Genomic DNA, 72,089 nt, shown 5'->3' with positions numbered 1-72,089 from the left:
GAAGCTGCCCATGTCTGGATTTCCATCCCTTTCACAATGTTCTACATTCTTGGCCTGTGGGGAAATGTTATGCTTCTGTATGTTGTAAGCAAAGAGCAGACCCTGCAAAAGCCGATGTACCTGCTGCTCTGCATGCTGGCGCTATCAGACATCGCCACATCTACCGCCGTCGTGCCGAAGACACTGTGCATATTTTGGTTCAATTTCAAAGGCATTACTGTGGGAGGCTGCCTCACGCAGACTTTCTTCCTTTCCATGGTGTCTGTGATGCACTCAGCCATCCTTGTGACAATGGCATTTGATCGCTATGTTGCCATATGTAACCCTCTGAGATACACCACCATCCTCAGGAAAGGACGAATAGCTAAGCTAGGGCTTCTATGTTTGATCAAAGCTGTTCTCTTCATTCTGCCTATGACCCTGCTCCTGAGCAGGCTGCCATTCTGTGCCAACCGCGTTATCCCCCACACGTTCTGTGAACCTATAGCTTTGGTGAAGTTATCATGTGGGGACATCACACTCCACAGGACATATAGCTTGGTGATAATGTTTGTAGTCAGCGTGTTAGACCTGTCACTCATTGTCCTGTCCTATGGTCTGATCTTCAGGGCCGTCCTCAGAATTTCCTCCAAGAAAGCCCACCAGAAAGCCCTCAATACCTGCACAGCCCACATCTGTGTGTTGCTGGCTTATTATATTCCAGGCCTCTTTGTCAACCTAACACACCGTTTTGGTCAGGGTATTGCTTCCCACGTTCACATCATCTTGGCCAACCTCTATCTCCTCATCTCCCCCATGCTCAACCCTGTAATTTATGGGGTGAAATCCAAAGAGCTTCGTGACAAATTGAGCAAATACACCTGCAGAATGTGATCACCTGGGGCATGAAGGGTGCCCTGCCCCAGTTTGTCTGAGCTCAGCATTGTAGAGGTTCACAGTCTGAGAAGTTCCTCACACCTAATGTCTTATCACCACATCACCCAACAGGGCTCTCTCTGTTGCTGAGTTCCCTCTCTTTTGCCATCACCTCACCTCTCTTCAGCATCTCCTCTTAGCCCCCAAACTCACACACCCTATCATGTGGCCTTTCCATAACTCTTAGACTACCAGAAGACACTACAGCTTTCTGATGCAATGTGGCTATGGCTTACTCCCCGTGTGAAAAAGGTTCTTTATCAGTTTGATGAACAGAAACTCCAGTTTGAGACAGGCAAAGAGAATGCATCCGATGAAGTGGGCTGTTGCTCATGAAAGCTTATGCTCAAATAAATTTGTTAGTCTCTTAGGTGCACAAGTCCTCCTTTTCTTTTTCTGAATACGGACTAACACGGCTGCTACTCTAAAATCTAAAATGAATAGTGAAGGTGGCAGGGCATTAAAGAGCCACAGACATTGCTAGGCTGAAATGTCTGCAAGACTCAGTTTGCCCTGACCATCTGAGCCCCTGTTATCCACAAATTCTTTCTTCACTCCCAGAGGAAGCTCTCAGGCTGAAGTTCTCCAGGGTCTATTTTTTTAGCCTTCCCACTGCTCATGGAGCTGAGGGAATCGTTTGGGAGTCCTAGCCAATCTGAGCATCTCCAGGGACGGTTCAGGGAAATGATAAATGATTATTTGGGAGTCCTGGCCAAGCAAGGCATCTGCAGGGAACGTACAGGGAAATGATAAAGGTCGCTGCCCAGCACCCTGAGTGTCAGAGATGTGAGATTCATATACTGATTCTCAGGGCTCTGCCTTCCTATCGCTGTCAGTTTATTTCCTCTCTCTGCTGAGCAGGATTTTGGTGAGTTGCCTCTTTCTGCATTAGAGTTAGCGGTAAGGGCTCAGGAAGTGTTTCAGGGTTTAAGTCAAGAACCATCTGGTCAGCAATTCAGCAGGACAGAGACTTGAACTCTTTAGTATTGTCAGTAACACCAAGGGATTTACATGGGAAAATTAGAACTACAAATGTTTTGGAAATAGTTTAGAAAAATATTTGTTTTTAAGATCAGTTCGTTGTCACTGAATCTCCTTCCTTAGAGGTTTTTAAGGTCAGGCTTGACAAAGCCCTGGCTGGGATGATTTAACTGGGAATTGGTCCTGCTTCGAGCAGGGGGTTGGACTAGATGACCTTCTGGGGTCCCTTCCAACCCTGATATTCTATGATTCTATGATTCTATGATACTGTGTCTTTATATCTGTTTGAGTACCTTTCTTTTTTGGGGTGCTGTAGTTTTTTTCTCCGATTTGCTCAAGTTTTCCAATTCAGTAACTTTACTACCCTATTAGGAAGTGCAGCCAAAACCTCTGCAGTGGTTATCTCTGTTACCAGAGGGTTAATCACAGGAATTGGTCACACACTGGCCAGATTCTGCTCTCACATTCTGCCTTCAGTGCGTCACTCCAAATTGACACGGGCCTCCCTAAAAGCAAAATCAGGGCCCATGTGTTTTGGAATCCCCATCTCTCATACCGGGTCTCAGAATGTTACATAAACTGGGGTGGAGGGGGGTCCTTCAGACTCTGTCAGCACCCTAACAGAATAGCGCTCTCTGTAGCAGGACCAGTGTCTTTAATTTCCTCAGCTCAGAGCTGAAAGATAAACAAGGGAAAGGGTGAAATTTTGGCCCATTGACATGGTGCTACATTCACATGTAGGGACTTAAATAAATGGTCTGATTTACAACAACTGTGATCCTCCAATGACTTCAACTGGAGGCGTCCTGTGGCCTCTATGGATGGGTTTGCTCGTTTGGACCAAAGAAGAACTGACAGGAGAGTTGCTCAAATCTCAAACCCACAGGGTTAGAGGTTCAGAACAACTAGAAGAACAATTCTTTTTGTGCGGGGGAGAGGGGTCTGCTTTCTCTGTACCTTGCATCTCTGGTTCTGGAGAAGATGAGAAGAACCAAAAGGCAGTAAAGAGAAAAGCATGTTTCTGGCTCAGAGGAAACCTGGCGGGGTTGAACATCTCACCGGGGGAGACCCAGGTCTCTGGGTGGAGAGAGAAACCAAGCAGCTACAACATCTCCTGTAAATATACCTGGAATAATCCATCTAAACCACAGGAATTGTAAGTAGGCAAGGAAATGCTTTAGGTTATCTTTTCTTGTTTCTTTTATTATTGGCCTGTAAAGTTACCTTCCATCCTGATTTTGGAATTGTGATTCTTTTTACTCTTTCCTTTATAATAAAGTTCTTCTTTTAGAACCTGATTGATTTTAGTGTCCTGAAGACAAAGGATCTGCTTTGTACTCACATTGCTAAGGCAATTCATTGGTATATTATTCTCAAGCCTCCCCAGGCAAGGGGGTGAAGGGCCTTGGGGGATATTTTGGGGGAAGGGCGATTCATAGAATCATAGAATCATAGAATATCAGGGTTGGAAGGGACCCCAGAAGGTCATCTAGTCCAACCCCCTGCTCAAAGCAGGACCAATTCCCAGTTAAATCATCCCAGCCAGGGCTTTGTCAAGCCTGACCTTAAAAACCTCTAAGGAAGGAGATTCTACCACCTCCCTAGGTAACGCATTCCAGTGTTTCACCACCCTCTTAGTGAAAAAGTTTTTCCTAATATCCAATCTAAACCTCCCCCACTGCAACTTGAGACCATTACTCCTCGTTCTGTCATCTGCTACCATTGAGAACAGTCTAGAGCCATCCTCTTTGGAACCCCCTTTCAGGTAGTTGAAAGCAGCTATCAAATCCCCCCTCATTCTTCTCTTCTGCAGGCTAAACAATCCCAGCTCCCTCAGCCTCTCCTCATAACTCATGTGTTCCAGTCCCCTAATCATTTTTGTTGCCCTTCGCTGGACTCTCTCCAATTTATCCACATCCTTCTTGAAGTGTGGGGCCCAAAACTGGACACAGTACTCCAGATGAGGCCTCACCAATGTCGAATAGAGGGGAACGATCACGTCCCTCGATCTGCTCGCTATGCCCCTACTTATACATCCCAAAATGCCATTGGCCTTCTTGGCAACAAGGGCACACTGCTGACTCATATCCAGCTTCTCGTCCACTGTCACCCCTAGGTCCTTTTCTGCAGAACTGCTGCCTAGCCATTCGGTCCCTAGTCTGTAGCTGTGCATTGGGTTCTTCCGTCCTAAGTGCAGGACCCTGCACTTATCCTTATTGAACCTCATCAGATTCCTTTTGGCCCAATCTTCCAATTGGTCTAGGTCCTTCTGTATCCTATCCCTCCCCTCCAGCGTATCTACCACTCCTCCCAGTTTAGTATCATCCGCAAATTTGCTGAGAGTGCAATCCACACCATCCTCCAGATCCTCCAGATCATTTATGAAGATAAATAGATTCCAAGTGACCAGTCCCTGAACTTTTGCTTAAATCACTTGGTGGTGGGAGAAATACCATCCAAGGATGAGGAAAGGAATTTGTGCCTTGGGGAAGTTTTAACTGAAGCTGGTAGAATATAAGCTTAGAGGGCCTTTCATGTACCCCAGAGTTTAGAGTGTGTGTGTGTGTGGGGGGGGGGGACCCTGACAGAGTCCCTGAACCTTTTGGCTAAAAGCAGCTGTTTATTAATTTCCTTGGGTGACCCCTGGTTCTTGCATTAAGTGACGGAGTAAAGAAGACTTCTGAATACACTTTCTCCATACCATTCACAATACATAAGCTCTCTATCACATCCTGTCTGTTTCCAAGCTGAAAAGTCACAGTCTTTTAAATCTCTCCTCAGATGGAAACAATTCCATACCCCTAATCATTTCCTTCTCTGTACCTTTTCCATTTCAAATATATCTTTTTTGAGATGAGGAGACCAGAACTGCATTCAGTATTCACCATGTGGGATTTACATAGTGGCATTATCGTATGTTCTGTCTTCTTATCTCTCACTTTCCTCGTGGTTCCCAGCATTCTGTTAGCTTTTCTGATTGCTGTGGTATATTGAGCAGATGTTTTCAGAGACCAATCTACGATGACCCCCAGATCTCCTTCTTGAGTGTTAAGACCTGATTTAGACCCCATCATTTGGTATGTATATTTGGACTCATGTTTTCTACTGTGGTTTACTGCTATCATTTGAATCTTTTAAAAACCTAGAAGGGGATCCTCCTCAGACCCTCAATGTGACCCTGAACATCATGTTCTTCATAGTTGTATGATTATGAACCTAAGAACATAAGAATGGCCATCCTGGGTCATACCGAAGATCCATATAGCCCTGTATCCTGTCTTCTGACAGTAGCCAGTGCCAGGTTCTCCAGAGGGAATGAACAGAACAGGTAATCAGCAAGTGACCCATTCCCTGTCACTCATTGCCAGCTTCTGGCAAACAGAATTTTTGAATTCCTCCATGAATTTATCTGGTTCTTTTTTGAACCCTGTTACGGTCTTGGCCTTCACAACATTCTCTGGCAAGGAGTTCCACAGGTTGACAGGGCACTTGGTGGGGAAATACTTCCTTTTATTTCTTTTAAACCTGCTGCCTATTCATTTCATTGGGTGACCCCTAGTTCTTGTGTTATGGGAAGTAGTAAACAACACTTCCTTATCTACTTTCTCTACACCAGTCATGATTTTATAGACCTCAATCATATCTCCCCTTAGCCATCTCTTTTCCAAGCGGGAGAGCCCTAGTCTTATTAATCTCTCTTCTATTTGACAAGTTAGGACTTGTCAGGTGTCATCTGAAAAGTTAGGATTTGCTAAAAAATGATTATCCTGTTTGAGTGAATGTGTCATTTTTGTATATGACATGATGACTATTCACTATGTGCCTGTATTTCAAATGTAGTTACTTCTCAGGGACACCCATTAAGCAAAATGATTCCAGTCTAGAAAGCTGATGGTGAAAACCTATTCAGGGTAATTCACCATTAGGGGAAACAATTAGACATTGGACAGCTTATCTCTCACCTGGTGAGTCTTCCTGAGAATACTCCAAACAGTCTTTGGACCGAGGAGTGCATGCAAGGGCATGTGACCGAACCACAGGACACTGACACTGACATTTTGGGTACCTGTATTTATCCACAAAGTGAGCAGGGAACTCTTTTTGTAACAAAGGATTCCTGCCCTATGTTTAATCTATCTAAGGTGGGGTGTGGCTGCATCTAGTGGTCTCACTCCTCACACAAGAGAACTGGAAACATCTGAGGAACAAAGACGGAACTGGGGGAAGTGCTGGTCCCAGGCCAAAAGGGATTTCTGACCTGTGAATGGGAACCTCCTGGAGCGCTTCTTGTATTCCCAGCCAGGGTGAGAAATTGTTGATTCATAGTCAATCTATCTAATACCTCAGGCTTAGTTTCAGTTTTCTTTATTTGCTATGTAACCTGCTTTGATCTCTTTGCTATCACTTATAAACATTTCAAATATATATATTTCTGTAGTTCAATTTCTTTTGTGATTTATCTAAACCACTCTGCCTATGAGCAAAGTTTCTGGGGAAAATCTCAGTTTTTTTTAACACAGGCTGTAGAATAGCCTTTCCACATCAAGGGGAGGGAGAAATCTACCAATGAGCCGACAGTGTAGACCCCTCCAGAGTGCATAGTATTATGGGTTCATACTCCGTAGTAGAACTTGGGGAGCATGGAAATTGGCTGATGTCCTCCATTTGTACTTGGGTTCCTTAAGTTAGCTCTCCGGTAGCTCCATTTGGGTGTGTATCGCCATCTACTTCTGTGTTGGGTGATAACAAGACCTGGAGAGACATGATCACCAGCAAAGCAGTGAGCAAAAGGGCCAGCCCAGCTGGGTGGTTAGAGGGGTGCATCAGTTCCCATGGCTGCCACACTGAACCCCAGGGTGACAACTAGTCACACTCATACCCTCCAGAGCCCAAATTAGTTCTCCTGGCACCTGTGACTCACGCATGTTGGAGGGACTGCAGCCTAAACAAAAAATCCACATGTTGCAGTTATTTGATTCCTTTACCACAATGTCCTCACCGCAGCAGGGCACACCCACCTAAAATACCACCATTCTGAAATGGCTGCTGGGCATCAGATCAGGGAAACTCCGTAGCTGTTCCCTCATAAAATGTGGGATACCATGTGCGATGAACTCCAGGTCATTTTGGCCGGGGGACTGGTGAAGGAATCACACAGTGAGTGGAGAAGTCCCTTTGTGTTAGTTCTCTACCCAGGATAGCATAACCTGTTTCTGCATCGATTTCTGAATGATCAACACAGAATTGAATTTTGATGCTTATCCGATGCAGAGAGTAGAACTATTTGAAGAGTTGGGACCTACCAAATATATATCCATTTTAGATCTCACAAAGGGCTATTGGCAAGTATCTTTTATCCAGATTCCTCGGTGAAGAACGCTTTTTTCACCCAGTGGACTTGCATCGGTTCATGATTAAGGCATTTGGCCTCCACAGTGTGGCAATGAATTTCAGAGGCTGATGGACTGGATAGTCCAACTTTACGGGGGATATGCAGTGGAACATCTCTCTAATTAATTGAAAATTATATTTGGTACCATGTCTTGTGGCAGCATTCCCCCCCATAGTGTGGATGGCAGTATATTACATGCCAGAATACAAAGCCACCCTCAATTGCTAGGCTGAACAGTCTGCACGACTCTGCTTGCCCTGTTAATCTGAGCCCTTGGTATCAGCGAATTATTTCTTCACTCCCAAGGGAAGCTCTCAAGCTGTAGTTCTCCAGAGTCTAATTTCTGCTCCTCCCACTGCTCATGGAGCCAAGGGAATTGACTGGAAGTCCTGGCCAACCAGAGAGTCCGCAGGGACTGTACAGGGGAACCATAAAGGGCACTGTCCAGGATAGACAGTTTCAGACATGTTGGATTCATAGGCTGATTCTCGGGGCTCTGTGCTCCTGTCACGGTAAGGAGATTTCCAGTCTCTGCTGAGCAGTATTTTGATGAGTTGCTTGTTTCTGAATTAAAGATATAGTTAAGGGCACAGGAAGGATTTCAGGGTTGAAGTCAAGAACCATCTGGGTAGGAATTCACCAGCACAAGGAACTTGAAGTGTTTATATTGTCAGAAACACCAAGGATTTTCCTAGTAAACTTGGAACTACAAATGTTTTGGAAATAGTTTAGGTAAACATTTGTTTTTAAGAGCAGTTCTTTGTCTCGTTCTGTCTCCTTCTGTCTGTCTTTGTAGTTTCCTTTTTTGGGGGCTGTGTGGTTTTTCCTCTCATTCGTTCAACTCTTCCAATTCAGCAACTTGACTGCATTATTAGGAAGTGCAGCCAAACCTCTGCAGTGGGTATCTGTGTTACCGAAAGATTTACAACAAGAATGGGTGACACATTGGCCAGATTCGCCTCTTACATTCTGCCTTCAGTAGCTCACTCCAGACTGACGCTGGCCTCCCTGAGAGCTAAGTAAGAGCCCCAAAGAGTATTTTGCAAGCCCCATCTTTCACGTCTGGTCTCAGAGCGTCACATGAACTGGGGGTTCCTTCAGACTGGTACAGCACCCTAATAGAAGAGTGGTTTCTGTAGCAGGACCCGACACTCTGATTTTCACAGCTCGAAGCTGAAATTTAAACTCTTCCCATTGAGTTCAAGGGAAAAACTCCTAAGAGGGTCAGGATTTCACCTTAAATCCACATGTAGGGACTTAAATAAAGGACCTGATTTACACCAGCCATGAGAGTCCAGTGATTTCAACTGGAGTCATCCTGTCTCCTCTAAGGACGGATGAGCTCTTTTGGACCAAAGAAGAACTGACAGGAGAGTTGCTGAAATCTCAGACTCATAGGCTTAAAGGTTGAAAACAATTAGGATTATAATATTTTGGTCGGGGGGAAGAGGGGTCTGCTCCCTCTCTGCGCCTACACCTCTGGTTCTGGAGAGGATGGGAAGCACCGAAAAAGCGGTGAAAATTAAAGCATGTTTCTGTCTTAGAGGCAGTGTTGGAAATATCATTGGGATAGCTCAAGGAATGCACAGTGTGTGTGTTTGTGTGTGCATGCGTGCAGATGCACGCACGGAGGGGAGAGGGATGGGAGAGTGACACGCAGCATCCTGCTCTCAATGCACGGAGTTCTGAAACTTTGTGAAATAGGGAATGGACATCTTGCCTAATGCAGAGACGGAAGAGGCGTAACAAGGCCTCCTGGGGCAGGGGGTATGTGTGTATCTCAGATTGTAACATAACATGGACCACACACTTGCAGATTGATTCTGACACCTTTCCCATCCCTCCTCCGTGAGCAGTCCCATTACAATCTTGTGAAAACATCAGCATTTGTCAGCATGAAAAGCAGTCTCTGGAAGGTATGTCTGGGTTTCTAACAGGCTGCAATACATTAAAATTTTGTGTTGTTTTGAGGAAGAGTTACTCATGCTGGTTCCATTTAATCTGCACAACATCTCTCCCTCCTGCAGGCAACTCTGGGCCATGTCAGGGCCTAGATAAATACAGGTGCCATGTGCAGGAACCACTGGTAGCTGCCTGAAAGAGTAGGTCACTGCGGCACAGACGTTAAACCCAGGATGTTCTGTGAGCACTTACTAGCCAGTTCTGTTAGTCATTCGTCTGGAGGGTTGTACGTACATTCTGCTGTGCAGAGATATTATGTGGTCAAATCATTATTTTTCTCACCTAAATGTTCATCCATGCAGTGCCTCACAGGACACTTAAGGCTCATGAAATACACACCTGGTGTGACATTTCCAAGGCACATGAGAATTACTCCTCATCGGGAAAAATGTAACAGAGTCATGAATAGACAAAATGCCTTCAGTAAGCTCAGGCGTGAGCCTGCAGGCACCATCTTGATCATCTCAACTGTACAGAATAGGCCTGTAAAACACAGCCCTGAGAATTCCCCTGAAATTGTTGCTAGAGCAGATCTTTTAGAGAAAGATCCAACCTTGATTTAAAAATGCTCAGTGATGGAGAATCCACCGAGACCCTTGGTAAATTGTTCCAATGGTTATTTACTCTCACTCATAAAAAAGGTACATCTTATCTCCAGTCCCAATTTCTTTAACTTCAACTTCCAGCCAATCTTGTTCCACCTGTGTATGCAAAGTTGAAAAGCCTATCATTAAATATTGCTTCCCTGTGCAGGTATGTAAAGACTGTTATCAAGTCACCCCTTAACCATCTTTGTTACACTAAATAAATTGAGCTCTTTGAGTCCATGACTAGAAGGAAGGTTTTCTAATTTTCAGTAATTCCTGTGACTCTTCTCGGAAACTTCTTCAGTGCGTCAACGTCCATCTTGAATTGTGGACACCAGAACTGGGCACCATTTCACAGCAGGAGTGGTGCCAATGCCACACACAGAGGCAAAATAACGTTTTTACCCCTCATTGAGATTCCTCTCGCTACCATCCCAGGACCACATCGGCCACAGGGTCACCCTGGGAGAGCATCATGAACAGGCCGGACTATGAACAGGAGGTTGCCAGGCAACTCTCCAAAACCACATTCTACAGGCCACTGTCCTCTGATCCCACTGAAACTACGCCATCTGCTCAAGAAAGTCCCTGCAATAGCACGGAACAAATCTGAAGACCCATAGCCCAAGAGCCCCAGCCAGGGGTATTCTATCTGCTGCCCAAGATCTATAAACCTGGAAATCCTGGACATCCCGTCATCTCATACATTGCTATACTTGCACCAGGATTGTCTGGCTATGTGGACTCTCTCCTCAGACTCTACGCTCCCAGCACTCCCAGCTATCTTTGAGAGACCACTGACTTCCTGAGGAAACTACAATGCATTGGTGATCTTCCTGAAAACACCATCCTGCTCACCATTGATGTAGAAGCCCTCTACACCGATATTCCACACAAGGATTGCCTACAAGCTGTCAGGAACAGTATCTCTGTCTCCTCGTTGGTCATATTGGTGAGGTGCCAGCGAGGTTATCCCATCCTCCAATTGTTGTATCATCTGCAAACTTCATCAATATCCAGGCATGAGAACGGATAGTAGCTTAGTTGGTGACTTACACTTGTCGGTTAACACCTGCAACTTATAACTCAGACAAAGCTGTCTGTCAGCAAGGGTTCATCTTGCCAAAAGAAACAGGGGAAGTAACAGAGATGCAGGCCTGTTGGCCTAAATAACAAAGACCCTTGCACCCTTCATGTCCATTCTGTTCAGCACAAAGTCGTAGGCCAGCGTGATATTGACTTTTCCATGGTGGACACTTGGCTCCTTTCCAACATAGGAATGGCAGAGTGAAATAAACCTATGGTCGATCTAATCCAGTGTCCTCCTTCTGACAGTGACAGCCTCAGGTACTGCAGAAGAAGGTTTAATAAACTTACCAGTCGGTGGATGCTGGGGGGGGTGACTTAACCATCAAGAGGATGTGACCCTAATGCCTAACAGCTAGAGATTGGCTTGTGACCTGAAACATGTGGATATATAGGCTTTCCAAAACATTTATTTAGCTCTCACTATTGTCACTGGAAAGTCTCATTACCCACATAAATGTCCAAACTCTTGCTGATACTTGCTTACCTCATGGACTCAACTACCTCTTCAGGTAAGGCGTTCCTCAGTCTATTTTGACACTGAGTGTAGAAAGCATTCTTTATTTACCTATTTTCATTTTGCCACATTTCCGTATTATTGAATGTCCACCTGATCTTCTTTTATAAGACAAGGGGGAACACATTCTTGATAATCTCTCTACCAGTCAGCCTATTATAGACTTTTCTCATGCCCACTCATATTCATCTTCTTCGTAAAGTAACAAATCCAGCATTTTCAACCTCTCACCTGATGAGAGTCGCCCTGAGCCCTTAATTATTCTCTTTGCCCTTTCCTGATGCCCTCTAGTTCTGCAATATCCGGTGTGAGAAGGGTGCCCAATCAGACACAGGGGAGTCCAGAGGAGGGTGAAACACTGAATGATTGATCTGATGACATTGTATTTTCTGTATGATTTCCCACCCCACTCCTCCTGGATTCCAAAGTTTTGCTGAGTTTCTTTCTGTGCTTGCACTGAGAGCAGGGTTTCACATGGCTTGGTTAGCTCCATCTCAGGACTTCTCTGGACTTCACTATAACCAAAATAATCTTGTGTCATCTATAAATGTTGCCACCTCACTTCTCGCTCCCCTTTATAGACTGTTAATAACAATAAAATATTTACCCTACTCTTTGTTATAAAGTGTGTAACCCCCCTCTCTGTGCTTCTCTCTCTTCACAGGAACCTGGAGCATTTCTGAGCCTGATTGACACACTGAGAACTTCATGGCACCTTTCAACCTCACCCCCTCTAACCCTTCAACATTCATCCTAATGGGCATCCCTGGCCTGGAAGCTGCCCATGTCTGGATTTCCATCCCTTTCACAATGTTCTACATTCTTGGCCTGTGGGGAAATGTTATGCTTCTGTATGTTGTAAGCAAAGAGCAGACCCTGCAAAAGCCGATGTACCTGCTGCTCTGCATGCTGGCGCTATCAGACATCGCCACATCTACCGCCGTCGTGCCGAAGACACTGTGCATATTTTGGTTCAATTTCAAAGGCATTACTGTGGGAGGCTGCCTCACGCAGACTTTCTTCCTTTCCATGGTGTCTGTGATGCACTCAGCCATCCTTGTGACAATGGCATTTGATCGCTATGTTGCCATATGTAACCCTCTGAGATACACCACCATCCTCAGGAAAGGACGAATAGCTAAGCTAGGGCTTCTATGTTTGATCAAAGCTGTTCTCTTCATTCTGCCTATGACCCTGCTCCTGAGCAGGCTGCCATTCTGTGCCAACCGCGTTATCCCCCACACGTTCTGTGAACCTATAGCTTTGGTGAAGTTATCATGTGGGGACATCACACTCCACAGGACATATAGCTTGGTGATAATGTTTGTAGTCAGCGTGTTAGACCTGTCACTCATTGTCCTGTCCTATGGTCTGATCTTCAGGGCCGTCCTCAGAATTTCCTCCAAGAAAGCCCACCAGAAAGCCCTCAATACCTGCACAGCCCACATCTGTGTGTTGCTGGCTTATTATATTCCAGGCCTCTTTGTCAACCTAACACACCGTTTTGGTCAGGGTATTGCTTCCCACGTTCACATCATCTTGGCCAACCTCTATCTCCTCATCTCCCCCATGCTCAACCCTGTAATTTATGGGGTGAAATCCAAAGAGCTTCGTGACAAATTGAGCAAATACACCTGCAGAATGTGATCACCTGGGGCATGAAGGGTGCCCTGCCCCAGTTTGTCTGAGCTCAGCATTGTAGAGGTTCACAGTCTGAGAAGTTCCTCACACCTAATGTCTTATCACCACATCACCCAACAGGGCTCTCTCTGTTGCTGAGTTCCCTCTCTTTTGCCATCACCTCACCTCTCTTCAGCATCTCCTCTTAGCCCCCAAACTCACACACCCTATCATGTGGCCTTTCCATAACTCTTAGACTACCAGAAGACACTACAGCTTTCTGATGCAATGTGGCTATGGCTTACTCCCCGTGTGAAAAAGGTTCTTTATCAGTTTGATGAACAGAAACTCCAGTTTGAGACAGGCAAAGAGAATGCATCCGATGAAGTGGGCTGTTGCTCATGAAAGCTTATGCTCAAATAAATTTGTTAGTCTCTTAGGTGCACAAGTCCTCCTTTTCTTTTTCTGAATACGGACTAACACGGCTGCTACTCTAAAATCTAAAATGAATAGTGAAGGTGGCAGGGCATTAAAGAGCCACAGACATTGCTAGGCTGAAATGTCTGCAAGACTCAGTTTGCCCTGACCATCTGAGCCCCTGTTATCCACAAATTCTTTCTTCACTCCCAGAGGAAGCTCTCAGGCTGAAGTTCTCCAGGGTCTATTTTTTTAGCCTTCCCACTGCTCATGGAGCTGAGGGAATCGTTTGGGAGTCCTAGCCAATCTGAGCATCTCCAGGGACGGTTCAGGGAAATGATAAATGATTATTTGGGAGTCCTGGCCAAGCAAGGCATCTGCAGGGAACGTACAGGGAAATGATAAAGGTCGCTGCCCAGCACCCTGAGTGTCAGAGATGTGAGATTCATATACTGATTCTCAGGGCTCTGCCTTCCTATCGCTGTCAGTTTATTTCCTCTCTCTGCTGAGCAGGATTTTGGTGAGTTGCCTCTTTCTGCATTAGAGTTAGCGGTAAGGGCTCAGGAAGTGTTTCAGGGTTTAAGTCAAGAACCATCTGGTCAGCAATTCAGCAGGACAGAGACTTGAACTCTTTAGTATTGTCAGTAACACCAAGGGATTTACATGGGAAAATTAGAACTACAAATGTTTTGGAAATAGTTTAGAAAAATATTTGTTTTTAAGATCAGTTCGTTGTCACTGAATCTCCTTCCTTAGAGGTTTTTAAGGTCAGGCTTGACAAAGCCCTGGCTGGGATGATTTAACTGGGAATTGGTCCTGCTTCGAGCAGGGGGTTGGACTAGATGACCTTCTGGGGTCCCTTCCAACCCTGATATTCTATGATTCTATGATTCTATGATACTGTGTCTTTATATCTGTTTGAGTACCTTTCTTTTTTGGGGTGCTGTAGTTTTTTTCTCCGATTTGCTCAAGTTTTCCAATTCAGTAACTTTACTACCCTATTAGGAAGTGCAGCCAAAACCTCTGCAGTGGTTATCTCTGTTACCAGAGGGTTAATCACAGGAATTGGTCACACACTGGCCAGATTCTGCTCTCACATTCTGCCTTCAGTGCGTCACTCCAAATTGACACGGGCCTCCCTAAAAGCAAAATCAGGGCCCATGTGTTTTGGAATCCCCATCTCTCATACCGGGTCTCAGAATGTTACATAAACTGGGGTGGAGGGGGGTCCTTCAGACTCTGTCAGCACCCTAACAGAATAGCGCTCTCTGTAGCAGGACCAGTGTCTTTAATTTCCTCAGCTCAGAGCTGAAAGATAAACAAGGGAAAGGGTGAAATTTTGGCCCATTGACATGGTGCTACATTCACATGTAGGGACTTAAATAAATGGTCTGATTTACAACAACTGTGATCCTCCAATGACTTCAACTGGAGGCGTCCTGTGGCCTCTATGGATGGGTTTGCTCGTTTGGACCAAAGAAGAACTGACAGGAGAGTTGCTCAAATCTCAAACCCACAGGGTTAGAGGTTCAGAACAACTAGAAGAACAATTCTTTTTGTGCGGGGGAGAGGGGTCTGCTTTCTCTGTACCTTGCATCTCTGGTTCTGGAGAAGATGAGAAGAACCAAAAGGCAGTAAAGAGAAAAGCATGTTTCTGGCTCAGAGGAAACCTGGCGGGGTTGAACATCTCACCGGGGGAGACCCAGGTCTCTGGGTGGAGAGAGAAACCAAGCAGCTACAACATCTCCTGTAAATATACCTGGAATAATCCATCTAAACCACAGGAATTGTAAGTAGGCAAGGAAATGCTTTAGGTTATCTTTTCTTGTTTCTTTTATTATTGGCCTGTAAAGTTACCTTCCATCCTGATTTTGGAATTGTGATTCTTTTTACTCTTTCCTTTATAATAAAGTTCTTCTTTTAGAACCTGATTGATTTTAGTGTCCTGAAGACAAAGGATCTGCTTTGTACTCACATTGCTAAGGCAATTCATTGGTATATTATTCTCAAGCCTCCCCAGGCAAGGGGGTGAAGGGCCTTGGGGGATATTTTGGGGGAAGGGCGATTCATAGAATCATAGAATCATAGAATATCAGGGTTGGAAGGGACCCCAGAAGGTCATCTAGTCCAACCCCCTGCTCAAAGCAGGACCAATTCCCAGTTAAATCATCCCAGCCAGGGCTTTGTCAAGCCTGACCTTAAAAACCTCTAAGGAAGGAGATTCTACCACCTCCCTAGGTAACGCATTCCAGTGTTTCACCACCCTCTTAGTGAAAAAGTTTTTCCTAATATCCAATCTAAACCTCCCCCACTGCAACTTGAGACCATTACTCCTCGTTCTGTCATCTGCTACCATTGAGAACAGTCTAGAGCCATCCTCTTTGGAACCCCCTTTCAGGTAGTTGAAAGCAGCTATCAAATCCCCCCTCATTCTTCTCTTCTGCAGGCTAAACAATCCCAGCTCCCTCAGCCTCTCCTCATAACTCATGTGTTCCAGTCCCCTAATCATTTTTGTTGCCCTTCGCTGGACTCTCTCCAATTTATCCACATCCTTCTTGAAGTGTGGGGCCCAAAACTGGACACAGTACTCCAGATGAGGCCTCACCAATGTCGAATAGAGGGGAACGATCACGTCCCTCGATCTGCTCGCTATGCCCCTACTTATACATCCCAAAATGCCATTGGCCTTCTTGGCAACAAGGGCACACTGCTGACTCATATCCAGCTTCTCGTCCACTGTCACCCCTAGGTCCTTTTCTGCAGAACTGCTGCCTAGCCATTCGGTCCCTAGTCTGTAGCTGTGCATTGGGTTCTTCCGTCCTAAGTGCAGGACCCTGCACTTATCCTTATTGAACCTCATCAGATTCCTTTTGGCCCAATCTTCCAATTGGTCTAGGTCCTTCTGTATCCTATCCCTCCCCTCCAGCGTATCTACCACTCCTCCCAGTTTAGTATCATCCGCAAATTTGCTGAGAGTGCAATCCACACCATCCTCCAGATCCTCCAGATCATTTATGAAGATAAATAGATTCCAAGTGACCAGTCCCTGAACTTTTGCTTAAATCACTTGGTGGTGGGAGAAATACCATCCAAGGATGAGGAAAGGAATTTGTGCCTTGGGGAAGTTTTAACTGAAGCTGGTAGAATATAAGCTTAGAGGGCCTTTCATGTACCCCAGAGTTTAGAGTGTGTGTGTGTGTGGGGGGGGGGGACCCTGACAGAGTCCCTGAACCTTTTGGCTAAAAGCAGCTGTTTATTAATTTCCTTGGGTGACCCCTGGTTCTTGCATTAAGTGACGGAGTAAAGAAGACTTCTGAATACACTTTCTCCATACCATTCACAATACATAAGCTCTCTATCACATCCTGTCTGTTTCCAAGCTGAAAAGTCACAGTCTTTTAAATCTCTCCTCAGATGGAAACAATTCCATACCCCTAATCATTTCCTTCTCTGTACCTTTTCCATTTCAAATATATCTTTTTTGAGATGAGGAGACCAGAACTGCATTCAGTATTCACCATGTGGGATTTACATAGTGGCATTATCGTATGTTCTGTCTTCTTATCTCTCACTTTCCTCGTGGTTCCCAGCATTCTGTTAGCTTTTCTGATTGCTGTGGTATATTGAGCAGATGTTTTCAGAGACCAATCTACGATGACCCCCAGATCTCCTTCTTGAGTGTTAAGACCTGATTTAGACCCCATCATTTGGTATGTATATTTGGACTCATGTTTTCTACTGTGGTTTACTGCTATCATTTGAATCTTTTAAAAACCTAGAAGGGGATCCTCCTCAGACCCTCAATGTGACCCTGAACATCATGTTCTTCATAGTTGTATGATTATGAACCTAAGAACATAAGAATGGCCATCCTGGGTCATACCGAAGATCCATATAGCCCTGTATCCTGTCTTCTGACAGTAGCCAGTGCCAGGTTCTCCAGAGGGAATGAACAGAACAGGTAATCAGCAAGTGACCCATTCCCTGTCACTCATTGCCAGCTTCTGGCAAACAGAATTTTTGAATTCCTCCATGAATTTATCTGGTTCTTTTTTGAACCCTGTTACGGTCTTGGCCTTCACAACATTCTCTGGCAAGGAGTTCCACAGGTTGACAGGGCACTTGGTGGGGAAATACTTCCTTTTATTTCTTTTAAACCTGCTGCCTATTCATTTCATTGGGTGACCCCTAGTTCTTGTGTTATGGGAAGTAGTAAACAACACTTCCTTATCTACTTTCTCTACACCAGTCATGATTTTATAGACCTCAATCATATCTCCCCTTAGCCATCTCTTTTCCAAGCGGGAGAGCCCTAGTCTTATTAATCTCTCTTCTATTTGACAAGTTAGGACTTGTCAGGTGTCATCTGAAAAGTTAGGATTTGCTAAAAAATGATTATCCTGTTTGAGTGAATGTGTCATTTTTGTATATGACATGATGACTATTCACTATGTGCCTGTATTTCAAATGTAGTTACTTCTCAGGGACACCCATTAAGCAAAATGATTCCAGTCTAGAAAGCTGATGGTGAAAACCTATTCAGGGTAATTCACCATTAGGGGAAACAATTAGACATTGGACAGCTTATCTCTCACCTGGTGAGTCTTCCTGAGAATACTCCAAACAGTCTTTGGACCGAGGAGTGCATGCAAGGGCATGTGACCGAACCACAGGACACTGACACTGACATTTTGGGTACCTGTATTTATCCACAAAGTGAGCAGGGAACTCTTTTTGTAACAAAGGATTCCTGCCCTATGTTTAATCTATCTAAGGTGGGGTGTGGCTGCATCTAGTGGTCTCACTCCTCACACAAGAGAACTGGAAACATCTGAGGAACAAAGACGGAACTGGGGGAAGTGCTGGTCCCAGGCCAAAAGGGATTTCTGACCTGTGAATGGGAACCTCCTGGAGCGCTTCTTGTATTCCCAGCCAGGGTGAGAAATTGTTGATTCATAGTCAATCTATCTAATACCTCAGGCTTAGTTTCAGTTTTCTTTATTTGCTATGTAACCTGCTTTGATCTCTTTGCTATCACTTATAAACATTTCAAATATATATATTTCTGTAGTTCAATTTCTTTTGTGATTTATCTAAACCACTCTGCCTATGAGCAAAGTTTCTGGGGAAAATCTCAGTTTTTTTTAACACAGGCTGTAGAATAGCCTTTCCACATCAAGGGGAGGGAGAAATCTACCAATGAGCCGACAGTGTAGACCCCTCCAGAGTGCATAGTATTATGGGTTCATACTCCGTAGTAGAACTTGGGGAGCATGGAAATTGGCTGATGTCCTCCATTTGTACTTGGGTTCCTTAAGTTAGCTCTCCGGTAGCTCCATTTGGGTGTGTATCGCCATCTACTTCTGTGTTGGGTGATAACAAGACCTGGAGAGACATGATCACCAGCAAAGCAGTGAGCAAAAGGGCCAGCCCAGCTGGGTGGTTAGAGGGGTGCATCAGTTCCCATGGCTGCCACACTGAACCCCAGGGTGACAACTAGTCACACTCATACCCTCCAGAGCCCAAATTAGTTCTCCTGGCACCTGTGACTCACGCATGTTGGAGGGACTGCAGCCTAAACAAAAAATCCACATGTTGCAGTTATTTGATTCCTTTACCACAATGTCCTCACCGCAGCAGGGCACACCCACCTAAAATACCACCATTCTGAAATGGCTGCTGGGCATCAGATCAGGGAAACTCCGTAGCTGTTCCCTCATAAAATGTGGGATACCATGTGCGATGAACTCCAGGTCATTTTGGCCGGGGGACTGGTGAAGGAATCACACAGTGAGTGGAGAAGTCCCTTTGTGTTAGTTCTCTACCCAGGATAGCATAACCTGTTTCTGCATCGATTTCTGAATGATCAACACAGAATTGAATTTTGATGCTTATCCGATGCAGAGAGTAGAACTATTTGAAGAGTTGGGACCTACCAAATATATATCCATTTTAGATCTCACAAAGGGCTATTGGCAAGTATCTTTTATCCAGATTCCTCGGTGAAGAACGCTTTTTTCACCCAGTGGACTTGCATCGGTTCATGATTAAGGCATTTGGCCTCCACAGTGTGGCAATGAATTTCAGAGGCTGATGGACTGGATAGTCCAACTTTACGGGGGATATGCAGTGGAACATCTCTCTAATTAATTGAAAATTATATTTGGTACCATGTCTTGTGGCAGCATTCCCCCCCATAGTGTGGATGGCAGTATATTACATGCCAGAATACAAAGCCACCCTCAATTGCTAGGCTGAACAGTCTGCACGACTCTGCTTGCCCTGTTAATCTGAGCCCTTGGTATCAGCGAATTATTTCTTCACTCCCAAGGGAAGCTCTCAAGCTGTAGTTCTCCAGAGTCTAATTTCTGCTCCTCCCACTGCTCATGGAGCCAAGGGAATTGACTGGAAGTCCTGGCCAACCAGAGAGTCCGCAGGGACTGTACAGGGGAACCATAAAGGGCACTGTCCAGGATAGACAGTTTCAGACATGTTGGATTCATAGGCTGATTCTCGGGGCTCTGTGCTCCTGTCACGGTAAGGAGATTTCCAGTCTCTGCTGAGCAGTATTTTGATGAGTTGCTTGTTTCTGAATTAAAGATATAGTTAAGGGCACAGGAAGGATTTCAGGGTTGAAGTCAAGAACCATCTGGGTAGGAATTCACCAGCACAAGGAACTTGAAGTGTTTATATTGTCAGAAACACCAAGGATTTTCCTAGTAAACTTGGAACTACAAATGTTTTGGAAATAGTTTAGGTAAACATTTGTTTTTAAGAGCAGTTCTTTGTCTCGTTCTGTCTCCTTCTGTCTGTCTTTGTAGTTTCCTTTTTTGGGGGCTGTGTGGTTTTTCCTCTCATTCGTTCAACTCTTCCAATTCAGCAACTTGACTGCATTATTAGGAAGTGCAGCCAAACCTCTGCAGTGGGTATCTGTGTTACCGAAAGATTTACAACAAGAATGGGTGACACATTGGCCAGATTCGCCTCTTACATTCTGCCTTCAGTAGCTCACTCCAGACTGACGCTGGCCTCCCTGAGAGCTAAGTAAGAGCCCCAAAGAGTATTTTGCAAGCCCCATCTTTCACGTCTGGTCTCAGAGCGTCACATGAACTGGGGGTTCCTTCAGACTGGTACAGCACCCTAATAGAAGAGTGGTTTCTGTAGCAGGACCCGACACTCTGATTTTCACAGCTCGAAGCTGAAATTTAAACTCTTCCCATTGAGTTCAAGGGAAAAACTCCTAAGAGGGTCAGGATTTCACCTTAAATCCACATGTAGGGACTTAAATAAAGGACCTGATTTACACCAGCCATGAGAGTCCAGTGATTTCAACTGGAGTCATCCTGTCTCCTCTAAGGACGGATGAGCTCTTTTGGACCAAAGAAGAACTGACAGGAGAGTTGCTGAAATCTCAGACTCATAGGCTTAAAGGTTGAAAACAATTAGGATTATAATATTTTGGTCGGGGGGAAGAGGGGTCTGCTCCCTCTCTGCGCCTACACCTCTGGTTCTGGAGAGGATGGGAAGCACCGAAAAAGCGGTGAAAATTAAAGCATGTTTCTGTCTTAGAGGCAGTGTTGGAAATATCATTGGGATAGCTCAAGGAATGCACAGTGTGTGTGTTTGTGTGTGCATGCGTGCAGATGCACGCACGGAGGGGAGAGGGATGGGAGAGTGACACGCAGCATCCTGCTCTCAATGCACGGAGTTCTGAAACTTTGTGAAATAGGGAATGGACATCTTGCCTAATGCAGAGACGGAAGAGGCGTAACAAGGCCTCCTGGGGCAGGGGGTATGTGTGTATCTCAGATTGTAACATAACATGGACCACACACTTGCAGATTGATTCTGACACCTTTCCCATCCCTCCTCCGTGAGCAGTCCCATTACAATCTTGTGAAAACATCAGCATTTGTCAGCATGAAAAGCAGTCTCTGGAAGGTATGTCTGGGTTTCTAACAGGCTGCAATACATTAAAATTTTGTGTTGTTTTGAGGAAGAGTTACTCATGCTGGTTCCATTTAATCTGCACAACATCTCTCCCTCCTGCAGGCAACTCTGGGCCATGTCAGGGCCTAGATAAATACAGGTGCCATGTGCAGGAACCACTGGTAGCTGCCTGAAAGAGTAGGTCACTGCGGCACAGACGTTAAACCCAGGATGTTCTGTGAGCACTTACTAGCCAGTTCTGTTAGTCATTCGTCTGGAGGGTTGTACGTACATTCTGCTGTGCAGAGATATTATGTGGTCAAATCATTATTTTTCTCACCTAAATGTTCATCCATGCAGTGCCTCACAGGACACTTAAGGCTCATGAAATACACACCTGGTGTGACATTTCCAAGGCACATGAGAATTACTCCTCATCGGGAAAAATGTAACAGAGTCATGAATAGACAAAATGCCTTCAGTAAGCTCAGGCGTGAGCCTGCAGGCACCATCTTGATCATCTCAACTGTACAGAATAGGCCTGTAAAACACAGCCCTGAGAATTCCCCTGAAATTGTTGCTAGAGCAGATCTTTTAGAGAAAGATCCAACCTTGATTTAAAAATGCTCAGTGATGGAGAATCCACCGAGACCCTTGGTAAATTGTTCCAATGGTTATTTACTCTCACTCATAAAAAAGGTACATCTTATCTCCAGTCCCAATTTCTTTAACTTCAACTTCCAGCCAATCTTGTTCCACCTGTGTATGCAAAGTTGAAAAGCCTATCATTAAATATTGCTTCCCTGTGCAGGTATGTAAAGACTGTTATCAAGTCACCCCTTAACCATCTTTGTTACACTAAATAAATTGAGCTCTTTGAGTCCATGACTAGAAGGAAGGTTTTCTAATTTTCAGTAATTCCTGTGACTCTTCTCGGAAACTTCTTCAGTGCGTCAACGTCCATCTTGAATTGTGGACACCAGAACTGGGCACCATTTCACAGCAGGAGTGGTGCCAATGCCACACACAGAGGCAAAATAACGTTTTTACCCCTCATTGAGATTCCTCTCGCTACCATCCCAGGACCACATCGGCCACAGGGTCACCCTGGGAGAGCATCATGAACAGGCCGGACTATGAACAGGAGGTTGCCAGGCAACTCTCCAAAACCACATTCTACAGGCCACTGTCCTCTGATCCCACTGAAACTACGCCATCTGCTCAAGAAAGTCCCTGCAATAGCACGGAACAAATCTGAAGACCCATAGCCCAAGAGCCCCAGCCAGGGGTATTCTATCTGCTGCCCAAGATCTATAAACCTGGAAATCCTGGACATCCCGTCATCTCATACATTGCTATACTTGCACCAGGATTGTCTGGCTATGTGGACTCTCTCCTCAGACTCTACGCTCCCAGCACTCCCAGCTATCTTTGAGAGACCACTGACTTCCTGAGGAAACTACAATGCATTGGTGATCTTCCTGAAAACACCATCCTGCTCACCATTGATGTAGAAGCCCTCTACACCGATATTCCACACAAGGATTGCCTACAAGCTGTCAGGAACAGTATCTCTGTCTCCTCGTTGGTCATATTGGTGAGGTGCCAGCGAGGTTATCCCATCCTCCAATTGTTGTATCATCTGCAAACTTCATCAATATCCAGGCATGAGAACGGATAGTAGCTTAGTTGGTGACTTACACTTGTCGGTTAACACCTGCAACTTATAACTCAGACAAAGCTGTCTGTCAGCAAGGGTTCATCTTGCCAAAAGAAACAGGGGAAGTAACAGAGATGCAGGCCTGTTGGCCTAAATAACAAAGACCCTTGCACCCTTCATGTCCATTCTGTTCAGCACAAAGTCGTAGGCCAGCGTGATATTGACTTTTCCATGGTGGACACTTGGCTCCTTTCCAACATAGGAATGGCAGAGTGAAATAAACCTATGGTCGATCTAATCCAGTGTCCTCCTTCTGACAGTGACAGCCTCAGGTACTGCAGAAGAAGGTTTAATAAACTTACCAGTCGGTGGATGCTGGGGGGGGTGACTTAACCATCAAGAGGATGTGACCCTAATGCCTAACAGCTAGAGATTGGCTTGTGACCTGAAACATGTGGATATATAGGCTTTCCAAAACATTTATTTAGCTCTCACTATTGTCACTGGAAAGTCTCATTACCCACATAAATGTCCAAACTCTTGCTGATACTTGCTTACCTCATGGACTCAACTACCTCTTCAGGTAAGGCGTTCCTCAGTCTATTTTGACACTGAGTGTAGAAAGCATTCTTTATTTACCTATTTTCATTTTGCCACATTTCCGTATTATTGAATGTCCACCTGATCTTCTTTTATAAGACAAGGGGGAACACATTCTTGATAATCTCTCTACCAGTCAGCCTATTATAGACTTTTCTCATGCCCACTCATATTCATCTTCTTCGTAAAGTAACAAATCCAGCATTTTCAACCTCTCACCTGATGAGAGTCGCCCTGAGCCCTTAATTATTCTCTTTGCCCTTTCCTGATGCCCTCTAGTTCTGCAATATCCGGTGTGAGAAGGGTGCCCAATCAGACACAGGGGAGTCCAGAGGAGGGTGAAACACTGAATGATTGATCTGATGACATTGTATTTTCTGTATGATTTCCCACCCCACTCCTCCTGGATTCCAAAGTTTTGCTGAGTTTCTTTCTGTGCTTGCACTGAGAGCAGGGTTTCACATGGCTTGGTTAGCTCCATCTCAGGACTTCTCTGGACTTCACTATAACCAAAATAATCTTGTGTCATCTATAAATGTTGCCACCTCACTTCTCGCTCCCCTTTATAGACTGTTAATAACAATAAAATATTTACCCTACTCTTTGTTATAAAGTGTGTAACCCCCCTCTCTGTGCTTCTCTCTCTTCACAGGAACCTGGAGCATTTCTGAGCCTGATTGACACACTGAGAACTTCATGGCACCTTTCAACCTCACCCCCTCTAACCCTTCAACATTCATCCTAATGGGCATCCCTGGCCTGGAAGCTGCCCATGTCTGGATTTCCATCCCTTTCACAATGTTCTACATTCTTGGCCTGTGGGGAAATGTTATGCTTCTGTATGTTGTAAGCAAAGAGCAGACCCTGCAAAAGCCGATGTACCTGCTGCTCTGCATGCTGGCGCTATCAGACATCGCCACATCTACCGCCGTCGTGCCGAAGACACTGTGCATATTTTGGTTCAATTTCAAAGGCATTACTGTGGGAGGCTGCCTCACGCAGACTTTCTTCCTTTCCATGGTGTCTGTGATGCACTCAGCCATCCTTGTGACAATGGCATTTGATCGCTATGTTGCCATATGTAACCCTCTGAGATACACCACCATCCTCAGGAAAGGACGAATAGCTAAGCTAGGGCTTCTATGTTTGATCAAAGCTGTTCTCTTCATTCTGCCTATGACCCTGCTCCTGAGCAGGCTGCCATTCTGTGCCAACCGCGTTATCCCCCACACGTTCTGTGAACCTATAGCTTTGGTGAAGTTATCATGTGGGGACATCACACTCCACAGGACATATAGCTTGGTGATAATGTTTGTAGTCAGCGTGTTAGACCTGTCACTCATTGTCCTGTCCTATGGTCTGATCTTCAGGGCCGTCCTCAGAATTTCCTCCAAGAAAGCCCACCAGAAAGCCCTCAATACCTGCACAGCCCACATCTGTGTGTTGCTGGCTTATTATATTCCAGGCCTCTTTGTCAACCTAACACACCGTTTTGGTCAGGGTATTGCTTCCCACGTTCACATCATCTTGGCCAACCTCTATCTCCTCATCTCCCCCATGCTCAACCCTGTAATTTATGGGGTGAAATCCAAAGAGCTTCGTGACAAATTGAGCAAATACACCTGCAGAATGTGATCACCTGGGGCATGAAGGGTGCCCTGCCCCAGTTTGTCTGAGCTCAGCATTGTAGAGGTTCACAGTCTGAGAAGTTCCTCACACCTAATGTCTTATCACCACATCACCCAACAGGGCTCTCTCTGTTGCTGAGTTCCCTCTCTTTTGCCATCACCTCACCTCTCTTCAGCATCTCCTCTTAGCCCCCAAACTCACACACCCTATCATGTGGCCTTTCCATAACTCTTAGACTACCAGAAGACACTACAGCTTTCTGATGCAATGTGGCTATGGCTTACTCCCCGTGTGAAAAAGGTTCTTTATCAGTTTGATGAACAGAAACTCCAGTTTGAGACAGGCAAAGAGAATGCATCCGATGAAGTGGGCTGTTGCTCATGAAAGCTTATGCTCAAATAAATTTGTTAGTCTCTTAGGTGCACAAGTCCTCCTTTTCTTTTTCTGAATACGGACTAACACGGCTGCTACTCTAAAATCTAAAATGAATAGTGAAGGTGGCAGGGCATTAAAGAGCCACAGACATTGCTAGGCTGAAATGTCTGCAAGACTCAGTTTGCCCTGACCATCTGAGCCCCTGTTATCCACAAATTCTTTCTTCACTCCCAGAGGAAGCTCTCAGGCTGAAGTTCTCCAGGGTCTATTTTTTTAGCCTTCCCACTGCTCATGGAGCTGAGGGAATCGTTTGGGAGTCCTAGCCAATCTGAGCATCTCCAGGGACGGTTCAGGGAAATGATAAATGATTATTTGGGAGTCCTGGCCAAGCAAGGCATCTGCAGGGAACGTACAGGGAAATGATAAAGGTCGCTGCCCAGCACCCTGAGTGTCAGAGATGTGAGATTCATATACTGATTCTCAGGGCTCTGCCTTCCTATCGCTGTCAGTTTATTTCCTCTCTCTGCTGAGCAGGATTTTGGTGAGTTGCCTCTTTCTGCATTAGAGTTAGCGGTAAGGGCTCAGGAAGTGTTTCAGGGTTTAAGTCAAGAACCATCTGGTCAGCAATTCAGCAGGACAGAGACTTGAACTCTTTAGTATTGTCAGTAACACCAAGGGATTTACATGGGAAAATTAGAACTACAAATGTTTTGGAAATAGTTTAGAAAAATATTTGTTTTTAAGATCAGTTCGTTGTCACTGAATCTCCTTCCTTAGAGGTTTTTAAGGTCAGGCTTGACAAAGCCCTGGCTGGGATGATTTAACTGGGAATTGGTCCTGCTTCGAGCAGGGGGTTGGACTAGATGACCTTCTGGGGTCCCTTCCAACCCTGATATTCTATGATTCTATGATTCTATGATACTGTGTCTTTATATCTGTTTGAGTACCTTTCTTTTTTGGGGTGCTGTAGTTTTTTTCTCCGATTTGCTCAAGTTTTCCAATTCAGTAACTTTACTACCCTATTAGGAAGTGCAGCCAAAACCTCTGCAGTGGTTATCTCTGTTACCAGAGGGTTAATCACAGGAATTGGTCACACACTGGCCAGATTCTGCTCTCACATTCTGCCTTCAGTGCGTCACTCCAAATTGACACGGGCCTCCCTAAAAGCAAAATCAGGGCCCATGTGTTTTGGAATCCCCATCTCTCATACCGGGTCTCAGAATGTTACATAAACTGGGGTGGAGGGGGGTCCTTCAGACTCTGTCAGCACCCTAACAGAATAGCGCTCTCTGTAGCAGGACCAGTGTCTTTAATTTCCTCAGCTCAGAGCTGAAAGATAAACAAGGGAAAGGGTGAAATTTTGGCCCATTGACATGGTGCTACATTCACATGTAGGGACTTAAATAAATGGTCTGATTTACAACAACTGTGATCCTCCAATGACTTCAACTGGAGGCGTCCTGTGGCCTCTATGGATGGGTTTGCTCGTTTGGACCAAAGGAGAACTGACAGGAGAGTTGCTCAAATCTCAAACCCACAGGGTTAGAGGTTCAGAACAACTAGAAGAACAATTCTTTTTGTGCGGGGGAGAGGGGTCTGCTTTCTCTGTACCTTGCATCTCTGGTTCTGGAGAAGATGAGAAGAACCAAAAGGCAGTAAAGAGAAAAGCATGTTTCTGGCTCAGAGGAAACCTGGCGGGGTTGAACATCTCACCGGGGGAGACCCAGGTCTCTGGGTGGAGAGAGAAACCAAGCAGCTACAACATCTCCTGTAAATATACCTGGAATAATCCATCTAAACCACAGGAATTGTAAGTAGGCAAGGAAATGCTTTAGGTTATCTTTTCTTGTTTCTTTTATTATTGGCCTGTAAAGTTACCTTCCATCCTGATTTTGGAATTGTGATTCTTTTTACTCTTTCCTTTATAATAAAGTTCTTCTTTTAGAACCTGATTGATTTTAGTGTCCTGAAGACAAAGGATCTGCTTTGTACTCACATTGCTAAGGCAATTCATTGGTATATTATTCTCAAGCCTCCCCAGGCAAGGGGGTGAAGGGCCTTGGGGGATATTTTGGGGGAAGGGCGATTCATAGAATCATAGAATCATAGAATATCAGGGTTGGAAGGGACCCCAGAAGGTCATCTAGTCCAACCCCCTGCTCAAAGCAGGACCAATTCCCAGTTAAATCATCCCAGCCAGGGCTTTGTCAAGCCTGACCTTAAAAACCTCTAAGGAAGGAGATTCTACCACCTCCCTAGGTAACGCATTCCAGTGTTTCACCACCCTCTTAGTGAAAAAGTTTTTCCTAATATCCAATCTAAACCTCCCCCACTGCAACTTGAGACCATTACTCCTCGTTCTGTCATCTGCTACCATTGAGAACAGTCTAGAGCCATCCTCTTTGGAACCCCCTTTCAGGTAGTTGAAAGCAGCTATCAAATCCCCCCTCATTCTTCTCTTCTGCAGGCTAAACAATCCCAGCTCCCTCAGCCTCTCCTCATAACTCATGTGTTCCAGTCCCCTAATCATTTTTGTTGCCCTTCGCTGGACTCTCTCCAATTTATCCACATCCTTCTTGAAGTGTGGGGCCCAAAACTGGACACAGTACTCCAGATGAGGCCTCACCAATGTCGAATAGAGGGGAACGATCACGTCCCTCGATCTGCTCGCTATGCCCCTACTTATACATCCCAAAATGCCATTGGCCTTCTTGGCAACAAGGGCACACTGCTGACTCATATCCAGCTTCTCGTCCACTGTCACCCCTAGGTCCTTTTCTGCAGAACTGCTGCCTAGCCATTCGGTCCCTAGTCTGTAGCTGTGCATTGGGTTCTTCCGTCCTAAGTGCAGGACCCTGCACTTATCCTTATTGAACCTCATCAGATTCCTTTTGGCCCAATCTTCCAATTGGTCTAGGTCCTTCTGTATCCTATCCCTCCCCTCCAGCGTATCTACCACTCCTCCCAGTTTAGTATCATCCGCAAATTTGCTGAGAGTGCAATCCACACCATCCTCCAGATCCTCCAGATCATTTATGAAGATAAATAGATTCCAAGTGACCAGTCCCTGAACTTTTGCTTAAATCACTTGGTGGTGGGAGAAATACCATCCAAGGATGAGGAAAGGAATTTGTGCCTTGGGGAAGTTTTAACTGAAGCTGGTAGAATATAAGCTTAGAGGGCCTTTCATGTACCCCAGAGTTTAGAGTGTGTGTGTGTGTGTGGGGGGGGGGACCCTGACAGAGTCCCTGAACCTTTTGGCTAAAAGCAGCTGTTTATTAATTTCCTTGGGTGACCCCTGGTTCTTGCATTAAGTGACGGAGTAAAGAAGACTTCTGAATACACTTTCTCCATACCATTCACAATACATAAGCTCTCTATCACATCCTGTCTGTTTCCAAGCTGAAAAGTCACAGTCTTTTAAATCTCTCCTCAGATGGAAACTGTTCCATACCCCTAATCATTTCCTTCTCTGTACCTTTTCCATTTCAAATATATCTTTTTTGAGATGAGGAGACCAGAACTGCATTCAGTATTCACCATGTGGGATTTACATAGTGGCATTATCGTATGTTCTGTCTTCTTATCTCTCACTTTCCTCGTGGTTCCCAGCATTCTGTTAGCTTTTCTGATTGCTGTGGTATATTGAGCAGATGTTTTCAGAGACCAATCTACGATGACCCCCAGATCTCCTTCTTGAGTGTTAAGACCTGATTTAGACCCCATCATTTGGTATGTATATTTGGACTCATGTTTTCTACTGTGGTTTACTGCTATCATTTGAATCTTTTAAAAACCTAGAAGGGGATCCTCCTCAGACCCTCAATGTGACCCTGAACATCATGTTCTTCATAGTTGTATGATTATGAACCTAAGAACATAAGAATGGCCATCCTGGGTCATACCGAAGATCCATATAGCCCTGTATCCTGTCTTCTGACAGTAGCCAGTGCCAGGTTCTCCAGAGGGAATGAACAGAACAGGTAATCAGCAAGTGACCCATTCCCTGTCACTCATTGCCAGCTTCTGGCAAACAGAATTTTTGAATTCCTCCATGAATTTATCTGGTTCTTTTTTGAACCCTGTTACGGTCTTGGCCTTCACAACATTCTCTGGCAAGGAGTTCCACAGGTTGACAGGGCACTTGGTGGGGAAATACTTCCTTTTATTTCTTTTAAACCTGCTGCCTATTCATTTCATTGGGTGACCCCTAGTTCTTGTGTTATGGGAAGTAGTAAACAACACTTCCTTATCTACTTTCTCTACACCAGTCATGATTTTATAGACCTCAATCATATCTCCCCTTAGCCATCTCTTTTCCAAGCGGGAGAGCCCTAGTCTTATTAATCTCTCTTCTATTTGACAAGTTAGGACTTGTCAGGTGTCATCTGAAAAGTTAGGATTTGCTAAAAAATGATTATCCTGTTTGAGTGAATGTGTCATTTTTGTATATGACATGATGACTATTCACTATGTGCCTGTATTTCAAATGTAGTTACTTCTCAGGGACACCCATTAAGCAAAATGATTCCAGTCTAGAAAGCTGATGGTGAAAACCTATTCAGGGTAATTCACCATTAGGGGAAACAATTAGACATTGGACAGCTTATCTCTCACCTGGTGAGTCTTCCTGAGAATACTCCAAACAGTCTTTGGACCGAGGAGTGCATGCAAGGGCATGTGACCGAACCACAGGACACTGACACTGACATTTTGGGTACCTGTATTTATCCACAAAGTGAGCAGGGAACTCTTTTTGTAACAAAGGATTCCTGCCCTATGTTTAATCTATCTAAGGTGGGGTGTGGCTGCATCTAGTGGTCTCACTCCTCACACAAGAGAACTGGAAACATCTGAGGAACAAAGACGGAACTGGGGGAAGTGCTGGTCCCAGGCCAAAAGGGATTTCTGACCTGTGAATGGGAACCTCCTGGAGCGCTTCTTGTATTCCCAGCCAGGGTGAGAAATTGTTGATTCATAGTCAATCTATCTAATACCTCAGGCTTAGTTTCAGTTTTCTTTATTTGCTATGTAACCTGCTTTGATCTCTTTGCTATCACTTATAAACATTTCAAATATATATTTCTGTAGTTCAATTTCTTTTGTGATTTATCTAAACCACTCTGCCTATGAGCAAAGTTTCTGGGGAAAATCTCAGTTTTTTTAACACAGGCTGTAGAATAGCCTTTCCACATCAAGGGGAGGGAGAAATCTATCAATGAGCCGACAGTGTAGACCCCTCCAGAGTGCATAGTATTATGGGTTCATACTCCGTAGTAGAACTTGGGGAGCATGGAAATTGGCTGATGTCCTCCATTTGTACTTGGGTTCCTTAAGTTAGCTCTCCGGTAGCTCCATTTGGGTGTGTATCGCTATCTACTTCTGTGTTGGGTGATAACAAGACCTGGAGAGACATGATCACCAGCAAAGCAGTGAGCAAAAGGGCCAGCCCAGCTGGGTGGTTAGAGGGGTGCATCAGTTCCCATGGCTGCCACACTGAACCCCAGGGTGACAACTAGTCACACTCATACCCTCCAGAGCCCAAATTAGTTCTCCTGGCACCTGTGACTCACGCATGTTGGAGGGACTGCAGCCTAAACAAAAAATCCACATGTTGCAGTTATTTGATTCCTTTACCACAATGTCCTCACCGCAGCAGGGCACACCCACCTAAAATACCACCATTCTGAAATGGCTGCTGGGCATCAGATCAGGGAAACTCCGTAGCTGTTCCCTCATAAAATGTGGGATACCATGTGCGATGAACTCCAGGTCATTTTGGCCGGGGGACTGGTGAAGGAATCACACAGTGAGTGGAGAAGTCCCTTTGTGTTAGTTCTCTACCCAGGATAGCATAACCTGTTTCTGCATCGATTTCTGAATGATCAACACAGAATTGAATTTTGATGCTTATCCGATGCAGAGAGTAGAACTATTTGAAGAGTTGGGACCTACCAAATATATATCCATTTTAGATCTCACAAAGGGCTATTGGCAAGTATCTTTTATCCAGATTCCTCGGTGAAGAACGCTTTTTTCACCCAGTGGACTTGCATCGGTTCATGATTAAGGCATTTGGCCTCCACAGTGTGGCAATGAATTTCAGAGGCTGATGGACTGGATAGTCCAACTTTACGGGGGATATGCAGTGGAACATCTCTCTAATTAATTGAAAATTATATTTGGTACCATGTCTTGTGGCAGCATTCCCCCCCATAGTGTGGATGGCAGTATATTACATGCCAGAATACAAAGCCACCATCAGTTGCTAGGCTGAACAGTCTGCACGACTCTGCTTGCCCTGTTAATCTGAGCCCTTGGTATCAGCGAATTATTTCTTCACTCCCAAGGGAAGCTCTCAAGCTGTAGTTCTCCAGAGTCTAATTTCTGCTCCTCCCACTGCTCATGGAGCCAAGGGAATTGACTGGAAGTCCTGGCCAACCAGAGAGTCCGCAGGGACTGTACAGGGGAACCATAAAGGGCACTGTCCAGGATAGACAGTTTCAGACATGTTGGATTCATAGGCTGATTCTCGGGGCTCTGTGCTCCTGTCACGGTAAGGAGATTTCCAGTCTCTGCTGAGCAGTATTTTGATGAGTTGCTTGTTTCTGAATTAAAGATATAGTTAAGGGCACAGGAAGGATTTCAGGGTTGAAGTCAAGAACCATCTGGGTAGGAATTCACCAGCACAAGGAACTTGAAGTGTTTATATTGTCAGAAACACCAAGGATTTTCCTAGTAAACTTGGAACTACAAATGTTTTGGAAATAGTTTAGGTAAACATTTGTTTTTAAGAGCAGTTCTTTGTCTCGTTCTGTCTCCTTCTGTCTGTCTTTGTAGTTTCCTTTTTTGGGGGCTGTGTGGTTTTTCCTCTCATTCGTTCAACTCTTCCAATTCAGCAACTTGACTGCATTATTAGGAAGTGCAGCCAAACCTCTGCAGTGGGTATCTGAATTACCGAAAGATTTACAACAAGAATAGGTGACACATTGGCCAGTTTCGCCTCTTACATTCTGCCTTCAGTAGCTCACTCCAGACTGACGCTGGCCTCCCTGAGAGCTAAGTAAGAGCCCCAAAGAGTATTTTGCAAGCCCCATCTTTCACGTCTGGTCTCAGAGCGTCACATGAACTGGGGGTTCCTTCAGACTCGTACAGCACCCTAATAGAAGAGTGGTTTCTGTAGCAGGACCTGACACTCTGATTTTCACAGCTCGAAGCTGAAATTTAAACTCTTCCCATTGAGTTCAAGGGAAAAACTCCTAAGAGGGTCAGGATTTCACCTTAAATCCACATGTAGGGACTTAAATAAAGGACCTGATTTACACCAGCCATGAGAGTCCAGTGATTTCAACTGGAGTCATCCTGTCTCCTCTAAGGACGGGTGAGCTCTTTTGGACCAAAGAAGAACTGACAGGAGAGTTGCTGAAATCTCAGACTCATAGGCTTAAAGGTTGAAAACAATTAGGATTATAATATTTTGGTCGGGGGGAAAAGGGGTCTGCTCCCTCTCTGCGCCTACACCTCTGGTTCTGGAGAGGATGGGAAGCACCGAAAAAGCGGTGAAAATTAAAGCATGTTTCTGTCTTAGAGGCAGTGTTGGAAATATCATTGGGATAGCTCAAGGAATGCACAGTGTGTGTGTTTGTGTGTGCATGCGTGCAGATGCACGCACGAGGGGGGAGAGGGATGGGAGAGTGACACGCAGCATCCTGCTCTCAATGCACGGAGTTCTGAAACTTTGTGAAATAGGGAATGGACATCTTGCCTAATGCAGAGACGGAAGAGGCGTAACAAGGCCTCCTGGGGCAGGGGGTATGTGTGTATCTCAGATTGTAACATAACATGGACCACACACTTGCAGATTGATTCTGACACCTTTCCCATCCCTCCTCCGTGATCAGCCCCATTACAATCTTGTGGAAACATCAGCATTTGTCAGCATGAAAAGCAGTCTCTGGAAGGTATTTCTGGGTTTCTAAAAAGCTGCAATACATTAAAACTTTGTGTTGTTTTGAGGAAGAGTTACTCATGCTGGTTCCATTTAATCTGCACAACATCTCTCCCTCCCTCCTGCAGGCAACTCTGGGCCATGTCAGGGCCTAGATAAATACAGGTGCCATGTGCAGAAACCACTGGTAGCTGCCTGAAACAGTGGCTCACTGCGGCACAGATGTTAAACCCAGGATGGTCTGCAGGCACTTACTAGCCAGTTCTGTTAATCATTCGTTGGGAGGGTTATATGTACATTCTGCTGTGCAGAGATTTTATGTAGTCCAATCATTATTTTTCTCACCTAAATGTTCATCCATGCAGTGCCTCACAGGACACTTAAGGCTCATGAAAGACACACCTGGTGTGACATTTCCAAGGCACATGAGAATTACTCCTCATCGGGAAAAATGTAACACAGTCACGAATAGACAAAATGCCTTCAGTAAGCTCAGGCGTGAGCCTGCAGGCACCATCTTGATCATCTCAACTGTACAGAATAGGCCTGTAAAACACAGCCCTGAGAATTTCCTTGAAATTGTTGCTAGAGCAGATCTTTCAGAGAAAGATCCAACCTTGATTTAAAAATGCTCAGTGATGGAGAATCCACCGAGACCGTTGGTAAATTGTTCCAATGGTTATTTACTCTCACTCATAAAAAAGGTACACCTTATTTCCAGTCCAAATTTCTTTAACTTCAACTTCCAGCCAATCTTGTTCCACCTGTGTATGCAAAGTTGAAAAGCCTATCATTAAATATTGCTTCCCTGTGCAGGTATGTAAAGACGGTTATCAAGTCACCCCTTAACCATCTTTGTTACACTAAATAAATTGAGCTCTTTGAGTCTATGACTAGAAGGAATTTTTTTCTAATTTTCAGTAATTCCTGTGACTCTTCTCGGAAACTTCTTCAGTGCGTCAACGTCCATCTTGAATCGTGGACGCCAGAACTGGGCACCATTTCACAGCAGGAGTGGTGCCAATGCCACACACAGAGGTAAAATAACGTTTTTACCCCTCATTGAGATTCCTCTCGCTACCATCCCAGGACCACATCGGCCACAGGGTCACCCTGGGAGAGCATCACGAACAGGCCGGACTATGGATTATCTGGCTATGTGGACTCTCTCCTCAGACTCTACGCTCCCAGCACTCCTAGCTACCTTTGAGACACCACCGCCGTCCTGAGGAAACTACAATCCATCGGTGATCTTCCTGAAAACACCATCCTGCTCACCATGGATGTAGAAGCCCTCTACACCGATATTCCACACAAGGATGGACTACAAGCCATCAGGAACAGTATCCCTGAAGAGGCCATGTCACACCTGGTGGCTGAGCTTTGTGACTTTGTCCTCACCTACAACCATTTCAGATTTAGGGACAATTGATACCTTCAAGTCAGTGGCACTGCTGTGGGTACCCGCATGGCCCCACAGGATGGCAACATTTTTATGGCTGACCCAGATCAAATCTTCCTCAGCTCTCGTACCCTAGCACCTCTCCTCTACTTGTGGTACATTGATGACATCTTCATCATATGGACTCACAGCAAGGAGGCCCTTGAAGAATTCCACCAGGATGTCAACAATTTCCACCCAACCATCAACATCAGCCTGGACCAGTCCACATAAGAGATCCATTTCCTGGACATTACAGTGCAAATAAGTGATGGCCACATAAATACCACCTAATACCAGAAACCTAGTGATGGCTATACTTACCTACATGCCTCCAGCTTCCATCCAGGACACATCGCATGATCCATTGTCTGCAGCCAAGCCCTTAGATACAACCGCATTTGCTCCAATCCATCCAAGAGAGACAAACACCTACACAGTCTTTATCAAGGACTCTTAAAACTACAATACCCACCTGAGGAAGTGAGGAAACAGATTCACAGAGCCAGCCAGATACCCAGAAGTCACCTACTACAGGACAGGCCCAACAAGGAAAATAACAGAACACCACTTGCCATCACCTGCAGCCCCCAGCTAAAATCTCTCCAGCGCATCATCAACGATCTACAACCTATTCTGGAAAATGGTCCCTCACTCTCACAGACCTTGGGAGGCAGGCCAGTCATCACTTACAGACAGCCCCCCAACTTGAAGCAAATACTCACCAGCAACTACACACCACACCACAGAAACACTAAACCAGGAACCATTCCCTGCAATAAACCCCATTGCCAACTCTGTCTACTCTAGGGACATCATCATAGGACCCAAGCACAAAAGACACACCGTCAAGGGCTCATTCACTTGCACATATACTGTGATATATGCCATCCTGTGCCAGCAATGCCCCTCTGCCAAGTACATTGGCCAAACCGGACAGTCTCTACATAAAAGAATAAATGGACAGAAATGAGACATCAGGAATGGTAACTTTAAAAGTGGCCATCCTTCAAGAAAAAAAAAAACTTCAAAAACAGACTTCAAAGAGAAACTGAAGATCTGCAATTCATTTGCAAACATAACACCATTAATTTGGGCTTGAATTGGGACTGGGAGTGGGCCACATCCACCCTGACTCTATTGGCTTTGTCAACACTGGTTCTCCACTTGTAAGGTAACTCTCTTCCTTTCATGTGTCAGGATATTTATGCCTGTATCTATAATTTCCACTCCGTGCATCTGATGAAGGGGGCTTTTTGCCCATGAAAGCTTATACCCAAATAAATCTGTTAGTCTTTAAGGTGCCACCTGACTCCTCATTGTTTTTGTGGATACAGACTAACACGGCTACTTCTCTCATACTGTTTAGCCAATTATCCCTTCATGCCCCAAATATTGTTCAATCCCACAAGAGTCCCCATTGTGTAAACTTCACCTACATTCTTTCTTCCTGGATGTATATATCTACAGGGCCATATAAGAACGTATATTTTTTGCTTTGACCTAGTTTACCAACCAATCCAGATTGCTCTGAATCAGTGACCTGACCTCTTCATTATTTACCATCCTCCAATTGTTGTATCATCTGAAAACTTCATCAATATCCAGACATGAGAATGGATAGTATCTGAGTTGGTGACTTACACTTGTCGGTTAATACCTGCAACTTATAACTCAGAAAAAGCTGTCTGTCAGCAAGGGTGCGTCTCACCAAAAGAAACAGGGGAAGTAACAGAGATGCAGGCCTGTTGGCCTAAATAACAAAGACCCTTGCACCCTTTAGGCCCATTCTGTTCAGCACAAAGTCATAGGCCAGCATGAGGAAACTTGGCTCGTTTCCAACGTAGGAATGGCAGAGTGAAATAAACCTATGGTCGATCTAATCCAGTGTCCTCCTTCTGACAGTGACAGCCTCAGGTACTGCAGAAGAAGGTTTAAAAAACTTACCAGTAGGTGGATGGGGAGGGAGAGGGGGTGTGACTTAACCATCAAGGGGCTGTGACCCTAATGCCTAACAGCTAGAGATTGGCTTGTGACCTGAAACATGTCGATGTATAGGCTTTCCAAAATATTTATTTAGCTCTCACTATTGTTACTGAAAAGTCTCATTATCCACGTAAATGTCCAAACTTTTGCTGATTCTTGCTTACCTCATGGCCTCAACTACCTCTTCAGGTAAGGCGTTCCTCAGTCTATTTTGACATTAAGTGTAGAAAGCATTCTTTATTTATCTATTTTCATTTTGCCACATTTCCATAGAATTGAATGTCCACTTGATCTTGTTTTATAAGACAGGGAGAACGCATTCTTGATAATCTCTGTACCAGTCAGCATATTATAGACTTTATGCCCACTCTCATTCATCTTCTTTGTAAAGTAACAAATCCAACATTTTCAACCTCTCTCCTTATGATAGTTGCCCTGAGCCCTTAATTATTCTCTTTGCCCTTTCCTGATGCCCTCTAGTTCTGCAATATCCGGTGTGAGAAAGGTGCCCGATCAGACACAGGGGAGTCCAGAGGAGGGTGAAACACTGAATGATTGATCTGATGACATTTTATTTTCTGTATGATTTCCCACCCCACTCCTCCTGGATTCCAGAGTTTTGCTGAGTTTCTTTCTGTGCTTGCACTGAGAGCAGGGTTTCACATGGCTTGGTTAGCTCCATCTCAGGACTTCTCTGGACTTCACTATAACCAAAATAATCTTGTGTCGTCTGTAAATGTTACCACCTCACTTCTCTCTCCCCTTTATAAACTGTTAATAACAATAAAATATTTACCCTACTCTTTGTTATAAAGTGTGTAACCCCCCTCTCTGTGCTTCTCTCTCTTCACAGGAACCTGGAGCATTTCTGAGCCTGATTGACACACTGAGAACTTCATGGCACCTTTCAACCTCACCCCCTCTAACACTTCAACATTCATCCTAACGGGCATCCCTGGCCTGGAAGCTGCCCATGTCTGGATTTCCATCCCTTTCACAATGTTCTACATTCTTGGCCTGTGGGGAAATGTTATGCTTCTGTATGTTGTAAGCAAAGAGCAGACCCTGCAAAAGCCGATGTACCTGCTGCTCTGCATGCTGGCGCTAACAGACATCGCCACATCTACTGCCGTCGTGCCGAAGACATTGTTTATATTTTGGTTCAATTTCAAAGGCATTACTGTGGGTGGCTGCCTCACCCAGACTTTCTTCCTTTCCATGGTGTCTGTGATGCATTCAGCCATCCTTGTGACAATGGCCTTTGATCGCTATGTTGCCATATGTAACCCTCTGAGATATGCCACCATCATCAGGAAAGGACAAATAGCTAAGCTAGGGATTCTATGTTTGATCAAAGCTGTTCTCTTCATTCTGCCTATGACCCTGCTCCTGAGCAGGCTGCCATTCTGCGCCAACCGCGTTATCCCCCACACGTTCTGTGAACCTATAGCTTTGATGAAGTTATCATGTGGGGACATCACACTTCACAGGACATATAGCTTGGTGATAATGTTTGTAGTCAGCGTGTTAGACCTGTCACTCATTGTCCTGTCCTATGGTCTGATCATCAGGGCCGTCCTCAGAATCTCCTCCAAGAAAGCCCACCAGAAAGCCCTCAATACATGCACAGCCCACATCTGTGTGATGCTGACTTATTATACTCCAGGCCTCTTTGTCAACCTAGCACACCTTTTTGGTCAGAGTATTGCTTCCCACGTTCACATCATCTTGGTCAATCTCTATCTCCTCATCTCCCCCATGCTCAACCCTGTAATTTATGGGGTGAAATCCAAAGAGCTTCGTGACAAATTGGGCAAATACACCTGCAGAATGTGATCACCTGGGGCATGAAGGGTGCCCTGCCCCAGTTTGTCTGAGCTCAGCATTGTAGAGGTTCACAGTCTGAGAAGTTCCTCACACCTAATGTCTTATCACCACATCACCCAACAGGGCTCTCTCTACTGCTGAGTTCCCTCTCTTCTGCCATCACCTCACCTCTTTCAGCATCTCCTCTTAGCCCCCAAACTCACACACCCTATCATGTGGCCTTTCCATAACTCTTGGACTACCAGAAGACACTACTGCTTTCTGATGCACTGTGGCTATGCTTACTCCCCGTGTGAAAAAGGTTCTTTATCAGTTTGGTGAACAGAAACTCCAGTTTGAGACAGGCGAAGAGAAAAGTAAGAAACTACAATGTTGAACTTCTTTATCATTTGTACAGTGATCCAGTGAATGACATTTACCTGATTTTTTTTTACTTCCAATCCGTCAGGAAACCTGGAGTATAAACCAAATAAAGGCTAACCGTAGCAAACTAATTCAACAGAAAATGTGGACACTGACTACCGTCACTGAATGCAATTAGACATAAATAATATAATAATGCTATTGTTTTTCATTACAAATGTTTTGGGCGACTTTGTGACTATGTTTAATGCCGTTGGGACACTGGGAAACAAGGTTTTGTTGCGTCCGATTTATGGAACACATGCTTGCTGGACGCTAAAATGAATAAGCATCACATTACCTGCACTTGGCACTTCTGGTCTTCTACTCTCTCTCTGTGTGACAAGAATCAGGTGAGAGGCTGAAGGAAAAGCTCTCTGACACCGGACGTCTGCTGTTTGTACTTGGGTGGCTTAGGTAAGCCCTCAGGTAGCTCAGTTTGGCTGTGGGGCACTATCTGCTGTCCTTTTGGGAGATAGAGCATGGATCACCAGCAAAACAGTGTGAAAAAGGGCCAGCCCTGCTGGGTGATCAGAGGGGTGCAACAATCCCCATGGCTCCTACTTCACCCTGGAAGAGTAACAACCCATCAAACTCATACCATTCGGAGCCCAAATTAGCCCCCCAGGGACCTGTTACACAGGCATGGGGGAGGGACTGTAGACTGAACAAAAGATCCAGATAAAGCAGTTATTTGATTCCTTTTCTACTGTGTTATCACCCCAGCAGGGCATACCTGCCTAAAAAACACACCCCATTGATTTTGGAAAGATCAACACGCTATTGAAATTTCATGCTTATCAATCCAGAGACTAGAAGATCGATTAGAACAGTTCAGAGATGATAGATATATATCCTCTTTAGACTGCACAAAGGTATACTCGGAAGCACCATGATGTCAGAATCCTGAGAGAAGGAAGCCTTTTCCATGCCCTTCGGCTTGCATCAGTTCAACATCCTGTCATTTGGCCTCTACAGGGTGGCAATGAATTTCAGAGGCTAATGGACTGGATATTACAACTGCCTGGGCGATATAAAGTGGTACGCTGCTATGATCAATTGAAAACAGGCTTTGGTCCTATATCTTTTGGCAGCATTTCCACACATAGTGAAGGTGGCAGGACATTAAAAAGCCCTAGACATTTCTAGGCTGAAATGTCTGCAAGACACAGTTTGCCCTGACCATCTGAGCCCCTGTTATCCGTAAATTCTTTCTTCCCTCCCAGGGGAAGCTCTCAGGCTGAAGTTCTCCGGGGTTTATTTTTTTTACTCTTCCCACTGCTCATGGAGCTGAGGGAATTATTTGGGAGTTCTGGCCAATCAAAGAGTCTGCAGGGAGTCGTACAGGGAAATGATAAAGGTCACTGCCCAGCACTCTGAGTGTCAGGCTTTTGAGATTCATACACTGATTCTCAGGGCTCTGCTGCCCTGTCACTGTAAGTTTATTTCCTCTCTCTGCTGAGCAGGATTTGGGTGAGTTGCCTGTTTCTGCATTAAAGTTAGTGGTTAGGGCTCAGGAAGGGTTCAAGATTCATGTCACAATGCATCTGGGCAGGAATTTACCAGTACAGTGACTTAAATTATTTAGCATTATCAGAAAGACCAAGTGATTTAGTAGGTAAAATTGGAAGTATAATTGTATTGGAAATAGTTTAGACAAATATTTCTTTTTAAGATCAGTTCCTCGTCTCTTACTGTGTCCTTCTATCTGTTTGAGTAGCTTTCTTTTTTAGGGTGCTGTAGTTTTTTCTCTGATTTGCTCAAGTTTTCCAATTCAGCAACTACAGCACCCTGTTGGAAAGTGCAGACAAGGCCTCTGCAGTGGGTGTCTCTGTTAACACAAGAGTGGGTCACACCCTTGTCAGATTCTGCTTGCACATTCTGTGTTCAGTGGGTCACTCCAAATTGACACTGGCCTCCCTGAAAGCAAAATCAGGGCCCATGTCTATTGGAATCCATATCTTTCATACCTGGTCTCAGCAGGACACATAAACTTGGTGGTTCCTTCAGACACTTTCAACACCCTAAGAGAATAGCACTCTCTCCAGCCTGACCAGTATCTGTAATTTCCACAGTTCCGAGATGAAAGTTAAACAGGTTAAAGGGTGAAATTTTGGCCCATTGAGATATACCCTATATTCACAGGTAGGGACTTAAATAAATGACCTGATTTACAACAACCGTGATCCTCCAGTGACTAAAGCTGCAGACATTCTGTGGCCTCTATGGATGGGTGAGCTCATTTGCACCAAAGAAGAACTGACAGGAGAGTTGCTCAAATCTTAAACCCACAGGCTTAGAGGATCAGAACAATTAGAAGAACAATTCTTTTTGTTGGGGGCAGAGAGGGGTTTGTTCTCTTCGTACCTCTGCATATCTCTTTCTGGAGAGGAAGAGAAGAATCAAAAGGCAGTAAAGAGAAAAGCATGTTTCTGGCTCAGAAGAAGCGAGGTGGGGTTGGAAATCTCACTGTGGCAGATCCAGGTCTGTGTGTGCATATGGGGGACGAGGACGTGCAGTATCCAGATCACAGTGGCACTGTAGCAGATTGTCTCTGACACCACCCCGCATCTGGACCATCCTTCCTCCTGTTAGGATCCACACTACTGCCTCATAGTAACATCATCAATTGCTAACATGGAAAAGCAGCCTCAGGAAGGGGTGTCCGCGTTTCTAATGGGCTGCAGTACGTTAATGCTTTGTGTCATTTTGAAGAGGAGTGGCTCACACTGGCTCCTTTTAATCTTCCTGTCCTCTTTCCCTACTGCCAGGTCTGTCCTGCTCTCCTTCCCTGCACAGGCTGAGCTGCTGGTGGGGTTTCCTTTGTCTCCCAGAAAGGCAGTCCAGGCTGATCTCCCCCTTTTCCACAGTGCAGGCTGTCACTGAGTTTAACCTTCGTCTGAGGAACTATTTCTGTGAGCTGTCATTGTTGGGACTGGCACCTGGTTTTGGTCTTGGGTAAGGGGTATAACTGTGTGACAGGGCTGAAAGTTGTGGGGTGGGGAACCTACATGGACAAGTGGCCAGCACCGGGGGTTCTGGGGATGAAGCGGGGGGTACATGGGCAGGCGGGGAGCACTGAGGTTATGGGGCAAGGAGCAGGGTTTACATCGAGAGGCAGGCTGCACTGGAGTTTGTGAGGGCATGGCGGGACCTTTCTTTGTCCGGAGTGTATTTTGGGGTGGGTGTCAGAGTCTCTTTCTCTTGCCAAACCACAGAACTGCAGTCCAGGTGTCACAAAGATTACTCAGCTTGCTTTCCAATGGCTGTTGTTGAACGTTAATTATGTAACTTCAATTGATCTTTCTACTGGTGAAGTGACTGATCTTTGTTCTTCAGTTGGACCAATCTCCCATCAGACTCTGATTCCCCCCCCCCAAATGTATCTGCTTCCCCAGCTCCAATTCCAAGTGTGCCGATTCCAACAGCACGCTGATGTTAAGGAAAAGTTAGCACATATGACTCCATTTTGGTTTGGGGCCCACCATTGTTTAAATGCCAGCACATCATACACCAGGAGGAGTGATCCTTAGATACTGAATCCCTGTGAAAATCCTCCTCCTTGTCTCCAGCCTGCCTTGACTCCCAGTATCTGATTTTTGTCAGTCTCTAACTCCCTGTCTCTTGGCCTTGATGTGAGGCCTCCCATCCTGATAATAAAGGTTACTGATGCATGGCTTTAGGACCATGTTGTGTAATTAACATACTGGTATAGCATGAGGAATGCACCAAGCAGGGATAGGTGGTAGATAAGACAAGGGTTTGTTTATTGGCTAAGGTTTCCGATGCACGAGGGCAACATGCTTTGCTAAAAAGTATATAACCTTTGTATAATCTGTATTCAGGGTCCCCTCCTGGCTAGCAGGGGGGCACCACGCTCCAGGGTAATAAACTTAGTGTCTTTTGGGAACTCTTCAGTTGTGGACTTTGTTTATGTGCCTCAGCCTAGATTCAAACTGTGCATGTCCTATCAGGTGTAATTCACAGCATTTGTGTGCGTGTCCTACCATGTGTAATTTGTAGCAGTTGTGTGCGTGTCCTACCAGGTATAATTCGCAGCAGTTGTGTGCGTGTCCTCTCAGGTGTAATTCGTAACACTGGTCACCAGTGTCTTCTCCGTGCTCCCCAGCCCTCCTTGGCTCCCACAACCTCTGAGCCGCCCCATGCTCCCCACAACTTCTCCCCTGCTGGGGGTGAGGGGCCTCTAATCACACCTGTAGAGCTTCTCTTGTTACACCCATACTCACTGCAGGGTGCTTCAAAAACTGCCACACGGGAACAACTGGCAATTTGAGAAGTATCCACGTTACATAATGAGAGCGGTAACTATGGGAAATGTGAGGGCCTAGATCAATGCAGCTGTCATGTGCAGGAGCCCCTGAAGGCTGACTGAAAAAGTGCGCCACTTGGACAGAGACAGTAAAGAAAGGATGCTCTGGGACCATTTGCCAGCCACCCCTCTTAGTCATTAATAGCAAGGGTTGTACATTTATTCCTCAGTGCAGAGATTTTGTGGCTCAAGTCATAATTATTCTCACCTAAAACATTCATCCATGCAGTGCCTCATGGGATCCCACAGCCTCATCAAATATTCAACCAGCGTAACACTTCCAAGGCATTGCAGTCTAATGACCATTTGTCTGCATGGGGCTAAATTCAGCATGGTCACAAATAGAAAAAAATGCCTTCAGTAATTTCAGGCATTAACTTGCAGGCAAAATGCCATCAGCTGACCTATGGGGACATGTTCATAGATTCCAAGGTGAGTAGGGACTATTGTGATCTTCTTGTCTGTATAATACAGGCCTGAAAATTTCCCCAAGATTATTCCTAGAGCAGATCTTGTAGAGAAACTTCCAAATTAGATTTAAACTTCCTCAGTGATGAAGAACCACTGAGAACCATAGTAAATTGTTCCAGTGGTTAATTACTCTCAAATGCGTGCCTTATTTCCAGTCAGAATTTCTTTAACTTCAACTTCCAGACATCGTATCATTTTACATTTCTGTATGTTAGGCTCAAAAGCCTATTATTAAATATTTGTTCCCAGTCCTGGTACTTGCAGACTGTTAGCAAATCATCCCAAAACCATCATTGTTGCACTAAATAGATTGAGATCTTTGAGTCTATCAGTATAAGACAGGTTTTCTAATCTTTTACTAATTCTTGTGATTCTTCTCTGAATCTTCTATAGTGTATCAACAGCCATCCTTAATAGTGGACACGAGAACTGGACAGAGGATTCCAGCAGCTGTCACATGAGTGCCAAATACAGAGGTAAAATAACTTTGCTCCCTTACCTTGATACCCCCCTCTTTATCATCCCAGGATCACATGGGCTGTTTTGAGCACAGTGTCACACTGGGAGCTCATGTTTAGCTAATTATCCTTTTTCACCCCAAAATCTTCTTAGAATCATTGTGTTTCTCAAGATAATCCCCAATCATGTTAGCATCACCTACATTCTTTGTTCCTAGATTAATATATCAACATAGCTTTATTAGAACATGTATTATTTGCTTCGACCCAGTTGACAAACCAATCCAGATTGCTCTCAAACACTGAACTATCCTCTTCATTATTTACCATCCTCCATTTTTTTTTTGTCATCGTCAAATCTCATCAATATTCAGGCATGAAAAGGGTAGGCAGATGAAAGTCTCTGCTTACATTTGTCAGTTATCACCTGCAAATTATGTCTCAGGCGAAGCTGGGTGCCTGCAAAAAAGTGTCTCACCAAAAGACACAAGGAAAGTAACAGCTGTTCAGACCTGTATGTGACGGGTTGGACCACAGAAACCCCCTTGGGGCTGCCAACTGGTGTGCCAAGACTAATTCTGCTCCTGCTTTCCTGCCCTGCCAGCTTGGGACTTCAGCTCCCTGCCTGGTTTGAACCAGACCCGCTAGCCTGCTGCTACCCCAAACCCAGGTCTGAACCACGTCCCCTAACAGCTGTAGGCTAAACTGAAAGCAGCTTAAGAAGTGTACCTATCTTTGACCCTCAGATGCCCAAATCCCAATGGCGTCTAAACCCCAAATAAATCTGTTTTACTATGTCTAAAGTAGTAACAGACAGAACAAAGAGAATTACCAAGCAAAATAAAACAAAACACGCATGCCTATGCCTAATACAGATAAAATCTCACCCTCACAGATGTTTCAATAAGTTTCTTTCTCAGATTGGATGCCTTTCTAGACTGGGCGCAACCCTTTCCCCTGGTACAGTCCTTGTTCTAGCTCAGGTGGTAACTAGTGGATTTGTCATGACTGCAGTCCCCTTTTTTCTGTTCCACCCCCTTATATGGCTGTGGCACAAGGCTGGAATCTTTTTTCTCCCTGGGTCCCCACCCCTCCTTCTAAATGGAAAAGCACCAGGTTTAAGATGGATTTCAATACCAGGTGACATGGTCACATTTCCTGTGAGACCCCCAAGCCTTCATTCCTCGGAGCCTGACTCACAGGAAGGCCTGCCTGCAAACAGAGCCATCCACAGTCAGTTGTCCTGGTTAATGGGAGCCATCAAGATTCCAAACCACCATTAATGGCCCACACTTTGCCTCATTACAATAGGCCCTCAGAGTTATATTTCACATTTCTAGTTGCAGATACAAGAGTGATACATTTATAAAAATACAATGACCACACTCATTAGAGTATAAACTTTGTAATGATACCTTACAAGAGACCTTTTGCATGAAGCATATTGTAGTTACCTTATATTCACACTCATCAGCATATTTTCATAAAATCATATAGAGTGCAATGTCACACTGTATCCCTAAATACTATGACCCTTGTGCCCTTCATGCCCATTCTGTTGAGCACAAGGTCATAGCCCAGCATGATAACGTCTGTTTCCATGGTGGACACTTGGCTCCTCGTGAACATAGATATGGTCTTGTGAGTCAGATCTATGGTCAATCAAGTCCAGTTTCTTGTCTCCAACAGTGACAGCCCCACATACTGCAGAAGGTGTAAAAAATGCAGTAGTAGGTGGATTGGGTGGGATGAATTGACCATCAAGAGGCTGTTACCCTAACGCCTAACAACTAAAGATTCACTTTTGCTTTGAAACACATGGCTGTATAGGCTTTCAAAAATATTTATTTAGGTCTAACTATTGTCACTGGAAAGTCTCACTATCCATGGAAATGTCCAAACTCTTCCTGCTTCTTGCTTATCTCATATCCTCAACTACCTCTTGTAGTAAGGAGTTCCTCAGTCTGTTTAGGCACTGAGTGAAGAAAGCATTCTTTATCTATCTATTTTGATTTTGCCATATTTCAATTTAATTGAATGTCTACTTGATCTTGTTTTATGAGACAGGGAGACACATTCTCGCTCAGCTCTCTACCAGTCAGTATTTTATAGACTTTCCTCATGTTCCTTTTTATTCATCTCCTTTGTAAGGCAACAATCCAAGGCTTTACAACCTCTCTCCATATGCCAGTTTCCCCTGACCCTTGATCATTCTCGTTGCCCTTCCGAGAACCCCCTATTTCTGCAATATCCTGTGTGAGAAGCGTGCACAGTATGACACAGAGGAGTCCAGAGAAGGGTGAAACTTGACTGGCTGATCTCATGTGATTGTATTTTCTTTATGATTTCCCAATCCCACTCCTCCTGGATTCGAGTGTTTTGCTGAGTTTCTCTCCATGCTTGCACTGAAAGCAGGGTGTCACATGGCTTGGTTTGCTCCATCTGAGGACTTCTATAGACTTGAGTATAATCCGAATAATAATTATGTCATCTATAAATTTTGGCACCTCAGTTCTCACCCCCCTTTCTTGACTATTAATAACTATAAAATATTTACCTTACTATTTCTTATAAAGTGTGTAACCCCCCTCGCTGTGCTTCTCTCTCTTCACAGGCACCTTGAACATTTCTGAGCCCAATCGACATACTGAGAAATTCATGGCAGCTTTCAACCTCACGCCCTATGACCCTTCAACATTCATCTTAATGGGCATCCCTGGCCTGGAAGCTGCCCATGTCTGGATTTCCATCCCTTTTGCAATGTTCTACGTTATTGGCCTCTTGGAAAATTTCATGCTTCTGTATGTTGTAAGCAAAGAGCTGACGCTGCAAAAGCCAATGTACCTGCTGCTCTGCATGCTGGCGCTGACAGAGATCACCACCTCTACGTCCGTTGTGCCAAAAGCACTGTGCATATTTTGGTTCAATTTGAAAACCATTACTGTGGCTGGCTGCCTCACTCAGTCGTTCTTCCTTCCCATGGTTACCGTTATGCACTCAACTATCCTCATGACAATGGCCTTTGATCGCTATGTTGCCATTTGTAACCCTCTGAGATACACCACCATCCTCACTAAAGGACGAGTAGCTAAACTAGGGCTTCTAGGTTTGATCAAATCCATTCTCTTTGTTCTGCCTCTGCCCTTGCTCCTGACCAGGCTGCAATTCTGTGAAAACCGCATTGTCCCCCACACACACTGCGAACCTATAGCTGTGGCAAAGATATCATGTGGGGACATCACAGTGAACAGCATATATGGCTTGGTGATACTGTTTCTAGTCATCGGTCTAGACCTGACGCTCATTGCCCTGTCTTATGGTCTGATCCTCAAGGCCGTCCTCACAATCTCCTCCAACAGAGCCCACCATAAAGCCCTCAACACCTGCATAGCCCATGTCTGCGTGATGCTGACATATTATACTCCCAGCCTCTTCTACCACCTAACACAACGTTTTGTAAAGGACATTGCTCCGCACGTTCACATCATCTTTGCTGACCTCTATCTTCTCATCCCTCCTATGCTCAACCCTATCATTTATGGGGTCAAAACCAAAGAGCTTCGTGAGAAATTGGGCAAATACACCTGCAGATGGTGATCGCCTGGGCCACTGATTTTAAACCCTTGTGACAAGAGGGGAAAGGCTATCTCCTCCTTAATCAAGGGTGCTCTGTCTCAGTTTGGCTGAGCTCAGCATTGTGGAAGTTCAGTCTGAGAAGTTCCTCACACCAAACATCTTATCACTCCATCACCAAGCACAGCTCTCTCCATTGCTGAGTTCCCTCTCTCGGACCAACGGTTGACCTCTTTTTTTGTCACCACCAGCACGCAACCCCCACACAGCCTGTCCCTCGGCCTTTCCGTGGCTCTGACACTACCAGGTAGCTTTCCCTTAGTCCCTGTGTGAACAAGGATCTTTATCAGTTTGATGAACAGAAGCTGCAATTTGAAGAGAAAAGTAAGAAACTAAAATGCTCAACTTCTTTATCAATTTTACCATAATCCGGTGACTGAAACATACCTGATTTTCTTTACTTCTAATCTTTCAGGAAACCTGGGGGATAAACCACAGACAGACTGTAACAAACTAATTCAATGCAAAATGTGGACATTGACTACCGTCACTGAATGGAATTAGAAGTAAACAATATAATTATGCAATTGCTGTTTTTTCATTACAAATTATTTGGGCTACTTCTGGGCTCTGTTTAATGCTACCATTTGCCATGTTTGGTTTGAATCACCTGCCGTCCATCAGTCGGCATGCAAGCACCAGTACTGGAGTTCTGATTTTGACTGAATTGTCGTCTCATAGGTGTGTTGCTAATGTGGACAAAATCCTGCTCAGGCTTGTAGCTTTTTTGTTTTTAATCAAATCTGTAGTAGGTATGTAACAAAACTTTCATTTATTATTTTATGTACAGAGAAATGTGTTAATATAAATAAGTTTGTTTCAAGAAATAGATTGGGTTACTTTCAGGTGAGTTTTTAAGTGACTTTGATCTACTAATGCAGTGGAAATCTGGCAATGCCAGCCAGATGCAGAAGTGCCAGAGAAGCAGGCCCTAAGGCAGAGCTCATGGGCTATAGCTGGAGCTGACTAGAACTGGAAGATGGGGCAGCACAGACCAGATGTGCTAAAAGGAGCCAGAGCAGAGCTAGAGTGGGGAACTCCGGGGCCAGAGCCAGTATAGTGGATGCCAACTATGGCACAAGTAACACTGCACCCGAGAAAAATATGTAGCTGGGGAGAATAAGGTGGGGCAATGGAATGAGACCCCAGGACAGGGAAACGTGGCCTGACAGGAGGGTCTTGAAGGTCAGACACGGGGGGCGGTGACATGAACCCAAAGTGAGGGTGGATGCTTGGAAGAAGGGCCCTGCCACCTAATATCTTTGGGCTCTGATGCCTTTCTCTAGAGCTTGGGGGTGCCAATTGCAGTATCTTGTGGATATCTTCATGATACAAACTCCCTCCCCTAGCCATTTTTAAAAGTGGAATAGCTCACGAGGTCACTTTATCAAAGATCTTCACTGAGCTACCATGGTAACACCCTGATAGGATACACAGAGGCACAGCTATTGTCTCAGGCTCCCTGCAAACAACTGAATGCAAAAAGCATAATGATATAAATGGGGTATGTGAGTTGGGTGCTCGGCAGTCTAGGTACAATGCTATACCTGTACTATTTGGCTCAGGATGAGGCAAGTTCCTTTGCAAATAGAAGCACTAAAGACTTCAGAGGTTTTTCTTTTTTTAAATTGGAACTGGGATTGTGGCACATGTGATAGGAAGAGGGCCTGAAACATAAGCCCTTGTAGCAGAGGCCTGGTGTGAGGCCTGCACCTATAAGACAAAGTTAAGTGTGAGCAAGAGGATCACTCACAGAATCTGGCAAGAACAGGGCTGATATTGCAGAAAGACATGCTCCGAAGTAGTTACGTATAAGAATACAGACACAAACACATTCCAGAAATCTGGTACTAGAAAACCTCTTCACAAAACACATTCCTCAATGAGAACAAGAACACTCTGTTCCATCTTGAGAATAGTGGATAGAGATGTTTTGATCAAACCAACATGTGAAAGGTAATGTGCGGTCCCTGGGTATGTCAGAGGATGACATCCTGGTACTTCAGAAGCAATATGTAACTTGTTTGTACTGGGGTATAAAAAGTATCTCAGAGGACGTGTCTTTGTCTTGCCTAAGAGATGGTGGAGAGTCCTGACACTAACTGAGCCAGTCCATTGCAATGGGCATACGTGTATTAGTGTACCTGTACTGGTTGAGCCAGAATATTTAGGACCGCGCTTCGTTGACAATAAATCTGAGCCAATTCCTTCTCTGCGAGCCAAGTCTGTAGATTTATCGGGAAGATCGGTCTGAGCTGGCTGTATGGCCTATCTGGCCAAAGTCAGTACAGCACAAAGAAAGAACATACACATGCAGCCAAACATCTGTCAAGAGCACACAACGTGTGCCTTCTAGACAATCGGTCCAGCTCACTGAAGCACATCGAATGAGCCCAACTGGAGTTTTGGTCTTCAGAACTTGGAATCAGTGTCCAACATGGCTCTTAACGTCATTAAAGCATCAGAACCTCGAAAAGGTGTCAAGTCGCTCCACAATTCCCACCTTTGTTCCTGTGTGTCTTGTCCCGAGCACTGGGAACCTCACAACATACCCCAGCCAAACGCACAATCCCCCCACAAAAGAGCCACACACATGCTGAGTGGGCAGAGGAAATTGTGCCAACAGGGACAGTTGCAGGCCAGAATTGGTGGAAGCCTCATTTCCACCTTATACCTAAAACCTTGCTAGCAACAAAAATTTCATCCATACAGTGGATGGGTCTGGAGTGGGTGCATGAAGGAGGCAGCCAGGCCTGTCACTGATGACCAGCGCTGGCAATTCACCTTGTGCAGTTTAGGCAGAGCTACCAAGGAGGGTGACCAAATTCCTTGCTCCATATTTTACTCCTCACAAGCAAGGAAACACCCCTTAAAGCACCAAAGAGAACTGAATAAGTATCACAGGGTCTCAGATTCTCAGCAGAGACTTTAGGGCTCTGAGTTACATCCCGCATTGTTAGATGTCTTTTCAGGATTTTTCTGAAAGCGATTCACAGAGTGAAACCTTGGAGCTATTGCATGTAAAACCCTGACAAAGAAATGTTAATAGATTCCCATTCAGTTTCAAGGATAGACTACCTCTAGACAGTAGAATAGTACCCTTGGGATCAGAGTGTCAGCTAGCTGTTATTAAGTGGTGTCATAAATATAAAGGGGAGGGTAACCACCTTTCTGTATACAGTGCTATAAAATCCCTCCTGACCGGAGGCAAAGTCCTTTTCCCTGTAAAGGGTTAAGAAGCTAAGGTAACCTGGCTGGCACCTGACCCCAAATGACCAATGAGGGGACAAGACACTTTCAGATCTGGAGGTGGGGAAAAGGCTTTTGTCTGTCTGTCTGTGTGATACCTTTGCTGGGATCAGATCAAGGATGCAAGCCCTCCAACTCCTGTAAAGTTAGGAAGTAATCTAGCTAGACAGTGCTTTAGGTTTTCTTTATTTTGGCTTGTAAATTCGCTGTGCTGGAGGAAATGTGTATTCCGGTTTTAGTGTCTTTTTGTAACTTAAGGTTTTGCCTAGAGGGATTCTCTATGTTTTGAATCTGACTGCGTGTAAGATTATTATGGGATACCGGGAGGAAGCACGAGCAGGAGAATGCAGAAGAGGAGGGCTCCTGCCTCATAGTAAGAAAGCAGGACAAACAGCAAGTTATCTCAAGTTCCTATACACAAATGCAAGAAGCCTGGGAAACAAGCATGGAGAACGGGAAAGGACAGGCAGGGCAGAAAAGGTGGGGGAGTTGCATTGTATGTAAGAGAGCAATATGACTGCTCAGAGCTTTGGTATGAAACTGCAGAAAAACCTGAGAGTCTCTGGATTAAGTTTAGAAGCATGAGCAACAAGGGTGATGTCCTGGTGGCAGTCTGCTATAGACCACGGACCAGGGGGATGAGGTGGATGAGGCTTTCTTCCGGCAACTCACAGAAGTTACTAGATCGCAAGCCCTGGTTCTCATGGGAGACTTCAATCACCCTGATATCTGCTGGAAGAGCAATACAGAGGTGCACAGACAATCCAGGAAGTTTTTGGAAAGGGTAGGGGACAATTTCCTGGTGCAAGTGCTGGAGAAACCAACTAGGGGCAGAGCTGTTCTTCAACTGCTGCTCACAAACTGGGAAGAATTAGTAGGGGAAGCAAAAGTGGATGGGAACCTGGGAGGCAGTGACCATGAGATTGTTGAGTTTCATAGATTCATAGATATTTAGGTCAGAAGGGACCATTATGATCATCTAGTCTGACCTCCTGCACAATGCAGGCCACAGAATTTCACCCACCACTCCTAAAAAAGACCTCACACCTATATCTGTGCTATTGAAGTCCTCAAATTGTAGTTTGAAGACCTCAAGGAGCAGAGAATCCTCCAGCAAGTGACCCATGCTACAGAGGAAGGCGAAAAACCTCCAGGGCCTTCCAATCTGCCCTGGAGGAAAATTCCTTCCCGACCCCAAATATGGGTATCAGCTAAACCCTGAGCATATGGGCAAGATTCATCAGCCAGATACTACAGAAAATTCTTTCCCGGGTAACTTGGATCTTACCCCATCTAAAAACCCATCACAGGCCATTGGGCCTATTTACCATGAATATTTAATTACCAAAACCATGTTATCCCATCATACCATCTCCTCCATAAACTTATCGAGTTTAATCTTAAAGCAAGATAGATCTTTTGCCCCCACTACTTCCCTCGGAAGGCTATTCCAAAACTTCACTCCTCTGATGGTTAGAAACCTTCGTCTAATTTCTAATCTAAATTTCCTAGTGGCCAGTTTATATCCATTTGTTCTTGTGTCCACATTGGTATGGAGTTTAAATAATTCCTCTCCCTCTCTGGTATTTATCCCTCTGATATATTTATAGAGAGCAATCATATCTCCCCTCAACCTTCTTTTAGTTAGGCTAAACAAGCCAAGCTCCCTGAGTCTCCTTTCATAAGACAAGATCATCGGATCATCCTAGTAGCCCTTGAACCTCGGATCATCCTAGTAGCCCTTCTCTGTACCTGTTCCAGTTTGAATTCATCCTTCTTAAACATGGGAGACCAGAACTGCACACAGTATTCCAGGTGAGGTCTCACCAGTGCCTTATATAACGGTACTAAAACCTCCTTATCCCTACTGGAAATACCTCTCCTGATGCATCCCAAGACCACATTAGCTTTTTTCACAGCCATATCACATTGGCAGCTCATAGTCAACCTATGATCAACCAATACTCCAAGGTCCTTTTCCTCCTCCGTTACTTCTAGTTGATGCGTCCCTAGCTTATAACTAAAATTCTTGTTATTAATCCCTAAATGCATGACCTTACACTTCTCACTATTAAATTTCATCCTATTCCTATTACTCCAGTTTACAAGGTCATCCAGATCCTCCTGTAGGGTATCCCTGTCCTTCTCTAAATTAGCAATACCTCCCAGCTTTGTATCATCTGCAAACTTTATTAGCACACTCCCACTTTTTGTGCCCAGGTCAGTAATAAAAAGATTAAATAAGATTGGTCCCAAAACTGATCCTTGAGGAACTCCACTGGTAACCTCCCTCCAACTTGACAGTTCACCTTTCAGTAGGACCCGTTGTAGTCTCCCCTTTAACCAATTCCCTATCCACCTTTCAATTTTCCTATTGATGCCCATCTTATCCAATTTAACTAATAATTCCCCATGTGGCACAGTTTCAAACGCCTTACTAAAATCTAAATAAATTAGATCCACTGCGTTTCCTTTATCTAAAAAATCTGTTACTCTCTCAAAGAAGGAAATCAGGTTGGTTTGGCACGATCTACCTTTTGTAAAACCATGTTGTATTTTGTCCCATTTACCATTGACTTCAATGTCCTTAACTACCTTCTCCTTCAAAATTTTTTCCAAGACCTTGCATACTACAGATGTCAAACTAACAGGCCTATAATTACTTGGATCACTTTTTTTCCCTTTCTTAAAAATAGGAACTATGTTAGCAATTCTCCAATCATACGGTACAACCCCTGAGTTTACAGATTCATTAAAAATTCTTGCTAATGGGCTTGCAATTTCTTGTGCCAATTCTTTTAATATTCTTGGATGAAGATTATCTGGGCCCCCCGATTTAGTCCCATTAAGCTGTTTGAGTTTCGCTTCTACCTCAGATATGGTGATGTCTACCTCCATATCCTCATTCCCATTTATCATGCTACCATTATCCCTAAGATCCTCTTTAGTCTTATTAAAGACTGAGGCAAAGTATTTGTTTAGATATTGGGCCATGCCTAGATTATCCTTGACCTCCACTCCATCCTCAGTTTTTAGCGGTCCCACTTCTTCTTTCTTTGTTTTCTTCCTATTTATATGACTATAGAACCTTTTACTATTGGTTTTAATTCCCTTTGCAAGGTCCAACTCTACTTGACTTTTAGCCTGTCTCACTTTATCCCTACATATTCTGACCTCAATAAGGTAGCTTTCCTTACTGATCCCTCCCTTCTTCCACTCCCTATATGCTTTCTGCTTTTTCTTAATTACCTCTCTAAGATGCTTGCTCATCCAGCTTGGTCTACAACTCCTGCCTATGAATTTTTTCCCCTTTCTTGGGATGCAGGCTTCCGATAGCTTCTGCAGCTTTAATTTAAAATAATCCCAGGCCTCCTCTACCTTTAAACCCATAAATTCTTCAGTCCAATCCACTTCCCTAACTAATTTCCTTAATTTTTGAAAGTCAGCCCTTTTGAAATCAAAAACCCTAGTTGCAGATTTATTTTTGTTAATCCTTCCATTCAGTTTGAACTGAATTAGCTCATGATCACTTGAGCCAAGATTATCCCCTACAACCATTTCCTCTATGAGATCCTCATTACTCGCCAAGACCAGATCTAAAATGGCATCCCCTCTAGTCGGTTCAGCAACTACTTGTTGAAGGAATCCATCAGCTATCGCATCTAGGAAAATCTGAGCCCTATTATTATTACTAGCACTCATCCTCCAGTCTATATCTGGGAAGTTAAAGTCTCCCATGATCACACAGTTTCCATTAGTATTTACTTTATTAAAAACATTAAAAAGGGCTCTATCCATATCCAAATTAGATCCCGGCGGTCTATAGCACACCCCAAGCACTATCCCAGGGGAGGCTCTAATAGTTTTCTTCCCCAATTTAATTATTGCCCAGACAGACTCAGTCATATCCATTTCATCGCTTCTTATTTCTTTACATTCTATCTCATCATTGATATACAGTGCTACTCCACCACCTTTACCTTTATTTCGGTCTTTCCTAAACAGCACATACCCTTCAATACCTGTAGCCCAGTCATGACTACTATTCCACCAGGTCTCTGTTATACCTATAATATCTGGTTTCACTTCCTGCACCAGTAACTCTAGTTCCTCCATTTTGTTACCTAGGCTCCTTGCATTAGTGTACAAACATCTTAATTTTTGCTGTTTGGCCTCACTCACATTCTGTACCCTATTAGGCACGGTTATTTTACTACCAGTATAACCTATTAGACTTGTATCTACACTGCCCTTCCTCCTACCTACAGCTGTATCCACTCTTACTTCATTTTCTTTCCACTCTATGCTAAATTCTGGCGTGGAGATTACCTGGACATCTCCCAACCATCTCCCCCAAATTCCTAGTTTAAAGCTCTCTTAATCAGTTGTGCCAGCCTCCATCCTAGAAGTCTATTTCCTTCCCTACTCAGATGAAGTCCATCCCGAGAGAACTGTCCTCTATCCATGAATGCCTCCCAATGGCCATACATCCCAAAGCCCTCCTTATAGCACCACTGCCTAAGCCATCTATTGATAGTCATAATCTTGTCACACCTTTGTTGCCCTTCTCTAGGAACAGGCAAAATCCCACTAAAGATCACCTGAGCCTCAATTTCCTTAAGCGTCCTCCCCAGCCTAACATAGTCTCCCTTAATACTTTCCAGTGAGAATCTAGCCGTATCATTTGTTCCCACATGAAGGATAATTAGGGGATTCTTTCCCGCTCCCTTTAGAATCCTTTTTAACCTCAGGTCTACATCCCGTATCTTAGCACCTGGAAGACAGCACACCCTCCTATTTTCTGGATCAGCTCTGGTTACAGGCCTATCTATTCTTCTCAATAAAGAGTCCCCAATCACATAGACCTGCCTTTTCCTAGTGACGGTGCTATTCTCCAGTCTATCCCCTGTTCCCTCTGGCTGCAAGTTTTTTCCATTCCCATTCTCCCTTGTAATCCTTTTTAACCCATCCTGTATCCTCCTGGGGCTCATATTTGGTGTAATCTCCATTAACTCTTCCCCTTTTCCTATAGGACTAACCGCTCTTCTCTTCTTCCTTGCCCTGTCACCTTCAGTGACTACCTGCTGAGCCCCTTCTTCATTTTCCAACTCTGCAAACCTATTCTGAAGGTCTATTTCTCCTTCACTAGCCCGTCTTTTCCTCTGCCTAGTTCTTTTAGTCACATGCTTCCACTGACCACTTTCCTCACCCAGTCTCCCCTCAAAATTCCCTAGTCCTGCTTCCATCTGCAAGTCTGAGCTTTTCCCTTCAGATACCTCATGTCTTTGCTCCATAATCTGCTCAAACCCCTTCCTAAACTCTACCAGACTTTCCACCTGCATCTCCAAACCTCTGATCTTTTCCTCCATCAGCTCTATCAGACGGCATTTCATGCAGACAAAACTCTTACCAGGTGCCCCCTCCAGGATCATGTACATACCACAGCTTCCACATCCAGTCATCTTCATTGTGTCATCTGCTACATGGGTCACTCCCACCTCTGAATCTGTCATAGCCTTCCCACCTAAATCCTGTTAATCTGGGAAACACAAACCACACCAAAACACCACCACCCACAGCAAAACCAAACCCCACACAAGCACCACAAGACAAACTCCCCTTTCAAACTCCCACTCAAACTCCCCTGTTTACAGCTCTGTTTGCTAGCTCCTGTGCTGCTGCAGCTGTCTGTGCTGCTGCCTGACTGGCTGCTACCTTTATAGGACCCCTAGTCAGTGAAGCCCCGCCCCCTAATCAGGGCTCAGCTTCTCTTCCAGCACAAAGCCCCTACAAGCCTCTACACATACAAATACTACCAATACAAAGCCAAACAAACACAAATACCTTCTCCTCCAACAGAACTCCCACTCAAACTCCCCTGTTTACAGCTCTGTTTGCTAGCTCCTGTGCTGCTGCAGCTGTCTGTGCTGCTGCCTGACTGGCTGCTACCTTTATAGGACCCCTAGTCAGTGAAGCCCCGCCCCCTAATCAGGGCTCAGCTTCTCTTCCAGCACAAAGCCCCTACAAGCCTCTACACATACAAATACTACCAATACAAAGCCAAACAAACACAAATACCTTCTCCTCCAACAGAACTCCCACTCAAACTCCCCTGTTTACAGCTCTGTTTGCTAGCTCCTGTGCTGCTGCAGCTGTCTGTGCTGCTGCCTGACTGGCTGCTACCTTTATAGGACCCCTAGTCAGTGAAGCCCCGCCCCCTAATCAGGGCTCAGCTTCTCTTCCAGCACAAAGCCCCTACAAGCCTCTACACATACAAATACTACCAATACAAAGCCAAACAAACACAAATACCTTCTCCTCCAACAGAACTCCCACTCAAACTCCCCTGTTTACAGCTCTGTTTGCTAGCTCCTGTGCTGCTGCAGCTGTCTGTGCTGCTGCCTGACTGGCTGCTACCTTTATAGGACCCCTAGTCAGTGAAGCCCCGCCCCCTAATCAGGGCTCAGCTTCTCTTCCAGCACAAAGCCCCTACAAGCCTCTACACATACAAATACTACCAATACAAAGCCAAACAAACACAAATACCTTCTCCTCCAACAGAACTCCCACTCAAACTCCCCTGTTTACAGCTCTGTTTGCTAGCTCCTGTGCTGCTGCAGCTGTCTGTGCTGCTGCCTGACTGGCTGCTACCTTTATAGGACCCCTAGTCAGTGAAGCCCCGCCCCCTAATCAGGGCTCAGCTTCTCTTCCAGCACAAAGCCCCTACAAGCCTCTACACATACAAATACTACCAATACAAAGCCAAACAAACACAAATACCTTCTCCTCCAACAGAACTCCCACTCAAACTCCCCTGTTTACAGCTCTGTTTGCTAGCTCCTGTGCTGCTGCAGCTGTCTGTGCTGCTGCCTGACTGGCTGCTACCTTTATAGGACCCCTAGTCAGTGAAGCCCCGCCCCCTAATCAGGGCTCAGCTTCTCTTCCAGCACAAAGCCCCTACAAGCCTCTACACATACAAATACTACCAATACAAAGCCAAACAAACACAAATACCTTCTCCTCCAACAGAACTCCCACTCAAACTCCCCTGTTTACAGCTCTATTTGCTAGCTCCTGTGCTGCTGCAGCTGTCTGTGCTGCTGCCTGACTGGCTGCTACCTTTATAGGACCCCTAGTCAGTGAAGCCCCGCCCCCTAATCAGGGCTCAGCTTCTCTTCCAGCACAAAGCCCCTACAAGCCTCTACACATACAAATACTACCAATACAAAGCCAAACAAACACAAATACCTTCTCCTCCAACAGAACTCCCACTCAAACTCCCCTGTTTACAGCTCTGTTTGCTAGCTCCTGTGCTGCTGCAGCTGTCTGATCCTGAGTTCAGGATCCTGACACAGGGAAGAAAGGAGAGCAGCAGAATACGGACCCTAGACTTCAGAAAAGCAGACTTTGACTCCCTCAGGGAACTGATGGGCAGGATCCCCTGGCAGAATAACATGAGGGAGGAGAGCTGGCTGTAGTTTAAAGAATCTTTATTGAGGTTACAGGGACAAAACATCCCGATGTGTAGAAAAATAGGAAATATGGCAGGTGACCAGCTTGGCTTCACAGTGAAATCCTTGCTGATCTTAAACACAAAAAAGAAGCTTACAAGAAGTGGAAGATTGGACAAATGAACAGGAAAGAGTATAAAAATATTGCTCGGAAATGCAGGAGTGAAATCAGGAAGGCCAAATCACACCTGGAGATGCAGCTAGCACGAGACGTTAAGAATAACAAGAAGGGTTTCTTCAGGTATGTTAGCAACAAGAAGAAAGTCAAGGAAAGTGTGGGCCCCTTACTGAATGAGGGACGCAATCTAGTGAGAGAGGATGTGGAAAAAGCTAATGTACTCAGTGCTTTCTTTGCCTCTGTCTTCACGAACAAGGTCAGCTCCCAGACTGCTGCACAGGACAGCACAGAATGGGGAGGAGGCGACCAGCCCTCTGTGGAGAAAGAAGTGGTTCAGGACTATTCAGAAAAGCTGGAGGAGCACAAGTCCATGGGGCCGGATGCGCTGCATCCAAGTGTGCTAAAGGAGTTAGCGGACGTAATTGCACAGAATTTCAAAATCATGGAGCACGTCCTCAAGGAATCAATGGCAGCAGATGACAGAACGAGGAGTCCATGGGGCCGGATGCGTTGCATCCGAGAGTGCTAAAGGAGTTGGCGGATGTGATTGCAGAGCCATTGGCCATTATCTTTGAAAACTCATGGCCATTGGGGGAGGTCATGGACGAATGGAAAAAGGCTAATGTAGTGCCCATCTTTAAAAAAGGGAAGAAGGAGGATCCAGGGAACTACAGGCCAGTCAGCCTCACCTCAGTCCCTGGAAAAATCACGGAGCAGGTCCTCAAGGAATCAAATCTGAAGCACTTAGAAGAGAGGAAAGTGATCAGGAACAGTCAGCGTGGATTCACCAAGGGCAAGTCATGCCTGACTAATCTAATTGCCTTCTATGATGAGATAACTGGCTCTGTGGATGGGGCGGAATCAGTGGACGTGTTGTTCCTTGACTTTAGCAAAGCTTTTGACACTGTATCCCACAGTATTCTTGCCAGCAAGTTAATGAATTGTGGGCTGGATGAATGGACGATAAGGTGGATAGAAAGTTGGGTAGATCGTTGGGCTCAATGGGTAGTGATCAATGGCTCCATGTCTAGTTGGCAGCCGGTATCAAGTGGAGTGCCCCAAGGGTCGGTCCTCGGGCCAGTTTTGTTCAATATCTTCATTAATGATCTGGAGGATGGTGTGGATTGCACCCTCAGCAAGGTTGCAGATGACACTAAATGGGGAGGAAAGGTAAATACACTGGAGGGTAGGGATAGGATACAGAGGGCCCTAGAGAAATTAGAGGATTGGGAAAAATAAATCTGATGAGGTTCAACAAAGACATGTGCAGAGTCCTGAACTTAGGACGGAAAAATCCAATGCACCGCTACAGACTAGGGGCTGAATGGCTAGGCAGCAGTTCTGCAGAAAAGGACCTAGGGGTGACAGTGGATGAGAAGCTGGATATGAGTCAGCAGTGTGCCCTTGTTGCCAAGAAGGCCAATGGCATTTTGGGATGTATAAGTAGGGGCATAGCGAGCAGATCGAGGGACGTGATCGTTCCCTTCTATTTGACATTGGTGAGGCCTCATCTGGAGTACTGTGTCCAGTTTTGGGCCCCACACTACAAGAAGGATGTGGATAAATTGGAGAGAGCCCAGCGAAGGGCAACAAAAATGATTAGGGGTCTAGAACACATGAGTTATGAGGAGAGGCTGAGGGAGCTGGGATTGTTTAGCCTGCAGAAGAGAAGAATGAGGGGGGATTTGATAGCTGCTTTCAACTACCTGAAAGGGGGTTCCAAAGAGGATGGCTCTAGACTGTTCTCAATGGTAGCAGATGACAGAACGGGGAGTAATGGTCTCAAGTTGCAGTGGGGGAGGTTTAGATTGGATATTAGGAAAAACTTTTTCACTATGAGGGTGGTGAAACACTGGAATGCGTTATCTAGGGAGGTGGTAGAATCTCCTTCCTTAGAGGTTTTTAAGGTCAGGCTTGACAAAGCCCTGGCTGGGATGATTTAACTGGGAATTGGTCCTGCTTCAAGGAGGGGGTTGGACTAGATGACCTTCTGGGGTCCCTTCCAACCCTGATATTCTATGATTCTATGATTCTATGATTCATGGCAGCTTTCAGCCTCACCCTCTCTGACCCTTCATATTCATCCTAATGGGCATTCCTGGCCTGGAATCTGCTCATGTGTGGATTTCCATCCCTTTCACAATGATCTATATTATTGGCCTTTTGGAAAATGTCATGCTTCTGTATGTTGTAAGCAAAGAGCAGATCCTACACAAGCCAATGTACCTACTGCTATGCATGCTGGCACTCACAGATATCACCACGTCTACCTCTGTTGTGCCAAAAGCACTGTGCATATTTTGGTACGATTTGAAAATCATTACTGTGCGTGGCTGCCTCACCCAATCTTTCTTCCTTCACTTGGTTACTGTTATGCATTCAACCATCCTCATGACAATGGCCTTCGATCGCTACATTGCCATCTGTAACCCTCTGAGATACACCACCATCCTCACCAAAGGACAAGTTGATAAACTAGGACTTCTAGGTTTGATCAAATCTGTTCTCTTGTTCTGCCTCTGCTCCTGCTCCTGAGCAGGCTGCCATTCTGTTCCAATCGCATTATTCCTCACACACGCTGTGAACCCATAGCTGTGGCGAAGATATAGTGTGGGGACGTCAGAGTGAACAGCATATATGGATTGGTGTTACTGTTTCTAGTCATCGGGTTAGACCTGACTCTTATTGCCCTGTCCTATGGTCTCATCATAAAGGCCGTCCTCAGAATCTCCTCCAACCAAGCCCACCAAAAAGCCCTCAACACCTGCACAGCCCACATCTCTGTGGTGCTGATGTATTATACTCCCAGCCTTTTCTCCCACCTAACACACCGTTTTGGTCAGGACATTGCTCTGCATGTTCACATCATCTTTGCTGACCTCTATCTCCTCATCCCTCCCATGCTCAACCCTATCATTTATGGGATCAGATCCAAAGAGCTTAGTGACAAAGTGGGCAAATACATCTGCAGAAAATGATCACCATGGGTCACTGATTGAAATCTTTGTGACAAGAATTAGAAAGTATATGTCCTCATTAATCCAGAGTGCTCTGTCCATGTTTGGCTGAGCTCAGCATTGTGGGAAATGGGACATGAACCCAATATGAGGGTGGATGCTGGGGAAAAGGGCCCTGCAACCTAAAGTCTGTGGGCTCTGCTGCCCTTCTGTAGCACTTGGGGGATGCCACTTGCCGTATCTTCTGAATATCTTCATTATACAAATCCCCCCCTCCTCCCATGCCATCTTTACAAGTGGAATAACCCACAAGGTCATTGTTTCAATGATCTTCACTGGGTCTCCTTGGTAACACTCCAATAGGATGCACAGAGGCCCAGCAACTGTGTCAGTCTCCCTGGAAACAGCTGAAGGACAAAGGCAGAAATGATGGAAGTTGTGGCATGCGTGTTAGGTCCTGGTCAGTCAAGATACAATGCTATACCTGTTCTACTAAGCTCATGATGAGGCAAATTCCCATGCAAATAGAAGCACTAAAGATTTTACAGCCATTTTTTTTTTTCAATATTAGCTGGGCTTTTGGTGCCTTTGGTAGGTAGAGGGCCTGAAATAGAAGCCCTTGTACCAGAGGCCTAGTGTGATGCCTGAGGCCTGGGCTAAAATAATCAAAACTTTGCAGCTATAAAGCAAAGTTAAGTGTGAGCAAGAGGCAGGCTCACAGAATCTGGCAAGAACAGGGCTGATATTGCAAAACACACATTCCTAAATAGTGCTAGGCACAAGAATATAGACACAAACACATTCCAGAAAGGCGGTACTAGAACACCCCAATACCAAACACATTCCTCAAAGAGAACAGGAACACGCTGATCCATCTTAAGGATAAGGTTAGGGATAACAGCATTATGGGTAGAGATGTTTTGATTGAACCGACATGTACAAGGTAATGTGCGGTCCCTGGATATGTCAGCGGGTGGCACCTAATACTTCAGAGGGAGGCATCCTGATACATCAGGAGCAACATGTAACTTGTTTGTACTGGGATATAAATATGTATCTCAGAGGACGTGTCTTTGTCTGGCTTTGGGGATAATGGAAAGCCCTGCCATGAACTGAGTTAGTCCATTGCAATGGTCATATATGTGTTCTTAACAATTTAGCAGGACATTAGGACCCACCTGATTGTCAATAAACCTGAGCAAATTCCTTCTCTATGAGCCGAGTCTGTGGATTTATTGGGCAGTTCGGTGGGAGCTGGCTGTATGACCTATCTGGCCAGAGTCGTACAGCACACAGAGAGAAGATACACACACAGCCAAACATCTGTCAACAGCACACAGCATGTAACTTCTAGACAATCAGTCCAGCTCACCGAGGCACATCAAATGGGCCCAATTGGAATTTTGGTTTTCAGAACTTGGAATCAGTGTCCAGGATGAACATGGCTCACAACCTTATCAAGGCATCAGAACGTCAACAAGGCATCAAATCCCTCCACAACTACCACCTTTGAGCCCATGCGTCTTGTCCTCATCATTGGGAACCTCCAAACCCACGATCACACCACCCCACCTCCCGAAGTCACACACTTGCTCTGCGGGATGAGGAAATTATGCCAAGAGGGGCTGCTTCAGGCCAGAATTGGGGCAAGTGTCATTTCCACATTATACCTAAACCCCTGCTAGCAAGGAAGGTTTCATCCATACAATGGATGGGTCTTGAGTGGGTGCATGAAGGAGGCAGCCAGGACTGTCACTGATGACCAGAACTGGCAATTCACCTTGTGCAGTTTAGGCAGAGCTACCAAGGAGGGTGCCCAAGTGCCCCTTGTCCATATTTTACTCCTCATAAGCAAATACATACCCATTAAAGCATCAGAGAGACTTGGAGAAGCACCACAGGATCTCAGATTCCCAGCAGAGAATGTAAGCCTCTGAGTTGGATCCCGAATTGTTAGAACAGAGCTTGGTGATTTTTCATAGCACTTGGACCATCCACATCCCATCTCAGGAGGATGCTGGGCTGGACGACTATACTGGATGCGGGATTCTGAGGCAATATTATGTATAACTCTCTTACGCTCCCACATGTCCTGCACCTCAGCTTCGTTCTTTGCTGGAGCCCAGGACAGAGCTCTGTCTTTTCAGAATTTTTCAGAAAGCATTTCACACAGTGAAACCTTGGGGATATTGTATGTAAAACCCTGACAAACAGATGTTAATAGTTCCCAGTCAGTCTCAAGGAGAGTTTACCGTACATCCATTGATGGAGCTTCTCTACATCTTAGGAAGGAAGGAAGGATGGATGATGGTCAAATACAAGTAGGATCCGATGAGAGACAGTCAAATGAAAAAGAGTACCATAGTGAATGGCAATGAAAATGGGGTAGGTTCAGAAGCTTAAATAGAAAAAGAACAAGTTAAAAATTACTTAGATATGTTAGATGTCTTCAAGTCACCAGGGCCTGATGAAATGTATCCTAGAATACTCAAGGATCTGACTGAGGAGATATCTGAGCCATTAGTGATTATGTTTGAAAAGTCATGGATGATGGGGGAGATTTCAGAAGACTGGAAAAGGGAAAATGTATTGTCCATCTATGAGAAGAGAAATAAGGACTACCTATTGATTTACAGACCAGTCAAGAACAAATTATGTCAAACCAAACTTATAGCTTTCTTTGACAGGGTAAGAATCCTTGTGCATAGTGGGGAAGTGGTAGATGTCATATATCTAGACTTTAGTAAGGCTTTGATACAATCTCACATTACCTTCTACACTCTTTGGGGATTTTTAGGGAGGGGATGGGGTGTTCCCTAGCTCATGGTTTTCTGTCATGTTAGATCACAATTCCTTCAGAGGTACAGCTCACTTACTTACTAGATCAGCTGTCAGATTCACCAATGTCATCAGATGTCACCAATGTGGTGCTCTGCTCTGTTAAATGTTGCTAACCATTTGCCTGTATGCATGTGCTCCCTCTGTGTGCTGCCCTAACTCTGCACAGATAGCTGGCACAGAAGACCCTGAGATAACCCCCAATGATAAAGGTATGAAGGCACCCGGCCAGGTTTATTGCCAAATAAAGCACAGAAGTAGCACCTGGCAGACTCTACAAAGATACTAACAATGCGAGCCTTCTGACAATGGACTCAGCTCAATCAGTGGCGGGACATTCCCCTGCCCCTTAGGCTGGACAAAGTTGGTCCCTCAGAGGTGCATCTTTATACACAGATAAAAAAAAGTTACACATCACCTCTGACATATCAGGGTGCCACCTTTTGATGTATCAAAGTGCCACCCATTACCTTGTACTTGTTGGTTCGATCAAAATATCCCTATCCATCATGCTGTATTCCTGACTTTATCCTTAGGATAGGTCAGTATGTTCTTGTTATCCATGGGGAGTGTGCTGGTATCGAGATGTTCTGGGACCACTGTGGAATGTGTTTACATGACCTGTGCCTCTTAGGTATGTGTGTTTCTGCAACATCAGCCCTATCCTTGCGAGATTCTGTGGGCAGGGCCTGCCACTTGCTCACAGCTTAACTTTCCTTTATATTAGCAAAGTTGTGGCTACTTTAGTCCAGTCCTTAGGCCTCTGATACAAGGGCTTATGTTTCAGGCTCTCTTCCTACTACAGTAGGAATACAGGGCAAAAAAGATGATTCTGAGAGGACACTTCCAGCCAGGTCAGTGGGCTGTCCAGAATGCATTCACAAGACCTGGAGAGACACAATGACCAGCAAAGCAGTGTGAAAAGGGGCCAGCCCAGCTGGGTGGTTAGAGGGGTGCATCAGTTCCCGCAGCTCCCAGACTGTACCCTGGGGTGACAACCAGTCACACTCATACCCTCCAGAGCCCAAATTAGTTCCCCCGGCACCTGTGACTCAAGCATGGGGGAGGGACTGCAGCCTAAAGAAGAGATCCAGATGTGGCAGTTAATTGATTCCTTTACCACTATGTTCTCACCTTACCTGGGCACACCCACCTAAAATACCACTATACTGAAATGGCTGCTGGGGATCAGATCAGGGAAACTCTGTAGCTGTTCCTCATAAAATGTGGGATACCATGTAAGATGAACTCCATGTCACTTTGGCCCCAGAACTGGCGAAGGAATCACACAGTGAGTGGAGAAGTCACATTGTGTTAGCTCTGATTCAGGATAGCATAACCTGTTTCTGCATCAATCTCTTAAAGATCAACACAGAATTGAAATTTGATGCTTTTCCGATACAGAGATTAGAACTATTTGAAGAGTTGGGACCTGCCAAATATATATCCACTGTAGATCTTACAAAAGGATATTGGCAAATACCTTTTGTTAGGGGCTTATTCCTTCACCCGCTTACTTCCCTGGTCCTTCTCACATGAACAGAGAGCAACAATACCCGAAGTCCAAAGGTGCAAACAATTCAATGTTTATTGGGGTGAACTTCCAGCAAGCATGATTCCAGTTTCGTTCCTTAGTGTCCCCCTTCCCAGCTCTGACACTACAGAGCCTTACCTGTATCCCTGTTCCCATTCCTGCCCTTAGCAAAATATGATTCCAATTTCCCCACCCTCATTCCTTGTTCCTATTCCCCCCTTTAGCAAAACATGGTTCCAATTCTCCACCCCCATTCCCTGTTCCCATTCCCCCCACCACTTCCTGATTGACTGCAGACTATATACTAAAACTTGAGGTCTGCTTAGCTATACCTTAACCAATCATTTTTCTAAAATTTAACTAACCAATCCTAACATATTGTAACATGATTATTTAACCAATTATATCCCACCATCTTAATTAGTTTAGACCCAGCAAAATTAATTATACAGCAGGCAGAAACAATCACAGAACCAGACAGAGATTATACAGACAAACAATGGCAAAGTGGGAACTATAATGACAAAACAATACAGAAGTGAGGATTTCACATCCCAGCTATTGATAAGTGAGTTCTTTCCAGACAGGATGCTATCAAACTAAGTTTCCTTTTACATTTTCTAGGCACTTCCCTTTCTCTGGAGGCAATAGGCACTATCAGGACAGGATTGTATCCTAACAGCCCCATAGCACCTTCTTTCAATGTGACTAGTTTGGAATGTGAGGAGGTGACCGGTCGCTTCCCAGCTTATGGCTGCCTCTGATGTTTAGCCAGAGATCTTAGCCCAAGAACAGGGCCTCAGACTGTCACAGTAAGAGAAGGCCCTTACACCGGCAGACAGTGATTTTGATTCTTTCTTTCTTTTATACCTCTAGAACTAGCTAAGTGACAAGAATACACTTAAATTCTTAGAGTACAGGCCTTTACAGACACCTTTTATCCAGATTTCTGGGTGAAGAAAGCCTTTTCCACAGAGTGGGCTCGCATCAGTTCTGGATCAATTATTTGGCCTCCACACTGTGGCAATGAATTTCAGAGGCTAATGGACTGGATATTACAACTTCATGTGTGATATGCAGTAGTACATTGCTATGATTAATTGAAATGATGTTTGGTCCCATATCTTGTGGCAGCATTCCCACCCATAGTGCAGATGGCAGTAAATTACACAGAGAAAATATAGGCCACCATCAATTGCGAGGCTTAAGAGTCTGGAAGACTGTGTTTGCCTTAAAATCTGATCCCTTGGTATTGTCAAATTATTTCTTCACTCCCAGGGGAAGCTCTCAAGCTGTAGTTCTCTAGGATCTATTTTCTGCTTCTTCTGCTGCTCATGGAGATGAGGGAATTGTCTGGGAATCCTGGCCAACCAGAGAATCTGCAGGGACTGTACAGGAGAATCATAAAGGTCACTATCCAGCATAGACAGTTTCAAACATGCGAGATTCTTATGATGATTCCCAGGGTGAAATGTTCCTGTCACAGTAAGGAGATTTCCACTCTCTGTTGAGCGGGATTTTGGTGAGTAGATTTATTCTGCATTAAAGTTATAGTTAAGGTTACATGAAGGGTTCCAGGGTTCAAATCAAGAACCATTTAAACAGGAATTCACCAGCACAAGCATCTTGCAGTGTTTAGTATTGTCAGAAACACCAAGGGGTTTTCCTGATAAGCTTGGAACTACAAATGTTTTGAAAATAGTTTATACAAATGTTTGTTTCTAAGATCAATTCCTCGTCTCTTACTGTGTCCTTCTATCTGTTTGTGTAGCTTCCTCTTTGGGGCTGTGTGGTTTTTCCTCTGGTTTGCTCAAGTCTTCCAATTCAGGAACTTGACTGCACTATTAGGAAGTACAGCCAAACCTCTGCAGTTGCTATCTGTGTTACCAGAGGATTCACAACAAGAATGGGCTGCACAATGGGCAGATTCTGAGAGTCTCAGAACACCACATGAACTGGGGGTTTCCTTCAGACTCTTTCAGCAACTCAGCAGAATTGTGCTCTCTGTGGCAGGACCCCAAGCCATGATTTCCACAGCTCGGAGTTCAAAGTTAAACACTAAAGGTGAAACTGGTTTCACTGAGTTCAATGGAAAAACTCCCCACAGAGCCAGGAGCACACCCTAAATCCACATTTAGCGACTTAAATAAATGGCCTGATTTATCCTGAACATGAGCCTCCAGTGATTTCAACTGGAGCCATCCTGTGCCCTCTAAGGATGGGTGAGCTTGTTTGGACCAAAGAAGAACTGACAGGAGAGTTGCCAAAATCTCAAACTCATAGCTTTAGAGGTTCAGAACATTTAGGATTATGATTTTTTTGCAGGGGGAAGACAACAAGCACCCAAAAGCAGTGAAAATAAAAGCATGTTTCTGTCTTAGAGGCAGAGTTGGAAATATCACCTGGGTAGTTCAAGCAATGCACAGTGTGTGGAGGGTCGGGAGGGAGGGGGGAGAGACATGCGGTATTCAGATCACATTGGCACTGAGTTCTGAAGCTTTGTGAAATAGGGAATAGACATCCTGCCTGATGCAGAGACCAAAGAAGCGTAACGAGACCTTCTGGGTAGGGTGTGTGTGCATGTCTCAGATTGTAACATAACATGGACCTCACTGCTCCAGATTGATTCTGACACTTTCCCCTATCCAGACAATCCCTCCTCCCATGAGCAGCCCCACTACAATCTCGTAGAAACATCATCAATTGCCAGCACAGAAAAGCAGCCTCAGAAAGGTATACCCGGGTTTTTAATGGGCTGCAGTATGTTAAAGCTTTGTATCTTTTTGAAGAAGAATCATAGAATCATAGAACTGGGAGGGACCTTGAGAGGTCATCTAGTCCAATCCCCTGCACTCATGTCAGGACCAGCAACATTTAGACCATTCCTGACAGGTCTTTGTCTAACCTGCTCTTAAAAATCTCTAATGATGGGGATTCCACAACCTCCCTAGGCAATTTATTCCAGTGCCTAACCACCCTGACAGTTCACAAGTTTTTTTTCCTAATGCCCAACCTAAACCTCCCTTGCTGCAATCTAAACCCATTACTTCTTGTCCTATCATCAGAGGTTAAGGAGAATAATTTTCCTCCCTGCTCGTTATAACAGCCTTTAGGTATTTGAAAACTGTTATCATGTCCCCTCTCAGTCTTCTCTTCCCCAGACTAAACAAACACAGTTCTTTCAATCTTCCCTCATAGGTCATGTTTTCTAGAACTTTAATATTTTTTGTTGCTCCTCTCTGGACCTTCTCCAGTTTGTCCACATCTTTCCTGAAATGTGGTGCCCAGAACTGGACACAATACTCCAGCGAGGCCTAATCAGCGCGGAGTACAATGGAAGAATTACTTCTTGTGAGTTGCTCACAACATTCCTGCTAATACATTCTGTATGTGTATGTATACATTCTGGCTCCTTTTAGTCTCAGCGTCCTCTCTCCCTCCCACCAAGTTTTTCCCTTTCTCATACACTGCACAGACTGAGCAGAAACTGTTGCTGGGGTTCCCTTCACCCCTGGAGATGCAGTTCAGGCTGATCTCCCCCTTTTCCCTGGTGCAGGCAGACACTGAGTTTAACCTAGTCTGAAGAGGTATTTCTGTGAACAGTTGCTGTGCGATCTGGAATCTGGTTTTCATCCTGAGTGAGGGGTCTCATTGTGTGGCAGGGCTGGACGTTTTGAGAAGTGGGGACCTACATGGGCAAGTGGACAGCACTGGGAGTTGTGGGCCAGGGAGTAGGGTGTACTCAGGCAGACAGGAAGTGTTGGGGTTGTGGGGGCAAGTACAGGCTGTACAGAGACACGCGGACAGCACTGGGGTTGTGGGGGCAGTCAGTGGCATGTACATGGATAGGTGGGCAGTGTTGCTGAAATTAAATTATTCTTGTTTATTGCTAGTCCAAGGCCAGCGCTGGGACCTTTCCTGGCACCGAGTGTATTTGGGGGATCTCAGGATCTCTTTACCCTGGAAAGCCACAGAACTGCAGCCTGGGTGTCACAAGCTTTACTCAGTTTTGTTTCTATTTTTTTTATTGTTGTTGTTGTTGTTATGTGACTTCGGGCATTTCACCGGTGGAAAGATGGGTCATATAAGATGCCATTGGAGAAGTTAATATTTTCTGAATATGATTATCCTATTTGTGTGCATGTATCATTTTTTGTATCTGAAGTTATGAATATTGAGTATGTATTTGTATTTCAAATGTATTTACACCTGGGTAACGTCCATTACGCAAGATATTTTCAGTCTAGATAGCTGGTTGGGAAGGGTCTATCCAGGGCAATGAGCCATTGGGGAAAACAATAGGCTCAGGAAAAATATATCTCCCACCTGGTGAGCCTTCCTGAGAAAGCTTCAGACAGCCTATGACTACTGTAATCCATGATTCTACAAGGGCTTCTGACAGTGCCCACATAAAACAGGACTTTATCTTAGGTTAGGGTCTCAGGACTGTTACCACAAATTGGTGTGAAAACCAAGTTTTGAAACGAAGGGTTACTTTCATATGCTAATGGTATATAAGGCAGGGAGTGACATCATCACTAGCTCTTCACTCCCAACACAAGAGGACTCCTGGAAACACCTGAGGAACAAAGAGTGAACTTGGGGAAGTGCTGGATACAGGTTAATGAGATTTCTAGCCTGTGTATGGAAACCTGAGAAACCCAAGCTTCAAAGTAAATGAATATTAATAGAATCGTGGAATCACAGAACTAGAAGGGACCTCGAGACCTCATCAAGTCAAGTCCCTGAACTCATTGCAGGTCCAAGCACCATCTAGACCATCCCTGACAGGTCTTTGTCTAACCTGCGCTTAAAAATCTCTAATGAGGGAGATTCTACATCCTCCCTAAGCAATTTATTCCAGTGCCTAACCACCCTGACAGTTAGCAAGTTTTTCCTAATGTCCAACCTAAACCTCCCTTGCTGTAATTTAAGCCCATTCCTTCTTGTCCTATCCTCAGAGGTTAAGGAGAATATTCTGTCTCCCTCCTCCTTGTAACAACCCATTAGGTACTTACAAATTGTTATCATACCCCTCTCAGTCTTCTCTTCTCCAGACTAAACAAACCCAGTTCTTTCAATCTTCCCTCATAGGTCATGTTTTTTAGACCTTTAATCGTGGTTGTTGCTCTTCTCTGGACTTTCTCCAATGTGTCCATATCATTCCTGAAATGTGGTGGCCAGAACTGCACACAATACTCCAACTGAGGGCTAATCAGCATGGAGTAGAGTGGACGAAATACTTCTTGTGTCTTGCTTTCCTGCTAATACATTCCAGAATGATATTGGCTTTTCTTGCAATAGCATTACACTGTTGACTCATATTTAAATTTTGGTCCACTAAGACTCCTAGATCCCTTTCCACAGTACTCCTTCCTAGGCAGTCATTTCCCATTTTGTATGTGCACAACTGAGTGTTCTTTACTAAGTGGAGTACTTTGCATTTCTCTTTATTGAATCTTGTTCTATTTATGTCAGATCATTTCTCCAGTTTCTCCAGATGATTTTGAATTTTCATCCTATGCTCCAAACCACTTGCAACCCCTCCCAGATTGGTATCATCAGCAAATCTTATAAGTGTACTCTCTATACGATTGTCTAAATCATTGATGAAGACATTGAAAAGAACTGGACCCAGAACTGATCCCTGCTGAACTCCACTTGATATGCGCTTTCAGAATGGTTGTGAACCGTTGATAACTGCTCTCTGTGAACG

The 72,089-nt window shown here is 44.9% G+C and overlaps 5 protein-coding genes and 1 pseudogene across 5 annotated transcripts; all 6 read left to right on the top strand.

Moving 5' to 3' along the window:
• The first annotated feature begins 114 nt into the window (after window positions 1-114).
• On the top strand, window positions 115-873 carry LOC140905565 (olfactory receptor 52B2-like). Its single transcript, XM_073329090.1, has one exon. It carries the CDS (start codon window positions 115-117, stop codon window positions 871-873), a length of 759 nt encoding a protein of 252 aa, XP_073185191.1.
• An 11,455-nt stretch (window positions 874-12,328) lies between these two features.
• LOC140905564 (olfactory receptor 52B2-like) lies at window positions 12,329-13,087 on the top strand. Its single transcript, XM_073329089.1, has one exon. The coding sequence runs from the start codon at window positions 12,329-12,331 to the stop codon at window positions 13,085-13,087; it is 759 nt and encodes a 252-aa protein (XP_073185190.1).
• Window positions 13,088-24,542: 11,455 nt separating this feature from the next.
• LOC140905563 (olfactory receptor 52B2-like) lies at window positions 24,543-25,301 on the top strand. The gene has a single exon (XM_073329088.1). The coding sequence runs from the start codon at window positions 24,543-24,545 to the stop codon at window positions 25,299-25,301; it is 759 nt and encodes a 252-aa protein (XP_073185189.1).
• Window positions 25,302-38,122: 12,821 nt separating this feature from the next.
• Window positions 38,123-38,881, top strand: LOC140905562 (olfactory receptor 52B2-like). Its single transcript, XM_073329087.1, has one exon. The coding sequence runs from the start codon at window positions 38,123-38,125 to the stop codon at window positions 38,879-38,881; it is 759 nt and encodes a 252-aa protein (XP_073185188.1).
• An 8,310-nt stretch (window positions 38,882-47,191) lies between these two features.
• On the top strand, window positions 47,192-48,130 carry LOC140905561 (olfactory receptor 52N2-like). Its single transcript, XM_073329086.1, has one exon. The coding sequence runs from the start codon at window positions 47,192-47,194 to the stop codon at window positions 48,128-48,130; it is 939 nt and encodes a 312-aa protein (XP_073185187.1).
• Window positions 48,131-61,186: 13,056 nt separating this feature from the next.
• On the top strand, window positions 61,187-62,022 carry LOC140905560 (olfactory receptor 52D1-like; annotated as a pseudogene).
• Window positions 62,023-72,089: the final 10,067 nt, after the last annotated feature.

This window comes from Lepidochelys kempii, chromosome 1 (genome assembly GCF_965140265.1).
Source record: "Lepidochelys kempii isolate rLepKem1 chromosome 1, rLepKem1.hap2, whole genome shotgun sequence".
NCBI lineage: Eukaryota > Metazoa > Chordata > Testudines > Cheloniidae > Lepidochelys > Lepidochelys kempii.
The sequence above is the reverse complement of the archived record's forward strand: the minus strand, read 5'-3'. Positions and strand labels throughout refer to the sequence as shown.

Excerpts from the sequence above, each read along its gene's own strand:
- LOC140905562 (XM_073329087.1), top strand. The coding sequence starts at position 38,123 with ATGTACCTGCTGCTCTGCATGCTGGCGCTAACAGACATCGCCACATCT.
- LOC140905561 (XM_073329086.1), top strand. The coding sequence starts at position 47,192 with ATGGCAGCTTTCAACCTCACGCCCTATGACCCTTCAACATTCATCTTA.
- LOC140905564 (XM_073329089.1), top strand. The coding sequence starts at position 12,329 with ATGTACCTGCTGCTCTGCATGCTGGCGCTATCAGACATCGCCACATCT.
- LOC140905565 (XM_073329090.1), top strand. The coding sequence starts at position 115 with ATGTACCTGCTGCTCTGCATGCTGGCGCTATCAGACATCGCCACATCT.
- LOC140905563 (XM_073329088.1), top strand. The coding sequence starts at position 24,543 with ATGTACCTGCTGCTCTGCATGCTGGCGCTATCAGACATCGCCACATCT.